Source organism: Humulus lupulus, chromosome 2, assembly GCF_963169125.1.
Source record: "Humulus lupulus chromosome 2, drHumLupu1.1, whole genome shotgun sequence".
Classification (NCBI taxonomy): domain Eukaryota; kingdom Viridiplantae; phylum Streptophyta; class Magnoliopsida; order Rosales; family Cannabaceae; genus Humulus; species Humulus lupulus.
This window is the reverse complement of record NC_084794.1, coordinates 56,451,131-56,523,219: the sequence shown is the minus strand read 5'-3', so window position 1 is coordinate 56,523,219 and position 72,089 is coordinate 56,451,131. Positions and strand designations below refer to the sequence as shown.

General features: G+C 36.8%; 3 protein-coding genes and 2 long non-coding RNA genes across 6 annotated transcripts; 1 reads left to right on the top strand and 4 right to left on the bottom strand.

The window, feature by feature from the left end:
* The first annotated feature begins 40,999 nt into the window (after positions 1-40,999).
* LOC133814281 (uncharacterized) lies at positions 41,000-42,479 on the top strand. The gene is made up of 2 exons (XM_062247266.1): positions 41,000-42,214; positions 42,303-42,479. Exons 1-2 carry the CDS (start codon positions 41,000-41,002, stop codon positions 42,477-42,479), a joined length of 1,392 nt encoding a protein of 463 aa, XP_062103250.1.
* A 364-nt stretch (positions 42,480-42,843) lies between these two features.
* Positions 42,844-43,765, bottom strand: LOC133814279 (uncharacterized). The gene is made up of 3 exons (XM_062247265.1): positions 43,569-43,765; positions 43,295-43,504; positions 42,844-42,888 (listed from the first exon to the last, which is right to left on the bottom strand). The coding sequence occupies exons 1-3, from the start codon at positions 43,698-43,700 to the stop codon at positions 42,844-42,846; spliced, it is 387 nt and encodes a 128-aa protein (XP_062103249.1). The 5' UTR covers positions 43,701-43,765.
* Positions 43,766-49,238: 5,473 nt separating this feature from the next.
* Positions 49,239-53,841, bottom strand: LOC133817862 (uncharacterized). Of its 2 annotated transcripts, XR_009885729.1 has the most exons (4): positions 53,670-53,841; positions 49,567-49,737; positions 49,385-49,489; positions 49,239-49,300 (listed from the first exon to the last, which is right to left on the bottom strand). It is a non-coding gene; the product is annotated as an uncharacterized LOC133817862 (long non-coding RNA). The 2 variants fall into 2 exon arrangements; XR_009885728.1 differs by lacking the exon at positions 53,670-53,841 and having other exon boundaries at positions 49,567-51,942.
* A 4,008-nt stretch (positions 53,842-57,849) lies between these two features.
* On the bottom strand, positions 57,850-60,954 carry LOC133817860 (receptor-like protein kinase FERONIA). Its single transcript, XM_062250479.1, has one exon. It carries the CDS (start codon positions 60,573-60,575, stop codon positions 57,972-57,974), a length of 2,604 nt encoding a protein of 867 aa, XP_062106463.1. The 5' UTR covers positions 60,576-60,954; the 3' UTR covers positions 57,850-57,971.
* Positions 60,955-63,117: 2,163 nt separating this feature from the next.
* On the bottom strand, positions 63,118-65,391 carry LOC133817859 (uncharacterized). The gene is made up of 3 exons (XR_009885727.1): positions 64,980-65,391; positions 64,166-64,278; positions 63,118-63,167 (listed from the first exon to the last, which is right to left on the bottom strand). It is a non-coding gene; the product is annotated as an uncharacterized LOC133817859 (long non-coding RNA).
* Positions 65,392-72,089: the final 6,698 nt, after the last annotated feature.

Sequence of the window (72,089 nt, the reverse complement as noted above, 5' to 3'; positions counted from 1 at the left end):
GGAGAAAGAACGAGAAAGAGGGGAAATCGCTGTCCCCATGGACGATGGGAGAACTCAACTCTCCACCAACAACACTACCCAGACAAAATACCATGAGGGACCTAGACCGGCGAAATATCCCCCGGAGCAAAGACGGAGGAACAACGATGGTCTTAGGAACGAGGCCAAAGTCACCTCTAAGGAAGCGATTCCTGAACTAAGAGAAAAGCACAATGGGAAGAGGTCAGAAGTGAGGATGACGCCCCATGTGGCCCCTTCAAAGGATGGAGAAAAGAGAAAGGTCAATCCCACTAAGATAAGGGACTCCTTACATAAGAGGCGACAAGAGCAAGACACCGAGATGAGGAGCCTTCGGAGCAAGATTGTCACGGTGTCAGTGGGAACGTTAACGATGAAGAGTTTGACTACGAGTCACCTTTCACACAAGAAATCTAGTTGGAGCGACTCCCGACCAACTTTAAAGAACCCCATACGAGGGTACCTCGGACCCCAAGTACCACTTTGACGCCTTCAATGATTTAATGAAGCTGAGAGGGATCAATAGCAGAGCGAGGTGTCATTTTTTTGCTATCATGCTGAAAGGGCCTGCTTACAAATGGTTTAAGAGGCTAAGGCTGGGGACCATTAGGTCATGGCAGTAGTTTTCCAACGAGTTTCTCCAACAACATCATGTCGTGTGAGATTATACCATGTCGGGTGTAACATGGCGGCCTTTAGGGAATGTTACAAGATAGGATGGTGCTCGGTCAGATGCGCACGCGAGGGTGCAGGCTGGTGAGCATGCTGATGCCTAGTTTGTACGGCAGTGGCATTTTCATAAATATCTTCAATATTCCCCAGCAATGGACGGGACTTGGTAGGTTCCATATTGAAGGGTCAATGAACGCAATGGTACGATCAGATTTGGGAGATTAGGAGAATTTGCGAGCTGGAAGCCGAATATGTCTCCCAAGAAAAAATCATATATGTTCCTCATAGAAGGCTAAAAGCTCAGAAGGCTCTTTGTAGGGGGAGCACCTGGTGCCAGCTCTCCACCACCCCGTGGCGCAGGTGCGTCAAGTGAGCTACTACTAGTTGGGAGGACTAGTAGGGCAGGCATATGAGGACCCCGAGGGGACTCATATGTCTCCATGAGTAGGAGTACTCGTGGACATTACCGGGCCGCCCCGGTAGTGCGTCGAAGTGTGCTACCAGAGGTTTAAGGGTACGGTTCCCTTGGCTTGCTGGGATGCCGCTTGCGTGGAACGTGGCCCAAACCTTTGAGAGATGTCGTGGTGCGCCATGGCCATGAATCTCGACATGAGATGGCACGGGAAGTCGTTCGTGGGACTTGTTAGCATGCAAGTATTGGAGGGTGCACTATGCTTGAGCAGGACAGAGGTCCAGTGTGTGCTACTAGTCTGGCAGCCAGTCTCGAGGGCCTGCCAACATGCATGATGGTATGGTGCCTTAAGGATTGGACTATGGACGTATCAAAGTCCTTGGTCTGTGACATGAGCTAATCAGATAGTATCGAATGGGGCATGATGAGAGGTGTTGGCACGTCAGCTTGGTGTCGGCTCTTGGCCACACATACTACCTTGACTTGCGAATGTCTGGGTGAGCATCGGTGTTGGGATTTGCCTTGCCATAGTGAGAACCTATGGACAGTGTGAGTGTCTTGGCTAGATAGCCTTGATGCATGATTGCACTCATAGATGCTTGAGAGCATGACTCAGCGAGAGTTGTTCGAGAGACGGAAGTGTGCAGAGGCACACGGTCGCGCAAAAAATGTGCCCATTGTTATTCGAATGGTTGGAAGGCTGACCTTGGCTTAGAGGAGTCAAGGTGCCGAACGGGCATTTCCGCTGTCAAAATGTCAGCCCATGACATCGAGCACCTATCTCGCTAACATAAAGCAAGGTGAAGGAGAAAGTTTGAAGAGCTATATTCATAGGTTCAACATGGAGGCGGCCAAGGTAGGAAGCCTGACCAGGGGAGAACTCAAGATGGAAATCATAGTTGGAGTGCGCCCACATAGCAAGCTTTGGGATAATATGCTCAAAAGGGAAGTCACCGACTTAGATGACTTCTACGAAAGAGCACAAAAGTACATTCGTGTTGAGGATGGCCATGAGAACTTAAAGGCAGAATAAAGTGAATCCCATGTTAAGTCCTCAACCCATGAAGGATCGAATTGGACAAAAAAGAAGATGGCATACAAGGGGCCAAGAGATGACCACCAGATAAGGCCCAAACGCAGAAGTGACCCTAGGCAAACGGCTTACACCTTTTATACAAACCAGATGAACACCATAGAACATATCTATCTCACGAATTAAGGTCGGGTTCCCTTCAAGAGGCCCCCGCCGATGAGAAAAGATCAGTCCAAGAGGGACCCTAGCAAATATTGTCAGTACCACAAGGACATTGGCCATACCACAGCAAAATGTACCCATTTGAAGGAAGAAATTGAAGAGCTCATACGCAGGGGGCACCTAGGCAGATATGTCAGAAGGGAAAATCAGAAATCAGAGGACCAGCTAGTGATACCTCAGGCCCAAGAAAGAGCCCCAGAGATACAAGAAGAAGTGAGAACAACCTTCGGAGGTCCGGGGTTTGGAGGAGAGTTTAGGAAGGATCGAGACAGGTACGCTAGAAAAGCTAGACGGAGTCCACCACCGTGTGGCATGAGTTTGGAGCAACTTCCCCCAAAAAGCTTTAAGGGAGAAAATGACTCAGGGTGCATTTGTTTTTTTTAAGATCCAGACATCTCAATCTGAATGCACATCTGAATAATAAGATATCATATCTGAATTTGAATACAGAAATATTAAGACTGTTTGTTTTTTTCACATCTGAATGCACATCTGAATAATAAGATATCATATCATAATTTTTAATTATATATTATTAATAAATTTATAATATTATATTTTATTTAAAAAAAAAGTATTCAAATATTCAAATACAAAACATATTCAATTTTAAGAATTTAAAGTATTAATTGTTTCCTCTTCTTTGCATTAGCTTTAGTGCAAGTTCATTCCTCAAATTGTTCATGAACTATGCATCTTCTGCTCTCCAACTGGGTTCATTTGTTTCCTCCAATATTTGTTCTTCTAGTCCTTCCTCAAAGATTACTTGAGGTTGATCAAACTAATTGAATAATTCTTCATTGATACGCTCTTTCCTGATAAAATTGTTAATTGAAAAACATGCAATAACAACATCTCTTTGGACATGAAACTCATATGGAGCCATCTTATCTAGTATTGGAAATATTTCTTTCAAAACTCCAAATGAACGTTCGATAACATTTCTAAGTTGAGCACGAGCATGGTTAAACCTCTCCTCTTTCGTTATAGCACGCCTACGACGATAATCTCCTAACCAATATCGAACATTATGGTAAGGAGGTAAAAATCCCCGAGTGCATGGATATGTTGCAGCACATAGGTAATACTTATCTGAAATTTATACACATAAAAATGTTAAATTAGTTAAAATGGAGAATTAAGTTATCGTACTAATAAATTACATTTCACTAATCACTTACTAGGAGAAGGAAATGGAAAACAATTATTTGGATTGGCTACTATCTCTTTTAGAACTCGTGAATCATGTGCTACTCCTTCCCATCTTGCATAAACATAAGTAAAGACCATGTTGAAGTCACATATTGTTAGAACATTTTGGTAGCAGTTACCCTTTCCTCTTCCTCTATAAGCAATTTATTTATCAAGTGGAATTATAGCATCCACTAATGTTCCATCAAGTGCACCAATTGTCCCCTGTAATAAATTTATAAGTTAAAATATTTATAACAAATATTTTTATTAATACAATTATGATTTAAAAATACAATACCTTAAAAAAAATTATGATATTTTTTTGAGCAGTTGGAATATTGGAATCAAGATCAATTGTGGGTACTATCATCTCTTTTGCAAAGTGCATCATTGCTTCAAGAACCTCATGAAAATACTTGTGAACAGTTTGTGAAGAATGTTGAAATCTTCACTTCATGACAATAAATCGCTCATTATGTGCTATGATAATTAAAAACATTGCTATCTTTTGTTCAATTAATACATGCTTACTATCTTTAATCCATTCCCTTTGTCTAAAGTGATTGCACAAAAGAAAAAATCCATCACGACACATCCGCATAAACTCTATGCATTGTCGATTTGAGCCATATAATAACTCCAAAGTGTATCTTGCACCGGATAGAGTTGATGTATTATCTTTAACTCTAGGTAAATAGTTGTGTTTACGACATACTTACCAGTAGAAAATCATTAAGAGTAAAAGTTGATCCTCAAAATCCATATTAAATATGTTAAGAAAATTATAGCCACTTTAGAGGAACAGAAATAATACTAGGATTGAAAATGAAACATTCATAGATCATTGTAATAAATCAATAAACTTCGATACACAAAAGGAAAAAAGTATGACCTAATGTAACAAATAAAAAGTTATCTAAGAATAATTATAACTTAATTAACTAAATAAAAAATATCCCAATTTTTTCCCCATAGCCTTAACCCAATTCTCCATTACGTTGACGTCTTTCATGTTTATCCATGCTTTTCTATAGCTATCGCCTTCGCAAAGTATACTAATAGTTGCACTATACAAAGGCTCCTCCCATCCAAGTCCATCTATTTTTTCCATGCAGTCCTCAACTTCAAGACCGCTATTCTTTTTAATTAACAACTCCAATGCAACAAACATCTTATCATCAATATCTTGTTGAGATGAGAGCTTTCTTTTCTTCTTTTGTCCTCCTAAAGGATTTGAATATTGAGATGGATAAGTGTTTACAGCATCATCATTTGGGTTACTAGGTGCACTTTCTTCAGCAAAAGCATATGTCTCCATATTTAGGAGATGTAGATGAGGTAACAGGTCGAGGAATTGTACATCTAGGACTCCAACCATAAACTCTAGTTGCAGTAGTACCATCAAAGAGTGCTCTACAAAGATCCGGAAAGGGTAAAGGAGAGGTTTTCAATGCTTTTGCCTTTGGGTGCGCCTATATCCAATACAAAAAGAGAATGCATTTTAATATGTGCAACTTAAATATCTAAAATTATAAAATAGTGATCATAGAAAAATAACCTTAATGTACTCATCCCATTCGGCATTTGACATAAGAATGGTATTAGTTGTAGGATCATAAGCATTCCCTATTTTCTTAGTTATTGGGAACCAAGCTTGATATTTATCCTTTAAATAATCAAAATGATTCTTCATTTGCTTTTGATTTGCAATGAAAGAATGAGTAGTCTCCAACACTTGTCTAACTTTATTCCACGAATCTGGCTTCAAACTACTTCCAAGTCTTCCATTTAGAGAAACTTCTTGAATACAAGTCTCCAAAAAAGTTTTTACTACATCCATATTCTTCCAACTCACTCTTTGATTTTCACTAGATTGTTCCATCTACTAATATACAAATGATATATATTGAAAAATATTTCTATGCAAAAAAAAGTTTACAACAAAATATATAGAATATGTGAGTGACATAAGGTTACATAAGAAACATAATAACAAATAAAAAAGCACAATCTTGATAGATATAATAACAACAAATGAAAGCATATCAAGAAAAAGAAAGTGAATAAGATTGGGATTGAAAATTAAAAATAACAAAGTAATCAATGATAGATATAATATTTATAATATTATAAAGTAAGTTGTACATCCTGAATATCCGCACACACTTTGGCGAGCTAGAAAAGGGCCTAACTCGATTTGCCACGTGTCAACCGTCCATCCGGAGCTGTTTGTTACAGTCCCCTAAATAACCAGCTCGAGCTGGTGGATCATTTAGCTGCTCCTTGAAGCCATTGTGTCAACATAACAAGAGCCACGAGCTAGCGCCACATTAAGCTCGTGGTGCCTCAGAGGTTTGACACCCCCGAATTCTTATAAAGTCAACCACGCAATATAAACGTGCATATACCAGACATCATGTGTCTGTTCTATTCCTGAATTCTCGGATACGTAGTATAAAAATGCGTGTTCAGACATCCCACGCCTGATTTGGGCCATGTGGCCCATTACCCATCTTGACCTATTAATTAGACCACACTTCACTGTAAGGTTTAGGAATTAATCATCGGTGTCACATAAATGACATGATGGATGAAGAGGTCACGGGATGACCCCAATACCTACTCAGAGATCAATCTCCTATAAATACTAAAACCATGGATAGTGCAAGGGGTTGGCTTTTTCTTGTAAAGCAAATACTTTGTAAGAAATAGTAAGGAGATATCGATAATATCGACTGGTGGACTAGGGGGATTTTAACCTCTGAACCACCTAAAAAAGGAGTGACCATCTTTTCCTTGCAACTAATTTCCACATTCTAGATTACTATCATTTTCATATTACGATTTATCAATCAGCACTAATCCATCCTATTTATTCGTTTAATTATCTGTTGGCGAAAAATTGCGTCAATAGTTTGGTGCTTTCATTGAGAGGAATTTAGATTAGTGCTATCGCAAAAGCTTGATCATGGTGGTTACTCGTTCGAGGCATGGTAACAAGGCGAATCAACATAGTGGGCAGGAGGCCCACCATGCTGCCATATCCAACGAACCAAACCTAGAGGTCGAGCAGCAATTGGGAAAGCAGCTGATGGGTCATGACGACACCGGAAGTTCGGCGCCCCTACCGCCAAATCCGATCTCGGGTTACCTGACGGCGATAGAAATAGAGAACATGTAGTTGAGTAGTCATTTATCCAAAGAAAATAAGCAAATCGAGGAGGTCTTGGCCCAACTACCCCCTCTTGCAACCGACGTTAACGTCGGAAAGAGGCAAAGCAGGACTCACAAGTCCCGCAGGGATAGTCGGCCCAAACTCAGTCGGTCGATTAGAACCTCAACCCCGAGTTCTGCGCCCATGTCGCACCATGACCAGAAAACTATGTTTGAGGAGTTTCCCAGGGCCAATCAGCAAATCATTCGATCTGTCAGAACTTCAACTCCAAGTTCGGCTCCACCATCGAACGCGCCTAGAAGGGCTCATGGCACCGGGGAAAGCTCGGGCAGATAGCCTGCTCTGACCAGCCCTCCCGTGCCGCGGTTAGATCGCCGGGCGCAGGAAGCTGGAGGTGGTAGAGTAGAACGACCGCGGACTAGTTTGATCCGGCCAGACGGGACTAGGATCGCTTCACCAGTTAGGCATCCCCCTTCGCCAATAAGATACCCATCTCCTCCTCGTCCTGCTCGAGATATTCCTATGCACGGGAGCAGCAGAAGGAATCTTCCTCCCGCCATTCCTACCCATCGCCGTGAACACGCGGAAATGTCCCAAATCCTCACCCCCAGCAGCGGGCTCTAAGCTTTTCCAATGGGAGCTATTAGACTGAGAGCCGCCGAAGTGGCAGATCCGGTGGAGACTTGCGAAGTCATCTAAGTTCAGCGCAAATCCCCCGGGCCGCCTCAAGAACCGACCTTCGAGATCGCCTCAACTCGTAGAGGGGGGAATACGACCAGAAATGAAAGTCATACTCGTCGAGAGGATGGTCCTTCCGAAATATGTGACAATGGGAATATCCCACCAAACCAAGCTCAAGCTTGGAGGGATAATAACCCGCCTAACGCGTACAATGGAACGGGAGCTGTTGAACAGCCCCCAAAAAACCAGGGAATCAAGGATCAGACCCTCGAAAGGTTACCTTAGATGGAGGAGCTAATAAAGAAACTCTTATCTGAAAAAGGCAAAGAAGAATATGACTCGGGAGACGAGCTCGAGCTTTTTTCCCCCAACATAGCAGCCACTGCATACCCACCTGGTTTCCGGATGCCCCATCTATCCAAATTCGATGGGGATGGGGACCTGTCGGATCACTTAGGAATGTTCAATACCCTGATGATGGCCCATAATATCGGCCCCGAGCTAAGATGCTTGATATTCCCTTTGACTTTGATCGGGCCAGCTAGGCAGTGGTTCAAGCAATGTAAGAAGTAGTCGATCAGCTCGTGGAAGAATTTCTCTACCGATTTCAAGAGGGTATTCTGAGCCTCTCAAGCGGCTCGCGTCAAAGCAGACACCCTGGAAAACGTGAAGCAACAGCCCGGGGAACCCTTAAAAACTTATCTAAGCAGGTTCACAAACGTTGCAGCCCAAGCTATGGACGCGGACGATAGTTCCAAACTCATGGCTATAAAGACTGGAATCCTTGTTGGGGGTGGACTGTGGAAAGAGATCCAGAGGAGAGGTGTCAGCACTGTGGATGAATTCTTGAACAAGGCCCAGGAGTGGATAAACTTGGAAAAAGCGCGAGCATCGGTCGCAGGAACTAGCCAAACCCTTGACCAGCCTGTTGGAGCGGAAATGGACGTCGTGAAGATGACACAAATCGTTGCCCAGAATAAACAAGGGGGTGGAGGCAAGAGAAAGGGGAACGGCAAGGGCGGCCAGCACGGTCCAAAGAAGAACAAGCCCGTGGAAAAGTTCAAGCCAGTCTACGCAGTTTATACCGAGCTCACTAACACTAGGGAGCACATCTTCCTAGAAAATTCTGCCCGCCTTCCCTGGAAAAAGCCAGAGCCCTTGAAAAATTAGAAGGCCAAGAGAGACCCTTCCAAATTCTGTTGATTCCACAACGACATCGGCCACAACACAAATGATTGTAGGCATTTGAAGGACGAGATCGAGACACTCATCAGAGCCGGACCTTTGGCTAAGTATGCGCGAAATCGAGTACCTACCAGTCAGCAAGCTCCAGAGGCTCCCATAAACCAGCCCGGGGCCCGAGTGAATCAGGACACCCCTCCTCCCATAATAGGAGGAGAGATAACAACTATCTCTGGAAGACCTCATCTGGCAGGCACGAGCAGAGGTGCCCAGAAGAGGTACATCAATGAGCTGAGGTCTCATAACGGAATTGAGTTCATCCCAGAGCAGCATCTACCTAAACATCGACGATTGGAGAGGAAACCAATCAGTTTTACCGAAGAGGACGCTAGTCATGTCCAGTTCCCACATAACGATCCTCTAGTCATAACTGCTCAGCTCGCCAATCGGAGAGTTAGGAGGATGCTAGTTGATAATGGGAGTTCGGTGAACCTGCTGTTCCGGTCCACGCTAGAAAAAATGGGGTTGTCTGTGGCCAAGTTGAAGGCCACCTCCATGATGTTGTATGGATTTTCTGGTGAAAGGTCGGCAGCAATGGGGACGATTGAGTTAGTGATAACCTTGGGAGAGGGACCTCGAACAGTCTCCAAACTCCTCCATGATGTTCATTATCAGTAAAAAAAAAAGCTCACAATCTGACCACTATTAGAAAAGAGGAAAACTTTCAAATTGATCGCCTACTAGTTGGAGGAATAACCTTCAACCTTGTTTGTTCATCCTTTAAAGGCATTTCTGTTGTTGTTTGCCCATAATAGCCAATGCTAGGCAACCAGGAAAAGAAGTGCATGCTCGGAGCATTACAAAGCAGCTACAAGAACCCTGCTCGTTCATGGGCCTTCATGGAAAACAACACTTTTAGAACCAGTTCACCAATTGGAATGTAGCTAAAACGAACAAGAAAAGATGATAGAGAACTTGGAAACTATAACAAGTAAACTTCTTGCTTCTATGCTAAAGAAGTACAAAAACAAGTGTCAAAATGGAACATGTTCGCCCATTACAATCTATCCTAGGCGAACAGGAAATGAAAAGTGCTCAAAAGTCCTTTTAAACTATAATAATTGATATGTTCGCCCACTAGCATGGAAAAGAATTTATGTTAGCTTATTGTGTCTGACGATAAATGAGCAAAACATGTACTCGTACCCAAGCACAACATAACAAGTGATCAAGGACCAAGACTCCCCAATCACTTAGGGGGCATATAGGGTATAAGAAAGAACCTAAAAGAGAAATTTTTTACAAATTTTTCCAAAATGGTATTCTACTTGTTCTACCTATGAAGACAAAAAAATGTGTTTGCTCGTGTTATGTTTGTTCTAACCATGACGACAAAATATGTGTGCAGAGAAGTTCACCCTTATGAACAGGGAGGGAGACGATGCATATAACTATACATGGAATGAATAGAGCCAGATATTGGTGAAAAAGTTAGCCAAAGGTCTGTTTGTGTAACCATGCCTACATAATGTATAACAAATGAGGAAAACATACACATGTTCGTTCTTATCCTCAAGAGGCAATGAAGTTGTTTGCATGTGTTCACAAAAATTGTTCGTTCGCCCTTGGTTTATTGGAAAAGTGAACATGAATTCGTTTGCCCTTATCTGTTTGCCAATAATACATTCATGGTGAGAAGCGATATATCTTGTTCGCTTGTACCAGCATATGAAATGAGCAAGGAAACAAGTCCCTATTCTACTCAGGTGGTGAACTTTTATTCGCCTAAGTCAAGTCAGATATATATATATAAAATAGAGAGGAAAGTTTACTTTATCAGTATACAAGAAATAATCAAAAAATGAACCCCTATTCTACTCGGATGGCGAACAGAAAACTTGTTCAGATAAAAGTACACAGAGCGAACAATACTAAATGGGACAACAATGACTAAGAAATAAGAGTTGGTCACCCAATCGAGAAGAGTTAAGTTTTCGTCACCATCTCTAGGATGACTTGATGGGTCTGAGCATAAGCTTTCTCGATCAGAAAGTTTCTGTTTGCAAGCCCTTGGTAATTCCTTTAATCACCTGTCAATAAAAGAAGTAGTGTTAGAGAAACAAATGAAGCAAAACTTAAGCTCTATTCGCCCATGCACATAGAGAGAGAACATAAGTGAGATGGAAGGCAACTATTCGTCTAACAAGCATGTGCAGTTAAAATGAACTTTCCTACTCACCCAAAGACAAACAAAGGCTCATTAAGTCGGAAATTGCAAGAAGATCATGTTCCCAAATAATAGAATACCTTATATAAACAGACCCAATTAAAGTTTTTTACTAGAGGTAAACAGAGCACAACTAAAGCATTCTGCTCACCCATGTAAGCTAGAGTGCAAAATCACTTAAAATAATAGGTCATTTTGACCAATTTTTTTAATAATAATATATAAAATTAAATAATATTTTGTTAACTAATCTTTTTTTTTTCGTGTTATTTTACAAAAATGTTTATGTTAATAAAATATTTGCCCCCGTAATTTCAATAAAACTCAATAATTTATCAACAAAATAACATATATAATTAATTTTGCCAAATAATATATCAAAAGTTTTATAATTACTAGTTACTTCTAAAATTAATGACATGTTACGTGATATTTTGGAAGCAAATTGCAAATGTAGCTAAAATTTTATCTTTTGAAAAGACATCAAATACTACTGGTCCCGCCTTTTAAATTATATACCTTGCAATTTACTATCGGTAGTCGTTTCTTTCAATTGTTAGTATAGTCTCCACTCCAAGTCAAGTGTTTTGCAAAAATATATAAAATAAAATAAAATCTCTATGTCAAGTTGTGTTGGTGACTGAAAACAGAAATGAGAGAAAAACAAATGAAGTCAAGGTCGTCTTAGAATATTTTTGGGTTGGGAATATGAACCCACGGGCACTACAAGAACATGCTAACAAAGTACAATGGTGCACAAATCGACCCAATGATTGATGTGAAGTACTTGTATTTAATTGTACACCACAATATATTAATTATTAACTTATCATTATGTTTGAATTTTCTTTAAAATCTTATTCACTTGTAGAAATTCTTCCTTAGCTTTCATTCTTCATTCTATCCTTCTCTTATCCTCGGCTCTCAATTTGGTTTTTTAGATTTTTTCTTACAAGTAATGATATCAACGAATAAAACAATTTTTTTTATAAAATATTATTATTTCTGATCTTTAAATCAAATATGGTGTTTCTCAAACGCGTCCTCGTCTGGATTTAAATAAACTGAATAATAATAATAATAATAATAATAATAATAATAATAAATAACCAACATTAATTGTAAAATCATTTATGTTTAGCTAAAATAAAAGAATTCATTTGAAGTTTTGCACACAAAAATAATTAGGGATTTTCGTTTTCTAACAACTTTAACTCAAATTTTGCTAATTTCTACTTGAAGATACTTTTAAATATATAGGTTTTATTTCAAAACTTATTTTAAAGTTTAAATATTTAATTTTAATTGCAATGTAAAATTAATATAGAGATTAAAGATAGGAAGAAGAGGTGTTTTGGAAAGAGAAATAAGAGAATGAAGATGTATTTTATTTTAAATTTATTTATTTTTTTGTTATAAAATTATTAAGAATACTCAGATATAATATAAATTATAAATAAAAGAAATAGATAGAGAGATGTAAAGAAAGAGTTAAATCTTATTTATACAAACAAATACAATCTAGAAAAATCAATTAAGTACGCAAATACAATTTAGAATTAGTGTTGATATTTAAAAGGAGTAACATGGTGATTCTCCATTATTATGTGTTATCCAAAGAATATGTGCGGATGACAAGGCAGACATTTTTGACACGTGGCTAACACCTGGCAAGGGTCTGATTGACTATCGACCAGTGAGGTTCCCCTAACGTAATAGTTGAATGTTATATACGACCAGTCAGGTCGTATACTCCGGATATTTGGAGAAGATCTTATGCAATTATGATCATATCCGAGATTATCTCCCGTGATTCTTGAATATCCGATTAATTAGAAAAGAATATCTGTAACTAATTCATGTAACCCTCCTTGAGCCTATAAATAAAGAGAACTAGCTCAAGGAAGGGACCTTTTTCGTTTGGCTGATTTAAGTTTACGCTTTAGAAGAGAATTAGAGCGATTATCTTACAATTGTATTATTCATCTCTCTCAGGTCTGTGAAACTCAAAGAACCCTAGTTCTTTGATCACTCATTTGAGAACTGATATCAATAATAGCTTAAGTGGACGTAGGTCATTACCACTTCTTGGGGCCGAACCACAATAATTTTGTGTGTCGTTTATTGTTTTTTCCATTAGATCCATTTCAACACCTTACATCACACCAAGCATTTGACTCCGTGTCAGTTGACCAAATCGAGGGTCAACATTCTGGTGCTTTCATTGAGAGCTTGATACGAGATCCTGAAGCGTTAATGGCGAAAACAACAAAGAAGACTGGGCAGGCGGCTGGCGCTGCACCATCTCAACCGCCTCCTCCCCCAAACATGGCTGAAAATGAGCCACGCTTGTAATTTGATGAGGATGAATTGGACTTCGAGACGCTGAGAAATACCCTGAGGGTATTGCAAGATGAACTGGCCAATCTGAGGGCCAGTCAAGAAAGTGCTGCAGAGATTATGGCGCGGCAGCAACAAGAGATAGAGCAACAACGCCATGAGCTAAGTGAAAGACAAGCGGAGATGGACCGTTGTCAGAGGGAGGCCATGGAAGCCCTCGAAGCAGCCCTGCAGTTGGCTAGGAATCAGGCTGCACCTGCCTCACAGCTTGATCAACCCTCAAATGGGCCACCCCAAAGGGGTCCCAATCATAGCCCTCCAATCCAGCCGACGAGCCCTCAAAGGCCCGAGCAGCCACCAATGCCTCAGGATGATGTCCCACCAAGGGATCTTGAGATGCAACCTCCATCCCAGGCTGGTCGTGGCAATCCCCCACAGCCAAGGCAGAATAGGGTCGGGCAGCAGCTCAGTAGTCCTAGACGCCATAGGGGTGAAGATCTGAACCCACCGAGCAGGGGGCAGCGTCCTTCTGGCAACAGAAGGAACTCAGAGATAAGCTCTGCGGTCCAGGGCCCCCCACGGCATGATAATGCACAGGGGCCTACCGACCAACGCAGGCCACCCTCTAACGCTCGAGAAGTTCCAGCCCGAGGGGACAGTCGATCCCAACATAGCCAATCTAGATTCAAAGATGGGCATGGTTACAATGAGGCCGACTCAGGCAGAGGTAATGCCGGTCGGAGAAATGAAGAGAGAGGTGGAGGTAGAAGCCCACCACCTAGAGAAGACCAACAAGAGAGACGTAACGTTGGGGGGCAGCCCAGACAAAACAACATCTTTAACTGGCTCGGAGCAAGCGAGCACCGGCGAAGAGACGAAGACTTAAGGGATGTACTCAACGATCGCCGGGAACGACACGATGAATACATCACCCCAGCAGCTGAGGCCCCGATGATTCCTGAAGCCGTGCAAGCCCATATAGATGCCCTGAACCAAGAAGTACAACAACTGGTCGGGGGAAGGACGTCTCACATCGAGTACGATAGGAGAAGGGGCACTCCTTTCGTTCAGAGGATAGTTATTGTAGAAACTCCCAGCAAGTTTAAAATGCCCACACTTCCAAACTTTTATGGGTATGGTGATCCGGTATCTCATGTCAACAAGTTTGAGATATAGATGGACATTCAGAAAGTGTCCGAAGACGCTCGGTGCAGGATCTTTCCTGCAACACTTTCTGATGCTGCACAGGAGTTGTTTTTCAAATTCCCTCTTGGAAGTATTGTATCTTGGGAGATGTTCGTAAAGGATTTTTATGGACAATTCTATGCGGGTCGTGTGCACCCAACTGAGGCGAGCCAGCTGGTTGAGATACGCCAGCAAGAAGGAGAACCACTAAAAGATTACGTCCAGCGTTTTATGCGAGCAGCTGCTGGAGCTAAAACAGTGAGAGATGAGGGCAAGATGATGGCCTTAACTGCAGGAGTTAGGCGTCGTACGCCTTTGTGGAGTAGCCTCAGAAAGCATGGGGTTAAGACTACCCAAGAATTCTTGGATCGAGCTGATCGATACATCAAGCTCGAAGATGCCATTGCCAGCGAAGGAAAGCCCCAAGGTAAAGATAAGGGGACGGAAGACCCTGCCAAAGCCGCCAATGGGTTAAAACCCAACGGCAACGGTAAAGGCAACGGGAACGGCAACGGCAATGTCAAGAATGGGGGGAAAAGGTCCCATAATGAACCTTCCACCTCCGAGAATAAGCGCACTAAGGGAAACCGTTATGAACCACGGTTCACTAACTACACTGCCCTTATCGAGTCTCGAGGAGAGGTGTATCAGGCCACGAGTTCCAGTATGCCTTACAAAAGACCTGCTCCCATTCGAAAGGATATTTCGAAAAGAGATACTACCAAGTTCTGTCGTTATCATAACGACTACGGACATGATACGAATGAGTGCAACCAGCTGAAAGACGAAATTGAGTACCTTATCAGGCAAGGACACTTGAGGAGATACGTACGGGCCTCGGGAACTTCCCAACGAGAGGCTCCAGGTGGAAACGAGCAGGCGCCTACATGCCAACGCTTGCCACCTTTGCAGCCTGATCCCGTAGCTGGCACTTTGCTCACCATCTGCGGCTGCCCACACCTTGCGGGAAACAGCGGAAAGGCAAGGGAACGATATGCTTGAACCCTACGCCACAACCAGGACATCGAGATGATGATTTTGGAAGACCGGGCATCAAAGAAGGCTCGGTCAGAGGACGGTGAAATAACCTTCTCTGATAGGGATGCCCAGCATGTCCGGTTCCCGCATTCCGATCCGCTGGGCGTGGATGTTCAAATCGCCAACATGATGGTAAAGGAGTGCTGGTCGATACAGGAAGTTCAGTAAACATCCTGTATAAATCTTCGCTAGAACGCATGAAGTTGTCTGTCAAGGACTTGGAGCCCTGCAACCAAACAATTTACGGCTTCTCTAGTGAGGGACTCGCCCCAACAGGGTCAATCAGACTTCCGGTAAAAGCAGGTACAGCGCCTGCTACCAGGACATTAGTCACTACTTTCATAGTAGTCAATTGTCCTTTGGCGTACAATGCTGTAATCGGAAGGCCCATACTGGTTGACCTCCGGGCTGTCACCTCAATTTGGCACCTTTCCATGAAATTCCCAACAGATGCAGGGGTAGAACGCGTGTTGGAAAATTAGAGGGAAGCAAGGGAGTGCTATAATGCCTCAATAACTAAGGCCAAGAGGGGAACGTTGAGGAGCACTCCCCCAGAGAGGTTGCAGATGGCCATTGATACACAAGCCCAATCAGGTGATGAAGTCACCAAATAGGGTGTTGCCCAAAGTGAGGATAGAGACTTAGATCCTCGCTTTGGGGATTTTGAGGAAGATGTTGGACCTGTCGAGGACCTAGAGGAGGTCCAGCTTGACAAAGAGTTTCCGGCCAAAGTAGTAAAGGTCGATAAAAATTTGGAAGCAACAACGAAGCACACACTGATGGAATTTTTAAGGAAGAACCAGGAAGTTTTCGCCTGGGCACATAAAGACATGGCTGGGATAGATCCTGTAGTCATCAGCCATGTCTTGAACGTCGACAAAAGCTTTCCACCCGTGCAACAGAAAAGAAGGCTGCTCGATAAAGACAGATCGAAAGCCTTAAAAGAAGAAGTTGAAAAACTGAAGGAGAATGGGTTCATCAGGGTGGCATTTTATCCATCGTGGGTCTCTAATCCAGTACTGGTTCCCAAGCCTAACGGCAAATGGAAAACCTGTGTAGATTTCACAGACCTTAATAAAGCCTGCCCAAAAGATTGCTTCCCACTCCCAAGGATCGACCAGCTGGTCGATGCAACTGCAGGACATGAGATCCTCTCTTTCATGGATGCATACTCAGGATACAATCAGATCAGTATGCATCCCCCTGACGAGGATCACACTAGCTTTCAGACCGATATAGGGTTATACTATTATAAAGTAATGCCCTTCGGACTGAAAAACACTGGCGTGACTTACCAGCGATTAGTTAACCACATGTTTAAGGAGTTGATCGGCGTAAACATGGAGGTGTACGTGGACGACATGCTGGTAAAGTCGAAAAAGGCAGAAGGACATGTGAAGGATTTGCAGGAGTGTTTCAATGTTTTGAATAAGTATCAGATGAAGCTAAATCCTCTCAAGTGTTCCTTTGGAGTAAGATCAGGGAAATATTTGGGGTTCATTGTCAATTCGAGGGGAATCGAAGCCAACCCTGAAAAGATCAAAGCCCTGATCGATATGAAATCGCCAGTGAAAATCAAAGATGTGCAAAGTATTACTGGAAGGATTGCCGCACTCAGTGGAATCATTTCAAAGTCAATGGATAAATGCGTCCCATTCTTTAATCTACTTAGAGGCAACAAGAAGTTCGAATGGATTGGAGACTGGGAACAGGCTTTCCAAGCCTTAAAAGCCCACATGGCACAGCCTCCTGTCTTATCAAAGCCTATAGATGGAGAAACTTTGTTCATTTACCTGGCGATCACCGAATATTCTGCTAGTGCAGTGCTGGTAAGAGAAGAAGAAGGCGTACAAAAGGCAGTTTATTATGTAAGCAAGAGGTTAATCAGGGCTGAAATGAGGTATCCTCCCATCGAACGATTAGCCTATTGCTTAATTTTGGCCTCAAGGAAGTTACGTCCTTACTTCCAAGCCCATCCCATCACAGTCTTAACTGACCAGCCCTTTCGGCAAGTTCTGCAAAAACCAGAGGCTGCTGGACGTTTGTTGAAATGGGCAGTCGAACTTGGGCAGTTCGATATAACATATTCACCGAGAGTAGCAGTAAAAGGACAAGTCTTGGCTGACTTCATCGTCGAATTTACTGAACTCCCAGATAGCGAACAGTGTGAAAAACCTAGTGCGCCTGAGCCCCAAGTTGAGGCTCCTTCGTGGAAGTTATTCACGGACGGATCGTCCAACGAATCTCACACACGAGCAGGAGTGATATTGATAACGCCAGAAGGGCATCGATTTCACTGCGCTATTAGGTTCGATTTCACCGCTTCAAACAATGAAGCCGAGTGTGAAGCCCTACTCGCTGGACTAAGGTTGGCCAAAGACATGAGTATAAGGGTGCTGGATATTTATAGTGATTCACAGCTGGTGGTGAATCATGTCTTGGGGGAGTATCAAGCACGAGGTCTAAAAATGGTGGCCTATCTGAACAAAACCAAAGATCTGTTGGCACAGTTTGAGAAATATACCCTCCAGCAAATACCTCGAGATCAGAATTCAAACGCAGATGCCTTAGCCAAACTCGCGAGTGCGAAAGATGCTGACACTTTAAATATAGTGCCAGTGGAGCGGCTACGCGAGCCGAGCATACGAGCTGATGAAGCCAATATGGAGGTACGATTAGAAGATACATGGATGGCACCGTACTTGGAGTATCTCACTAGTGGCGTTCTACCATCAGATAGAAACAAAGCCCGGACTCTTCAAAGACAGGCTGCTAGATACATACTGGTCGATGGTGTTCTATACCGAAGAAGATACTCCATGCCACTGCTCAGATGTATTACACCAGAAAAGGCTAAACAGCTAATGAAGGAGGTACATGAAGGCTTCTGTGGAGATCGCGTTGGGGGGTAGAGCTTATCGAGAAGATTATGAGGCAGGGTTATTTCTAGCCGACTATGAGCGAAGACTCGATGGAGTTTGTGCGAAAGTGTGATAAGTGTCAGAGGTTTTCCAAGATCCCACGCGCAGCTCCTAATGAGTTAAAGCAGATGCAAAGTCCATGGCCCTTCGCAGTATGGGGTATCGATTTAATTGGGTCCTTGCCAACAGGAAAAGGTGGAGTAAAATACGCAGTTGTAGCAGTCGACTACTTCACCAAATGGGCCGAAGCTGAGCCACTTGCTACCATACCGACAAAGAAAGTTCTTGACTTTGTCATCAAGAACATTGTTTTCCGATATGGATTTCCTCGGAAAATTGTCTCAGACCACGACACCCAGTTCGACAGCAACCTATTCGCAGACTTCTGCGAGAGGCATGGAATCATCAAGAGCTTTTCTTCAGTGGCGCATCCACAAGAAAATGGGCAAGTCGAAGCGGTAAATAAGACACTAAAGGATACCCTGAAGAAAAGGCTCGAAGAAGCTAAAGGAGCATGGCTAGAACAACTGCCTGAAGTACTCTGGTCGTATAGAACTTCTCATCGAACAGCAACAAGTCATACCCCATTTTCCTTAGCATACGGGTATGAAGCCATATTGCCAGTCGAGTTAGATCCGCCCTCACATCGAAGAATCACATACGACCAAGACCAAAATAGCCAACTGTTGATGGAGTCCCTAGACTTGGTTGAGGAAAAATGAGAAAAAGCCCAACTCCGAGTAGCTGCATACCAGCAAAAAGTCGCCCGATATTTTAACTCTAAAGTAAAAGAAAGAAAGTTCAGCATCAGAGACTTAGTGCTTCGAAGAGTTTTCTTAAACACCTGCGACCCAGCAGCTGGAGTACTCGGACCAAACTGGGAAGGACCTTACCAGATTGAAGAAGTCCTTCATCCAGGCACATACAAACATGCACGCTTAAATGGAGATCTCGTTCCGCGCTATTGGAACGGAGAACACCTGCGCAAGTATTATCAGTAAACAGTCCTTCTTAAAGGACTAGCTTGTATTAATTTTTACTTTTTACAAGTTTTGAAAAAGGGTTAGTCATGTTGTATGACTAATCGCTTATAAGTGTAAGATCTTTTAAAGATTACTCGTAAAGACATGTTTAGTCCATTTGAATACGAGAATTATAAGGGACTATGCGCAGCCAGTCATTCTTGCCAAATTTTGTAAAATTTTTTTACAAGTATCTGTTCATTACATGTGTTGTTTTGCTGTATTATAAGTTTTTTTATACCAAGCAGCAATGTTCGTACAGGTCATGGTCAAGGCAAGTGACCAAGGACCTAAAGTTCCTCAGTCACATGGGGGGCATATAAGGTACATTGATAGCAAAGCATACCAAGAGGTATGTAAACACATGAACAAAATAAGTGAAAGCATGCTATGGTACTTAGAGTATTTTTCAAAATTTATATTTTGTTAAATCAAGCCAAAGTACTATGCTAAGTTCGGTCATGCGAACAGATGTTATAATAAAGCAGAAATATTATAATATCAAAAGGAATCCTCTTACACCACGAGCAGTATTGCTCGGATGTAATTGTTTGAATAAAAGTAAAATGGCTGCCCTTGCAGCAATAAAAATAAATTGTCTTTACAACATGACCCGTGGGTCGTGTAATTGAGATAAAAGAATGAAAAAAAGAAGATTAAGGAGATTGAGGGTCTTGAGGAGCGCCTTGGTTGACGGCTGGGCCAGCTCCAGCATCTACACTATCTATCCCTGCTGCCAGGGAAATCTCTGGGGAAGCAGGCACTCCTGCCTTCTCTTCTTCTTCCAAACGAATGGCGCACTGCGTCATTAGAGTCCTCCTCAAGCGTTCGGACAGATAGTTGAAGTTAGCCTCCCGGTTATGCTTCCAGAATTCGTAGAAGCAGAGATGAGTGACTTCCTTGTACTTCTCCAAATCCTTGGCTCTAGCCTCCTCAAGCTCCTGCACTCGATTTTCGAGCTCCTCCGCCTCCTGCCTACTGGCGATCAGATCAAGCATGAGTTGTGCAGCTTCTTGATAGTTGAGCTTGGCGCTTTCCTTGAACTTTTCCTTGGATTCGTTAGCTTTCCTCAGGGCGTCCTGGGTATCCAGCAGCTCCTTGGTCAGAGTAGCTTTGTCCTCAAGCAGTTCATCTTTCTGCTTGGACAGCTCCGTCTTCTCCCCGAGCAGCTCGCCATTCTGTTTAGCAAGATTGTTGTTTTTAGCTTCGAGTGCTTGCTTAGCCTCGGCGAGCCTGGCATCGAAGTTCCTGCCCCGAGACACCAACGCCCCAGTACGGCGCCAGCCAGCGGTTATGGTCAGTAGCCCCTGAAGTCAGATAGAATAAGATAACGTAAGGGCAGGGAATCAAAAATAAATGTTACATCAATAGGAGTTGACTTACGCTAACTATGTCATTCAGCCCTCTATTGAGAACTTGATCAGCTTCCATAGAGGCAGTTTCAGTAATAGCTGCCTGGCTGCGTTTATGCTTGGAGAGCTTGTATATTCTCTCCTTGACAGAACTGACCACGAAGCTGGGCAGGGAGCCTTCGGGCGGAGTATGCAATGTCTGGCTGCTGGTCGGCAGAATTTGGGGCTGGCTGCTCGGAGGGTGTTGGAGGTGGTGAGTTCTCCTTCAAAGAAGTTGTAGTCGGAGGAGCGTCGGTTCGTGCCTTCTTTGAAGCAGCCTTGCTGCTCTCCCCTCAACCCCTCTTGTTGTCCTTCTTTTGGCCCGAAGAGGTGGCAACAGCCCTGTAATGCTCGAACACATCCTCGGAGTCCATATCTGCACAAAAGGAAACAAAACGAACAGTAAGACTAAATGGTCACGCAAGGCAAAAGAATAAGAGTAAAAGGTTCACAAGTAAAGTACTCGCGCTACAATTATTGGTCGCTACATTATTTACCGAACTACCTATTGCCTGGAAGAAATATGAATTTAAGACGGAAGCATTCTTAAAGTTGTCATCCCCGTCAAACAGATGACAGGGAATTGGCAAATGGTTTAAAAGCAAAATCAATGTATCGTTATCATCTGACGAGTCATCAGAGAGTTCGGTAGGCTCGGCAGCCTTTTGCTTCCCTTTTCCCTTGGGAGCCAAGGGCCTCTCCGTTCGATGAGTGTCGGCAGATTCCCTGATTGTAACCCCAGTTGGTCTCCTCTGCGGAGGAGACGCTTGGGGTTGCTGCTCGGGTTCCACTTCGGCGTGAGCATTTTCCGCCGAATGCCCACTCATCGGTGGTTGAGGGTCCCATAGGCCAGCCAACCTAAGGTTAGCCTCTGTAACTAAATTTTTGACACTCTTCTCAGCATCTGGCATGCTGGCTAAGAATGCCACCCTTTACTCCATCCCTGGAGTTGGGTTTGGTCGCAACCATGGGCCTAAAACACATTGAAAGTTCAAGACATTGTGGCAGAAAAACACCAAGTGAAGAAGCTAGTGACGTGAAAATTTTACCTCCTTGTGTGAAAGCCAAGTTGTCTGTGACCACGTCAGGCGTAAGGAAGTACTCCTGGTGGTACCTCCCCATGTTGGAGATATGGGTAGTATTAGTCAGGAAAGTTCGCCCAATTTCCTGATGGCAAAGATGGAAGAACCCCGTGCCTTCTTGGTTGAGGTTGGATTTGAGGTCAAACAGGAAGTTGACCTCATGTGGCGACGACGCGGGCCAATTTTTCTGGCTCTGAAGGATATAGAGTGCAACGAGCATTCTATATCCATTTGGGGTGATTTGGAAGGGGGCAACTCCGAAGTAGTTGGCCACCCCCTGAAAGAATGAGTGAAGAGGCAAAGTGGCACCTGCCTCGATGTGAAACCGCGACCAGGTACTATAAGCACCCCCAGGCAGATTAGCCCTTTGGTCGGGGTTAGGTTTGACTAGGGTCACCCCTGTCAGATTTTATTTGTTTAAGTAGTTGGCGATCATCCTGATCGTCACCCTACTCTCAGCAACAACATGCCACTCGACATCTGGCTGAATAGCGTGTCGAGGACGGGCATGCCTTTGCACATTTGGGTCAGGAATATTTTCGTCTTGACCACTGGTCGAGGGAGCATCAGCAGTAGGCTGATGAGAAGTGTTGGGAGTTTTTCTTTTCCGAGCTTTAGTTTTGGTGCGAGCCATATTTTGGGTCGAAACTAGGGAAGTGTTTAGGCTAAGGCGAGAAAAAGGAATGTCTGGTATAAGAGTCGAAGGTTGTTCTTCATCTTCACGCAGCTGAACTAAGAGAAAAAGGAATATTAACTTATCATTATGTTTGAATTTTCTTTAAAATCTTATTCACTTGTAGAAATTCTTCCTTAGCTTTCACTCTTCATTCTATCCTTCTCTTATCCTCGGTTCTCAATTTGGTTTTTTAGATTTTTTCTTACAAGTAATGATATCAACAAATAAAACAATTTTTTTATATAAAATATTATTATTTCTAATCTTTAAATCAAATATGGTGTTTCTCAAACGCGTCCTCGTCTGGATTTAAATAAACTGAACAATAATAATAATAATAAATAACCAACATTAATTGTAAAATCATTTATGTTTAGCTAAAATAAAAGAATTCATTTGAAGTTTTTCACACAAAAATAATTAGGGATTTTCGTTTTCTAACAACTTTAACTCAAATTTTGCTAATTTCTACTTGAAGATACTTTTAAATATATAGGTTTTATTTTAAAACTTATTTTAAAGTTTAAATATTTAATTTTAATTGCAATGTAAAATTAATATAGAGATTAAAGATAGGAAGAAGAGGTGTTTTGGAAAGAGAAATAAGAGAATGAAGATGTATTTTATTTTAAATTTATTTATTTTTTGTTATAAAATTATTAAAAATACTCAAATATAATATAAATTATAAATAAAAGAAATAGATAGAGAGATGTAAAGAAAGAGTTAAATCTTATTTATACAAACAAATACAATCAAGAAAAATCAATTAAGTACACAAATACAATTTAGAATTAGTGTTGATATTTAAAAGGAGTAACATGGTGATTCTCCATTATTATGTGTTATCCAAAGAATATGCGCGGATGACATGGCAGACATTTTTGACACGTGGCTAACACCTGACAAGGGTCTGATCGATTATCAACCAGTGAGGTTCCCCTAACGTAATAGTTGAATGTTATATACGACCAGCCAGGTCGTATACTCCGGATATTTGGAGAAGATCTTATGCAATTATGATCATATCCGAGATTATCTCTCGTGATTCCTGAATATCTGATTAATTAAGAAAGAATATCTGTAACTAATTCATGTAACCCTCCTTGAGCCTATAAATAAAGAGAAATAGCTCAAGGAATGGACCTTTTTTCGTTTGGCTGATTTAAGTTTACGCTTTAGAAGAGAATTAGAGTGATTATCTTACAATTGTATTATTCATCTCTCTCAGGTCTGTGAAACTCAGAGAACCCTAGTTCTTTGATCACTCCTTTGAGAACTGATATCAATAATAGCTTAAGTGGACGTAGGTCATTACCACTTCTTCGGGCCGAACCACTATAATTTTGTGTGTCGTTTATTGTTTTTTCCATTAGATCCATTTCAACACCTTACATCACATCAATCATTTGACTCCGTGTCAGTTGACCAAATCGAGGATCAACATTATGATATTTTGATTCTCTATTATTATGAACGTATATATATAATATTTAGTTTTTTATAATTTTTTTTTTTTAAATTTGTAAAATAATAAATGGTTTGAAAGATTTTATTAATTTTTACAATTTTGATCAATCAAATGTTGACATGTTGATCCCAATCGGCACTTAACTACTCGGGTCTAATAAATACAAATAAATATTAACATTAGGGACTTTAATTGTAAAGAAAAAAATTAGGAAAGTGTAATAATATTAAGGGATGAGGGATTTTTGCCACCCCATATAAAAAATTCATACAATTAATATCCAATATATATTACTTTATGGTACTGTAATTAATAACCTACTACAAAGTTAACAGCCAGTAGTCAATTTATTTACAAATTTGTTCTCTACATTTTGCCCCTATCTCACATCCATTGGATCTTTCACTAAACACGTCTGATGGACTACACACGATGAGAAACTTAATCCCTCGATATATAATAAGTAGCTCTGCATAGTAATAAACGGAGCTATGCAAGGAAATTGTTGAGACGTTTCTAATTAATTGAGATCTCAACTTTTGATGATTGTAATATTGATTATTGCCCCCAAACCGATAATGTCGAAGAGAAAGAGAAAGTGCACCAATAAAAAAAATTGATAGAGACGGGGATTGGGATCATTTGTATTATTTTGTATTAGTCAAGTCGTCTTCCTTTAGCAAAAACAGAAGTAGTAGTTGTTTCTTTCGCTGATCTTGTCACTATTGGCAAGTCAAGTCGTCTTCCTTTAGCAAAAACAGAAGTAGTAGTTGTTTCTTTCGCTGATCTTGTCACTATTGGCAAGTCAAGTCGTCTTTCTTTAGCAAAAATCAAAGCAAAACCAACAAACAGATAAAGTAAAAGTAATAGTACGCTTCGTCTTGGAATAATTTTGAGCTGGCAATGGGACACACCTTACAAGAACATCTTCACAAAGTAAAATAAAGGTTGGTAGACAAGGAAAAAGCATACAAACGTTAAACCATTTGAGTATGTGCTTTCGGATTTATAGGATCGACTATGACAGAAACTCATGGTTATAGGCAAAATACGATGTATCTATTGTAGAAAAGGTTTCAAAACGAGTACGTACACGGATTTTTTCTTAACATCGAAGATAGTCATTCCAGCCTCTGGTATTTGAAAGTTTAAAAAAAATAAAAAATTGAAACTTTTAAGAGGTCTAGAATTGGCTTATAAAATACGAAAACTAGTTGGATAATAAGATCGAAGTTAAAATAATTTAAGAATAACTCAATATCCTTTCAAATAATATAATAAAAAAGTATTTATTATGTAATGATAGTTTTAATAAATTAGCGAAAATTAATTAATTCAATCATTTTAACAAATAATTCATATTAAATTTGAGAAACTAGAAAGTATTAACTCATGTGACATATTAGTAGATGAACTAAATAAACAGGCAAATGATATAAAAAATTCTAGGTCATATTAATTTCACCAAAATTAAATTTATTGAGAATAATTCATTATGTTTAATTCTCATAATTATTTAGTAATGATGGAATTTACTTGTGCTCCATGTCTTTCTTGTAAGAAAACTACAGGCATATGAACAATCTTATATGTATGTATGCGAAATAATTACATAGATTGTACATATTAAAATATATAGGATGATATAGTGTAGACACTACAAAAAAATATTGTTTTTACCGAGAACCATATATCGAGAACATGTTCTCGATAGCAACATTTCATAACTGCGTCAAGGCTATGCGGTATTTTTTTCATTTTAGTTGATATACCGAGAACCCTCTACCGAAAACATGTTCTCGGTAAAAGTCGTCGACATGATTAAAAAGCCTAAAACATTTCTTCTTCATCCAGATGCGAAAAAAACTGCTTCTCTAGCAAAACCCCATTTCTTGCGACTTCTCTCTAAAAAAAATCCCACTCTCTCAATATAAAACTCATTTATCCCCAATTTTAGCTCTCACATGGTTAGATTTTGAGTTTCATTCCAAGATTTGGAGATATGTTTGTGTTTTTCTTTGAATTTTTTTTATTGGGTTATTTTGAATTGGAGATTTCTGTGTATTTTTGTTTTTGTTTTTATGAAGTATTTTTGGCTGATTTAGTGTCTACAAACACATTCCAAGATTGACCTGGCTCCTATTGGTAAGATTTCGATTTATTTTTCACCATTTTTTTTGTTATTGTGTTATAAGTATATGTATATATATATTTGTTATTTAAATAATTAAATTAAAAATTAGATTTGAGTTTAATTAATATGTATGAAAATGTGTTGTATAATTATGGGTAAATACCATTTTGGACTCTGTGTTTTGCAAAAGTTACCGATCGGCCCCTGTGTTTTGTTAAATGACAATTCGGACCCTGCGTTTTGCAAAATGGAACAAAAGAGTACCTTATACCTATTTTTGGTCAAATTTTTTTTAATTATAAGATCGATTCTCGAGTTCTTAGTGATGCAATGAGTTCAGAGAAGCAAGGAAAGTGGTCGATGAACTGAGAATGAAATATTACATTCGAATTTTTATTTTACCAAAATTGGGTATAAGATATTATTTTGTTCTATTTTGTAAAACACAGGGTCCAAATTGTCATTTAACAAAAAAAAGGGTCTGATCGGTAACTTTTGCAAAACGCAGGATCCAAAATGGTATTTACCCTATAATTATAAATGAAAATATAATATTTTGAGTGTTAATTTTTTAGTTTGGGATAATTAATTTGAGTGTAATTTTTTAATTTGGGATAATTAATTTGAGTGTTACATTATTATAGAGATTGGGTTAATAAAGTTAGATTAATAGATTGAGTTGATAAAGTTAAATTATTAGATTGGTTTTTTTTTGTTAAAATTGGCTGTTAATTGTTTTTAATCTTAGTGTTGATGAATATTGATACTTTGTTTTTGTTTATGGTGTTGTTGTTTTTTAGTGAAATTACGATATTTTGCATAATTAATAAAATTAAGACTAATAGTTGTATGTATACTATTGTTATGTGTATGTTCTGGGTCTGGATATTTTTTATGTGTTATTTGCAGGATTTTAAATTTTGGGATAGATGAAAATATAGTCGTTATGGTGCCGAATTTTTTATAGAATTGTAAAATTTAGATATATTCACTACACCAAATACCCCTTTCCACAACACATGAATATAATACTAATAGAAAAGTATGATGCTAGAGTATTATATTGGGCACCTTTATGTAAAAAGGCGGTAATATATTTCACCATCCCGCAACTTATAATTTTTTTTTCATTTTTGAGCCCTGAGAATCCCGAGACACCCATCTCTTCTCTTCCACATTTATGAGACCCGAGACACCCATTTTTTAGCTTTCCTTCAACAATTCTGAGCTTTCCTTCAACATTTCTCACCCATTTTCTTTCCTTCAACCTTTCTGAGACCCATTTCCTTCAACATATCAACACAAAGAAGAGACCCATTTCTTCGGCTTGGTCGTACGGTCTCCGAACTCCTCACTCTCTCTCTCGTCTTTCTCGTCTTTCTCTATCTCTCTGTCAACCTTCGATTTCCAGTCGTTGGGCTTCTCAAATTTGTTCTTCTCTTCGGTCTTGGCAAGCCAGGTAAGTATTTAGTTGCTGCCTCTGCTTCCTCTTCTGTTAATGCCATCAAGCAGTCTCAGCCCTTGGATTCTCGCGAAGGTTACTGTCTTTTCCTGTTTTCCTCAGTTGTAATTGAGTTAGGGTTTTGGTCTTTGAGTGATCGATCCTTTGTTATTAGGATTTTGGTGCAATGATGTTTTTGTAGTTGTTTAGTGTTTAACTTCATTTATATTTTTTCCAAATTAGCAGTGAGGTGCGAACTTAAAGGGGCCAATATATATATTACTTCAATGATTTGGTCCTTTTCTAGATATTTCAATTTCTCCTTTGCCTAATTTTGAGTCCTTGCAGTCAATGAAGACATGCTCATGTCTCTGGCTCACCAGAAGTACAAAGCTGGAAACTATAAGCAAGCATTAGAGCATAGTAATGTCATTTATGAAAGAAATCCTCGGAGCACAGATAATCTCCTTCTCTTGGGTGCAGTCCATTATCAGGTTCTCAATGAAGCTTATTAGCATTCATGTATTTTCTCAATATATGTACGCTCTTCAGTGTTTTCTGGCTTGTAAGTGAATTTGCTTGCACCTGATTCTTAAATTTTATTTTATTCTGTTTTAGCTACATGATTTTGATACGTGCATTGCAAAAAATGAAGAAGCTATTCAAATTGATCCTCGCTTTGCTGAGTGTTATGGAAACATGGCAAATGATTGGAAGGTAATCTTTAGTATCATTTATGGTTCCACTGTCAAGTATTTAGCCTGCAAGCATCTAATAGACAGTTATTATGTTTCTGCTGCAGGAGAAGGGAACATTGTCTGTGACAACAGGACTTTCTGCTCCTTTTAACAATTTAGCAATTATATATAAACAGCAGGTAATCATATATTTTTATCATGCCTGTAATGCTTGCTTATATTTGTTTTGGGAAAATACTTAATTATACAATTTTTTTTTTCTTTCCAAATGGAGAAAGGTTATCATCTATAGAATGGTCACCTTGATTTATTTTGTTTCTTGCTCTGCCTTTTCCAACTAAGAGAAGATGGCATTGATAATTTTAAGTTATATGGTTACAACGAACGTTTTGGTTATATGGTTGGTGTTTAGTCTGTTTTGCTTTCCGGTTTCATTCTGTATTATTCTATTTCCTTTTGTTTAAAAGAATATATTTCTTCTTCTCTTCACAATTCAGTTTTTTCTATTAACTAAAGTTTGTTTCTTATATAATAATATAAAAAAAATACTACAGGGCAATCACACAGATGTTGTATCTTGCTATAATGAAGTTCTCCGAATTGATCCTTTGGCGGCTGATGCACTTGTCAATAGAGGGAACACATATAAAGAGATTAGGAGAGTTAATGAAGCCATTCAAGATTATATTCGAGCCATCAATATCCGACCTTCAATGGCAGAAGCTCATGCTAATCTAGCTTCTGCTTACAAGGACAGGTGTTTAAAAATAATTATAAGGGGTTGCAAGCTTTTTATCTGATTGCATACTGTTTGTTCTTCCATGTTTTAACATAGTGTATTTTTGGATTTTGTATGTACAGTGGACATGTTGAAGCTGCTATAAAAAACTATAAGCAAGCACTTTTTCTACGTCGTGATTTTCCAAAAGCAACTTGTGACCTTTTACATACATTACAGGTATTGTGAGAAGTAACTTTACTTTGCATATTAAACTATGTTTTAATTCGGTTTGATTTTTTCTCACTACTGACTGTTATATAGGTCTTTTATGTTACCTAGCATAATAAGTTATTAGTGCTCTAAAAGTCAGGAATGCAACTGAAGTTTCATTGCATCTTCTGTTTCATATAGAATATGTATATGGCACATGGGTAGGGGCCTTGTAGATTATTGTTTTTCGAGGTCTTCTAGTTTAGCCTCATATACAGTATTAGTGTGTAGAGTATGATCTAATCATTATGTTTTTTGCGAAATTAAAGGCCTCATGTGTGGTGAAACGGCCTTTCCTTTTTGCTGTTTGGAAAATGCACTTTTAATTCAATAGTGTACATTTTTACACATTATTGACTTAGCTTATAGTTTCTATGTTGTACTCTTATGTTGCTATGTGAAACTTTGTCTGGATTTTATAACTATTCGCCATTGGTTTATCTAATCTGATATTTGAATTTGTGCCACTCTCCAGTGTGTTTGCGACTAGGATGATCGTGAAAATAAGTTTATTGAAGTTGAAGGAATTCTGAGAAGATAGATAAAGGTAAAGTGTTGTTTAATTTGATGCTAATTACCACTTTACCAGTCAGGTTCCACTCTAAATCACTCAATCTTTGCTATTAGATGTCTCTTATTCCTAGTGTGCAACCTTTCCATGCAATAGCCTATCCAATTGATCCAATGCTTGCACTGGAGATAAGGTAAGTATTATATTGCCTATATATTGCATTAGTCTGTTCTCTTTATTTACTGTCTTTATTTACTGGAGACAAGGTAAGTATTCAAGAGCAAAAATATATATTCTTTCTTTGAATTATTTTTTCCATATTATACTAATTGTTTTATTTTGCAGCTCCGACCAAATTTTGCTGATGCGTGGTCAAATTTAGCAAGTGCATATATGCGTAAAGGGCAATTTAACGAGGCAGCTAAATGTTATTGCCAGGCTCTTGCACTGAATCCAAATCTTTGAATAGAACATAACATTTCTTCTTAATGTTACAGGTTGATGCACACAGTAATCTTGGAAATTTGATGAAAGCTCAAGGATTAGTTCAAGAGGTGAGGAATCTATGGTCTTTTTTCTTTCTTTCTTGATAGGTCTGATATTAGGTGTATATGGTTACAACTACAAGATGACAAAAATTAGTATTACAAAGTGTTTTGATGCCAATATATATATAGATGGATAACTTTATGATTTTTATGGATGAATAAAAAACTCAAACCACTTTTGTGCATTGGTCAATGTTTGATCAGTTTTGGCCTTCAATAGTTTTTGTTTTAATAGGTCAAGGTACAGTTGAAAATCTTGCAAGAGTTGATGTGTGTTTTCATACTGGAAAATTATTTACTTTTATTCAACTTAGTTTCTATGTTACATTTATATATTTATGTTTATTTGTTGCTTTCAAATTAGAAGTAGTATATAGTTTGGATTATGTTTCCTTTATGTCACTTTTTTAATCCCTTTTAGTTTGGGCGAGTTTAATATTCTGTTGCTATGTGTAGAGTCCAAGAACTTTACTTAGCTAATTGTTTAGTAGTATTATAGTATGTTTAGTGTTATCTTTGTTACTTTGGATTTTTGGTTCAGACCGGGAATTATTTGGACACTCATAGTAGTACTTATAGATTTTCTAAGTTTAATCTATAGTTTAAGAATATTAAGTATAACCTAAGGTTTAATTAATGTGACTGATATTAAGGATTATATTTATTATATTATAAGGTTTATACATCAACCAATAGGATTTTAAGCACATGTTATGAATGGTGATTAAGGATTAAAGATTTTTGAGGATTAAATTAAATAAGGGTAAAGTTTGAATGATATAGGGTCAGTCAGCAGCTTTGAATACGTTGAAGGCTTAGTCAAGGCTGTTTACTCCATTCAAACTTAGCTAAAAATGTGTAATTTCGTGTTTAAATATTCAGCGTGTGCCGATAGATCGCAACTATAGGGGGCGATATATCGCAGCACGTAGATACGGAAAACACGAGACGATGCACGGTCGCCTCGGGCATACTGGCCCAGGCGATATATCGCCTACAGGGGGCGATATATCGCCTCCTTCAGCATGAATTCAAATACTTTTGAATTCTTTTCCTTTCAGCCATTCAAACTCCTCCATAAGTCCAGCATCTTTTGAACGAGTCTTCAGCCTCTGCTGAACGATTATTCAAATGATTTTCACCTAAAAAGCCATTATTTTTATTCAAGTAAAATCAAGATATTTTCATTCCCAAACTCTATAAATAGGACCTAGTACCCAGCCATTATTCACCATTTGCTCTAAGTTCAAAAGCTGCTAGTGTTAAGTGAGAGTGAGAGTGTAAACACCTGGTTTGGGGAAAAACTATAAGCTTAAAGATCATAAGCTTATCAAACACTTTGGGAAGGGAGTTCTATAGTATTTCGGTGGAGGTTAGATTGATCTTGCAAATCTTTGAGGTAAACCCGAAACTCTACTTCATTTATTTCATGTTATTTCCTTTCTCAAAACCTTCTACTCAGTCCCCTAACCTCATTCTTATTTTGGTTAGGGAATCCAAGTTCTTAAGCATATAAGTCGGTAAGTATGTTTTTTTTATGGGTTAGTCTTTCCATCCTTTCCATTTCTTTTTCTTCTTTCAACTCACTCTTGTTCATTATGGTTTTAGGAGTGTTCCAAAAAGTCCCAACTCAGTCCATTATATCCCGGTAACTTTGGTAAGGAAAATAGGCTAGAATCAATATGTTATGTGCTTATGTTATCTATATGTTTTATGTTATTAAATGTGTTATGATATGTATGTATGTTTCTAGGCTTGGGCATATGACCCATATGACTAACAAGACCCCAAATGGGTTATGGGCATATGACCTACTTAGCTAGTAGGACCCCACTAATCCCATGGGCATATGCTTGTTTAGTCTATGGGACCCCAAGTAATAATGGCCATTATAATAAGTGTATGTTATATGTATTATGTTAAGTCTTTATGTTTTCTTATGAAATTATGTATATGACTATGTGTTAGATTTTTCCTTGCTGGGCATTAGGCTCATTCCTTTTTGTTTTATGTGCAGGAAAATAAGCTTTAGAGGCGGTAAGATTCGTGACGCTTGGAGGATGTGTATCGATGGTGAATGGAGTCAAGGGGCCGAGCGTTATTCGATTCGAGGATGTAGTCTCATTTTATATTCTTTTTATGGTTTTACATGTATTTTCCGCATTATTATGTAATGCCTTTTATTTTTAATCATGTTTTGTTTTTAAAGACAATGGGATCCCATAATCCTTCTTAGTATTCTGTTTATTTGTAAATAACTCTTATTTTGCAAGTTACTCAATAAATTATGGTATTTTCGTAGAAATGTAAGTTTTATGTATAGTTTCGTTAATGGTCCGAATAGTCTAGAGTAGTGGGTCGTTACACTATGCTCATGAATAGTCATTATAATTTATAAATTATAATGGCAATACTCAGATGATGCAAAAAAAAATTCTTATGTTTGTAAGACTACATCGAGCATAATATTTGGTTGACATGTCTTTGCTTACAACCTGGTTAGATGTTTGCTTCATAATGTATAATGATATGACTTAAGTCAAGTTTTTGTGCCATGCTTGCTTGATTTCTTGTTGTGTTAATAGTATGTTGTTGAATGTGGTGATTTTTTTTTGTCTAAAGTGGCTAAAATGATTCTGCTCTACTTTAATATGGTCAAGGCAAACTATGTTATAAAGTATGTGGAAGAACGTTTAAATTGCATTTTATTTCAGTAGCTATTAATTTTGATAAACACCTCATAGGAATGGAGGTGCTCATTGTGTGTTCTCTTAAGAAATCATCTAGTCTCCTGGACTTGTAATTTACTTTTACGCTATCTTCTCTTCATAGTTTTGACTAAATAATTTATATTCTCACTGCTATTAAATGTGAGAGATGTCTTAAATCTGGATCATTTATTGCTTTGAAATTTTTTTTATCACCTTAAACCCTCTATAAATGTAACCAAGTATTTAGTTGCATATAATTATCTCAATTATCTATTGATCAAAAAATGATTCTATTCTTTCAGATCTAACTTGAATCATGCTTATGCTTGTTGTGTGCAATGCTTGCAGTTTGGATTTTATTGTGATTTTTTGTGAGATTATTTTTATGTCAAGTTGAGAGCATGGCAGCTTGTTAACTTGGCACTTTAAAATTTCTCACATTTTTTGGATTATGGTCTGAGGTGAGTAGTGGCTGTAGTGATGAACCATGGTCATTAATAGGCTTATGATGCTACCTTGAATGACCTTTATATTACATGAAATTATATGTATCTGAATGCAAGCCAGGTAAGTAATTAGTTTAAGATGTTAGATTTATCAGCTTGAATATCATAGAATCTATAAAATTTGTGGTTTTCAAAATTAATTTTCGATTTTGCATATGTGTTTTCGATTTTGCATATTGATGTACATATTCCAAGATCTGCTTGGTGTTATGCTTTGCCACTGAAAACTTGATTTTATGTTGTTTGTCGTAGACACAAGCCTCACAAAATGGTAATGCACATGTTTTTATCTTGTCTATAATTCTCTGGTTGTGTAGTTCCCTCAAGCCTTGTTCACTTATATGACCCATCCTTTGGTGCCATAGTTGCATCTCATTTTCTTGAACTTTAATAGTATCAGCTTCAGCAATAGATACAGTTTACCCATCTAACACATACAATCCATTTACTTTATTCCATTTCATAACTAGCAGTGAGCCTTTAGTAATCTTTATGATGCCATTTGAAGACTTTGTTTAGTATGTTCTTGATATATTGTCAATCTATTTTCGTCAATTTAAACCATTTTATTATTCTTTATCTGATATAAGAACAGAGAAGCTGTCCATGAAAAACTTATAAACTCATATAAATTAGAGTGACAGAGAGATAGGGAGAAAGAAAAAAAGAGAAATCAATATTCTTTCTTTTGTTGTTTTATTTTAGAGAGCTTGAAAGTAAGTTCAATTCAATTTCGTTTTCTGGTTTTAGATATGCAACACACATTTTAGATATGTAACAACACACCGATTGTATTTCTATGTTTAGGCTATTAGTTTTTCTGGGAGCCTTCAGAATTCAAATCCCTTGACTTCTATCACTTATTTTCAGGTTAAAACCACATATCCTTTATCTGTATTGTGTTTAGTTATTAGTAATGACTGTTGAGATTAGATTCTTTGGTTAGATTAAACAGCTTTAGAAAATTCTAAGGATTTCCTTTCAAAGAAACACTTATATTACTATGTTCTGTACCTTTAGAGGATTTCGAGGATGAAGTCTCTCTTTTAATTGTTGGAGACTCATGGTTCTTGGTTTTGACAATGGATAATGATGTAGGATTTTTGAAATCTGATCACAACATAAAACTAAGAACTCACTTCTGAATTATCTTAAGTTGTTTGATCTCACCAAGGAATTATCTTTTGCTGCTGGTTTTAATGATGTTTGAAGTGGTTTGGTGCTATTATCAGTAATCCTTCCATAACTTTAAATTTCAGCCAAATGTACTGAACTATTGTTGTGGCTGGAAAGCAGTAATTATATGTTTGTTTTGTGTTTAGACAGAGCAAAGGGAATTACTGGCTTTGATTTTCTTGTTCTTTTTTCACTTATTGTTTATGTTCTTGATTTTATAATTATCATTTTTCTTGCTCTCATTGGTTGTCCTGAGAATGAGTATAATGAAAAGTTGGGTTTCATTTCTTTGTTGTTTGTATTTTTGTAAGAAATCAACATTCAGAAGCTGGGGTGATATCTTTTATTTTATTTTTTGAGATGCAAAGGAGATACTTTAAAAGTATTAATTATTATCAAATGAGTTGAGGTATTTTTTGAGCCAAATATTGGTTTGGTTTTGTGATTGGAGAATAGTGGAGTGTATGTATGTTGATGATCATATATTGCTATATCGTATAGAGAGAAAATGAACTCTAGTCTTGGTGTCTGGAGTGTAGAGAGATTTATTCTTCCTCTTTGTTTATGATAGACATATAAAAATTCAAATAAAGAAGACTATAACTTAACTATCCCAAAATTGAGAATAGTTTCTGGTAACATACTGTCCTTACTCAGATAAGGTAACAAATAATAGGTTAGTATGGTATCCTCAATTTTTTATTGAAAACGGATGAGAGAAAAAAAATAGTAAGCAAAGTATTATGGAAACTGGAAAGGCTTCTCAGATTAGCTGGGGGCTGATGCCATTGTCTTACATATGAATGGTCTAGAATCTGTGAAATTGAGACACTAAAACACAGCTAACAAAGAATAGCACCACATTAACTGAACCATTTATTACTCATGTAGAATAAAATCACTCTGTAGACACTAAAACACAGCTAACACTAGAATATTTGATTTTTGCATACCTGATCTTGCAACAAGTTTATATGTTTTTATCCTCGTGCTTAGTTAAAATCACTCTGATTATTGCAGCAATCACAAGTGCATGTGCAAAGTGCATAGTTTGAGGTTTTAAAACAGGTTGCTGCATTTTGTTTATGCAATATTTTTTCATGGCAACTTTTCATTTGGCTAGAAAATAATTGCTGGAAAACTTGTTATATGTAGAAGTTGAACCTTGCATATAATTTTGATATTCCACTGCTCTGAAAATATTTGAAAAGTGTTATACTCCAAATCCAAAACTAATACTAATCCAAAAGAAAAAAAAAAGAACAGAATAAGTAAATAATAAATGAAGTACCTAGCGTATAATAACAAGAGTGGGCAGTAACCAAACAAATTCAGAACTGAAACAATTGCAGAAATGGAGCACCTGATTTTTTTTTTAGGTACTATTTGATCTATATAATATACATGGATATATACATGTAACATCAGCCATACACTATATATCAATGAAAAATTGAAAATAAATCTCTTGTTTCATATCAGGCAATGAGTCTATATTCCTCAGTATTACTATCTGCTATTGATATCTAATTTCCATGTCCAGGAGAGGATATTTTTGTATGCATCTGTTTGGCAATCTTGATATTATTATTTGATGATGAGGGTGAAAATAACTTAATAGCTTGATGCTAAATTCTTATTTTCTTTCCCAATTTCCATGAGCCTAGTTCATAGCTCATACCAGTTTTTCTTCTGGGTTTATTCTTGCTATATAGTGGTTGTAGTTAAGGTGTTTGGTCAAAAGCAGATCTCTTTAATGCTTCAAATTTTGTTCTCTATGTTTCTGTAAATCCGCTTGTATTTGGACCAATTGCAGCGGCTCAGGAAGGGACTCCTCCAACAGGTTCTGTTAGCTCTCTTCTTTCTTTGTATTCAACTTTTTCTTTGTTATTATCGAATTGATTGAAAGCTGAAATAGTTATTATTGAGAAGATTGAATGCTGAGATAGATAATATAGAATTGAGCAGTGGGTTTATACTTTATATTTTTGTGAGTAATTGATGTGGTTGCTGGTTTATATATTGCTTAATATCTTGTTTCCACTTGAGAAGATTCATTTGGACATTTGGTTTCAAATCTTTTATTTTGCTCAGCTTTTCATTTTTAAAGCACACAAGTGTTTGGCAAAATGCGTCAGAGAATATTAAGAATATTTGATGTTTTGAACTTATTGTTTGTTTCACAAAATGTCTCTGAGAATTATAAGCATATTTTAAATGATTGTTTGTTTGAATAGTAAGAATGTCTCAGAGAATATATATATATATGTCATGATCTTTGTAATCAATCTCATTTTTACACACTAGAAAAAACTAAGATCAGTTGGGCAGTTTACAATTGGATTTTTGCCACCCGAAATATACATTGGTTTGGTTGAACACTATAATATACATGTGTACTTATAAGATACAAAATAAACATATAAGAATCTGATCTCACTTGGCTAGTGGTTGCTCATTTTTTTGTTCTGTTACCAGAAAAAATATTTGGACATGGAAGTAGTGTGTTCGAAAGTTTCAAACTTTGGATTATTTTGGCTTTTATTGATTGTTGCTTTTACTAGTAGGCAGAAGTTAGGCCTTGTTTTAAGTTGCATGTTTTGTTGCTTTAGTCGTTGTTTTGCATGGTAGTACATCTTGCTATACCCTGTTGTTTCGTCAAGTTTTGGAGTTATTACAAATTTAAATTAAACTTTATATGCTTACAGGTGGAAACTAGCTTAAGTCTTATGTTCTTAATAATAAAAGGACTTTTTTTTTACAATGTGCAGGTATATTGAGATGATTTCTTTGGAGCAATTCTTGACAACATTTGTAGTTGAGGCCTTTAGAATGGAAGAATGTATTTCACTAATTTTTGTATACATTTCTTTTTTTGTATTTAGTGATAAATGAATCTGAATTGGGCATAAATTATGTTGTAATATGATTTCTTAAGCCTAGACTAGTTGACTAAATATTGTAATTATATTTGAGTAATTAATAAAAATCTATTTATGTTACCTTATTTGGCTTCAACTTTCATATTTGTTTTCCTAGTTTTGTGTAAGTAAAAAAAGATTATGTTTCTCTAAGCTAATATAACACATGTGTTATACTAAAGTGTAGTATAACACAAAAAATGTGTTATACTAAAGTGTAGTATAACACAAATTTATAAGTATTGAAATGTGTTATATAATCGACTATAAATAACATAATTAAACACTTATCTATTTATTAAAATAACATAGAAATTGTGTTATCGTTGACAGTATAATAACACATCTGTATAACAATGATAAAGTGTTATGTAAAGTACCCTGACATACGATAACATAGTCGGTCTTAACACATCAAAAAGTGTTATGGTATGTTTTGATAACACATTTTTGGTGTTATTAAAAGCATTTTTTCTTGTAGTGATTGTGAATATTAGTAGAAGCACTCAATAAAATTTCTAATTTAATAAATAGTGAATTGATAAGTAAAATAATATATTTTTTAATTATGATTAAATAAAATTAACAATAACATTATGCAAACAAATTTTAATAAAAATAAATATTAATCTTGAATATTAATTAAATAATTTAAGTAATAAATCCTAAATTAATTAAATAAATTTTAATCCTAATCTTAGAAATTTTGTGTAAATTAGTAAAACTATTCAATGAAGCATAAGTAAAATATGTAATTTAATAAAGGCTATTTAGGTTTTTTACCCCCCGAACTATTACATATGCATTATCGTGCCCCCCAAATTTTCTAGGCTGTTAAAAAATCCTCCGATCTATTCACAGTCATGTAAATTAGGACTTCCGTTCATTTTTTGTAACGGGAGGATGATGTGGCATTTTTTTTACATAATTTGAAATGACACATGGGACTTATAACCCACTGACATGGAAATTTAATTTTAACCCAAATGTATTATGAAAATAGAAAAGAAAGTAAATAATAAAAGAATGATTTTCAACTAGGGGTCGGGTCAATTGGGATTTTAGGGCTTACTTTCAGATTTGAACCATTAGTTTAGGGAGGTGATATTGGTGATTTCCGCCTGAGTTTGCTACAAGCCAAACGAGCCAAACGTCGAGCATCTATGGTGGAGTTCCGCCTGAGTTTGCTACAACCAGGCCTGACTGATCGTGTGGTGGAGAAACATGGGGAGGAATCGTAAATGTTTAGCAAAGAGGAAAGGATACCCAAAACCCCATGAAAGTGTGAATGGGGTTCCATTTTATGGTAAGGTTTTTTTTCTTCTTGTTTCTGTGGGTTCTTGGTTTGTGTTTGAATGTTTTATGGTGGGTGGGCATTTTAACTTTTGAACCTAACTGGTGGGTATAGGTATTTCGAAATATAAATGCTACAGATTGTAATTTATACACACACAAGTGTTTTTTGGTCATTTTGGTGTTGGTGGGTCTGACTACAATGTGTTAATTAGTCATTTTGTGGTCAGTGTGCACATGGAAACATAGTTAAAGTGGGGTCTTTGTTTATTTGGTCTTTGTGGGGTCTGTGGCATTTGTTATGTATTGGTTTGTGTATGTTGTGTTTTACTTTGACTAGATTCCATTCAATAAATTAATGGATCCTAAACTTGTGTGTGTGTGTGTGTGTTGGGGCCACCCATTGTTTTGGCTTTGAATAAGTAATATATGCTATTTTTTTTCTTTTTTTGCAAAACCAACATCTAGTATCTTCACTCTGAAAGTGCATCATAAGGGACAATTAAAAATGATAGGTAACAGTCCTAGTTACTTTGGTGGGGTTGTTACCAATGTTCATTATCAAGATGTGGATAATATGAGCATATTTGAATTGCATGGAATAGCAAAAGACTTGGGGTACTAGGATCCTTCTTCTATTAGTTATTATTTTAAGTGGGAAGATTGTGTGACTTTGCAATGTGTAACCAATGACAATACTTTGCTTGAGAAAGTTGGGGCATCTGTGAGGAATAATCGAGTCCTTGATTGTTTTTTCTGTGAACATGTCTTCAATGAAAGTCAAGCTTCAAGTGTAGTTAGGCCGAACCAAGTAGGTGGGGTGAGTTTAAATACAAATGAATCTGGGTCTGCTTTGGGTAGTGAAGATCAAGTATTTGGGCCTGCTATATGTGAGGAAAATGTCATAGAAACTGAGGTTACAAGGGCTGGTTTGGATGGTTCTACTGTGGTTCATGATACAAGTGAGGGAGGTGGGTGAGTTTAAATACTGATGAATCTGGGCCTGCTATATGTGAGGAAAATGTCATAGAAACTGAGGTTACAAGGGCTGGTTTGGATGGTTCTACCGTGGTGCATGAAACAAGTGAGGGAGGGGTTGGTTTAGTTCATGAAACTTCTGAGGGATGGGCTGGTTTGGTTGATGGAACAAGTGAGTCAGGGGCAGGTTTGGATCATGGAACAAGTGAGGGAGGGGCTGGTTTTGTTGATGGAACAAGTGAGGCAGGGGCTGGTTTGGATCATGGAACAAGTGAGGCAGGGGTTGATACTAGTGAAGACAGTGGTGATGATGAGGGTGAATATGAGGCAGACCCGGAATATGAACAAGAGGATGACAGAGTGGAAGTAAATGATATTGCTGAGAAACATTTGATTAGGAAAGGTAAAAGGCCTATAGAGATTGATGTAGGTAATGAGACTTTTCAAGAAGATTCTGACATTGAATATGGTGCACATGATAGCTCCACAGATGATGAGGACACTACTGAAACTGTTGGTGAGGACAGTGAGCCACACAAACCAAACAAGAGGTCCAAAAAAGTCAAGATGCCAGAGTTGCCTAAGTTTAACACTACAATTGACATGGCCAAACCCAAATTCAAGTTAGGATTATCCTTTCCATATGGTGCAGTGTTTAAGAAAGCAGTAAGGGATTATTCAATACAAAATGGGAAGGATATATTCTTTAAGAAGAATGACCCGCACAGGGTTAGAGCACAATGTAAGAGTGTAAACTGTCCTTGGGTATGTTTTGCTTCGAAAATTGATGACACTCCTACCTTTGTCATCAAAACATTGAATGATGAACACAGGTGTTCTAGGACAAATACTAACCGATTCGCAACTTCCAAATGGTTGAGTGAGAAGTATTCAGAGGAGTTCAAGATCAATGAGAAGTTGGGTGTTTCCTCTTTCGTGCACAAAGTTAACAAAGACCATGTGCTAGACATAACAAGGGACAAGGCATACAGAGCTCGACTTTTAGCAACAAAAGCCATTGAAGGAAGCTATGAAGAGTAGTATGATGCTCTTTGGGACTATGCCGAGGAGATTAAAAACACCAATAGGGGTTCAACTGTGGAATTTTTGACAGAACCAGGTGAGAATGGAAAACCAAGGTTCAAGAGGATGTATTTATGCTTTGTTGGGTTAAGGGAAGGTTTCAATGGAGGATGTAGACCAGTGATTGGTTTAGATGGAGCTCATATTAAAGTGGTTCATCCTGGGAAACTTTTGACAGCAATTGGAATAGATGGAAACAACCAGATGTATCCTATTGCCATTGCCGTGGTTGAAATAAAGAATAAGGATTCATGGAGTTGGTTTCTCAATCTACTTAGAGTTGACTTGATAATTGAGAACTCTAATCACTGGACCTTCATAACAGACAAGCAAAAAGGCTTGAAGCAAGTTTTGAAGGGAATATGGGATGAAGGGATACCTGAGGCTGAGCATCGACATTGTGCTCGACACTTGGAGAGGAACTTCATTAAGGTTTTTAGGGATAAAATCCTTAAAGACTTATTATGGAAGGCTGCTAGAGAAGTGACTGTTAGAAGGTTTGAAGTTGTGATGAATGAGATTAGAATGGTCAATGAAGCAGCTTATGAGTGGTTGATGGCTGCAGGACCAAAACACTGGGCTAGGTCATACTTTAGGACTAATCCTAAGTGTGACATTTTATTGAATAACATGTGTGAGGGTTTCAATGGGACACCGACAATATTGGCGGCAAGAGGTAGACCCATTTTGTCTATGCTAGAGTGTATCTGGATGTATTTGATGCAAAGGATCAGCAAAAATAGACTGTCAGTTGTCAGAAGGGAGTCCAACATTGCTCCAAAAACTGCCACAATTCTTGAGAAGAACAAGGTTGAGGCTTCATCCCACATACCCACAAAGTCTTCAGATGACATTAACCAAGTCCATAACATGTATGGGCGAATGTACTCAGTTGATTTGAAAGCATCGGTATGTTCGTGCAGAAGATGGGAATTGATCGGCATTCCTTGTAGTCATGCGGTGGCTGCGATTTGGCAAAGAAGGCAAGATACAGATCTTTATGTCAGCAAATGGTATACCAAAGAGTACTACATGAAGGCTTACTCAGTGCAGATTTTTCCAATTAGGAATCAAGATGAGTGGCCTATAAGTGGAAAGCTTGGAATGGTTGGCCCAATTAACAAAAAACAGCCTGGTAGGCCAAAGAAGAGCAGGACTTTGCAACTTGATGAAGTAGCTACCGGAAAGAAGTTGAAAAGAAGATACATTAGCATTAGATGTTCTAGTTGTGGTGCAAAGGGACACAACTTCAGAACATGTTCAAGAAACAAAAAAAAATCGGTATGTAGACATTACCATTTTAATTTTGATGTTGGGTATGTTTTGCTATTTTTAATGGTTAATAACTTGGTTGAATATGCTTCCCTAGGAAAACAAAGCTCCTCCACAAGATCCTTCTACTGATGGGAGGAATAGTGATCCTTTACCTCACGGTTCTGTGAGCTCTTCTTCACAACAGGCTACTTCAGAAGTCACGAATCCACCACAGTTATTCCAATCTAAAATCAATGTTGTTATATTTTGTTGGTCTATGATACTAAAATAAAGACCCATATTGCTATATTTTATTCAGTTTACTACTGAAATAAAGTGGGGCAGGTGGTTATAAGGCTGGATAGTTAGTGTTGTTCATATACTTTGCTTAAACCTATGGATAATCATGTTGTTTAAACCACTGCAGCAGAAAAGGCCAAGGTATAAGGAACTGGCACAAAGAAGGAGTACCAGACTTGTAGGAGGAGGAACCTAAACATGAGAGAAGACCCTTTTTTAGGACATGGGATGCTTGGACTCATTTTGGATGTGGTTGTACAACAAATGACATTTTGATAAGTCAGACAAGGAATATCATTTTGATAAGTCAGTGTACTGTATAGCATCTCAACATAATCAAATGTAATTTTTGTCAGTTATTTTGATACATTTGCAGCAAGAACAATTGCTTTTTTATTTATCTACACTCAGAATGTAAGCATGATAAGTATTCAATGAAAATATTAGATCTGAGATAGCTTTATTGTGTTGAATTCTTCTTATGTTACTCCAGATATATTGTAAAAACTATATAATTCAAATTCCATTTTTCCTTAAACAACACATCACAATTTAATTCATTAATTCTATATGACCAATACATCTTGATTCAACAGGATTCAACAAGATGTTCCATTTGTTTTACTTTACAATAAAACAATAAGAAATAAACAACTATTGCTTACTTAATAAACAACTATTGATTCAATAAGTCTAAAAGTTACATTATATTTTTCAACAATGACTGCTTAATACTCCCAATTAAGAAATAAGCAACATAACTAAGATATACAAAACACGCGAAAATATTCCAACACAAAAACAAACACCAGATTTCAAATCTCTTAACATCTTCAATATTGAACCAAGTTCTTCTTCTCTTTTTTCATCCATAATCTGTAGTTGCTTAACATTATCTTCCATCTCCTCTAACCTTTTAAAAAACCCTCCTATTTCCTCCTTAAACCTTTCACCATGTACAGGGAATGATGGAGGGTCCACCCATCTGATAAATCCACACCCATCAACCTCATTCCTCTGAAATAAAAACAAAAATCAGAACCAATAATCCAAATCAAAGGAAACCAATAAATTTACAAACCTTGTATCTTGGGCAGCCATAGAACCTTCTAGTAGAATTGTTGAATGTCCAAGTAGTGCGTAGTACACACTGAAACCCACAATCACAATTGGGTTTACTCCATTCTTCTTCAAACCTTCGACCACCATCCATGGAGAAATAAGCAGCAATAATTTATCTTCAAAGTCGACAGAAAGGGGGAAAATTGAAACTAGGGTTCTAAGTTTGTTGTAAAAAATTCGATTTATAACAAATTATTCTTATTTATTTTTGTTATTTTCTCTATAATATCCAACTCACACTTTAGAGTCGCACGTGTCATCCAAAATTATGTAAAAAAAAGGCCACATCATCCTCCCGTTACAAAAAATGAACAGAATTGGACAGAAGTCCTAATTTACATGACTGTGAATAGATCGGGGGGATTTTTTAATGGCCTGAAAAATTCGGGGGGCACGATAATGCATATGTAATAGTTCGGGGGGTAAAAAACCTAAATAGCCTTTAATAAATAGTGAATTAATATGTGAAATAATAATATTTGTTAGTTCTGATAAAATAAAATTAACAAATATATTATTAGAAAACCAATTTTAAATATAATCTTAATAATTATTAAAATTAATTTAATTGTAAGAGATTAACCATTAATCGTAATTAAAATTAAAATTAATATTTGAAGTTAGAAAAAAAATATGTCAAATTTAAATAATTTTAATAATATTTACACTCAACTATTATTTATTGTAAGTTTGATGATAAGTGTTCCGTGCAATGCTACACTCATACAATGTCGATCGACAAGAGCTGGATTAATTTGACAAATCGATTATCTGATGAGTATGAAACTAATGTGATAGATTTTCTTCAGATAGCTAGGCAGTACGTTGACTCAAGGAGATTGGTGAAATGTCCATGTAGGAGGTGTGTCAACGTTGAATTTCAGACGATTGATGTATTAGAAAACCATCTCTTTGTAAATGGTTTTCTTCGAAAATATACCAATTGGCATTGGCATGGAGAGGATGAAATAATACCAATGAAGAAAGTGATATAGATCAAAATGATGAAGACGAAATGATTGATGTTCTCAATGATGTTATGCAAAGTGACAATGACGAATATGAAGAGAATGAACGCGATCAAGAGATACCTACAAAAAACTATAGGGGTGGGCAACATTATAACAATTTATTTGCTGAGATTGAGGCTCCATTATTCCCTGGGTATCAAAATTACACATCATTGGATTTCCTAGTGAAGTTGATGCATTTCAAAGTGTTGGGAAAAATTCCCAACAAAATATTTGATGGAATGTTGGAGTTGTTACATGATGCATTTCCAGCCTCAAATAAGCTTCCAAAATTGCATTATACATCGAAAAGGTTGTTGCGTAAACTTGAATTCACCTACGAGTCAATCCATGTTAGCAAGAATGATTGCGCGCTCTTTTGGAAAGAACATGCTGGAAAAAGCAAATGTCTTGTTTGTGGGGAGGATCAGTGGGTGAACAAGAACACCAAGGGCAAGAAACTGCCTCATAAAGTGATGCGTTATTTTCTTTTAACCCCAAGGTTAATGTGAAAATATGCATCGAGACACATTGCTCAACATATGAGATGGCATCACAAGCAATGTATAAAAGAATATGGTGTATTGCGTCATCCTACTGATGGGAAAGCTTTGAAGGACTTTGACCGAAATAATCCAACGTTTGCAATGGAACCCATGAATGTGCACCTTCGATTGGCTGCAGATGGATTCAATCCCTTTGGTAATATAAGTCTTTCTTATAGTATGTGGTCGGTTGTGTTGACGACATATAACTTTCCACCATGGTTGTGCATGAGAGAAACTAATTTCATGTTGAGCTTATTAATTCCGGGCATCATTCGCCAGTAAAAGATTTTTATGTTTTCTTAAGACCATTGATTGATGAGTTAAAAGAATTATGGGTGACCGGTGTACAGACTCGAGATGCAGTCAATTGTAGTTTCTTCACTCTTCGAGCAGCTTTGATGTGGACTATAAATGATTACCCAACAAGGAGTAGCCTTTCTGGATTGATTGGCCAAGGTTATCATGCTTGCTCTACATGCAATGTGGCAACACCATCTATTCGTTTACAAAATAATGCTGCTTTTTATGGCCATAGACATTTTTACCAATCGAACATGCTATTAGAAGGGACAAGAAGACATATGGTGTTGTTGAAAAAAGACTACCACCAAAGCCATTAACCATGCAAGATATGTTCACACAAATGAGTTTTATACTCGATTCTCTTCCTGGTAGACATGTAAGATATGGTGGCCAAAAAAGAAAGCGTACAAAAGAGCAAGTAGGATTGCAGAAAAAAAGTATATTTTTGAGCTCTCATATTGGGCCAACATAATGTTGCGACACAATCTAGATGTTATGCATGTTGAGAAAAATGTGTGCGACGGTTTAGGAGGCACAATAGTTGGGCTAGAGAATAAGACCAATGATACAGTTAGTGCCAGAGTATACTTGGAGAAGATGAAGATGAGACCAGAGTTACAGCTGAAGAAATTGAATGGTCAGATACAAAAGTCTGCGACCAAGTTTACTTTCTCTGTTGAAGATCGCCAAAAGTTTTGTCGATTTCTTAAATTGGCGAAGTTTCCAGATGGTTTTGGATCTAACCTAAGGAAGAATGTGATTGATAATGACAATAAGATCACTGGTTTGAAATCACATGATTGTCACATCATTATGCAACGTCTTTTGCCAGTTGGTGTGCATGCATTCCTAGAGAAATCGATTAGTACAACTATTATTGAGTTATGCACTTTCGTCAAGCTCATTTGTGCGAGAATTTTAAAAGTCTCGGATTTAGAAAAAGTCAAAACTTCAATTGTTGAAATTGTTTGCAAGTTAGAAAACATTTCCCCCCTTACTTTTTTCGATATCATGGTCCATCTACTAATACATTTACCAGAAGAAGCAATACTTGGAGGACCGGTTCACATGAGGTGGATGTATCCTATTAAAAGGTATATGAAAAAGTTGAAGAATTATGTTCGTAATAAAGCACGTCCAGAGGGGTCAATAGCAAAATGATATGTGGTTGATGAGGCATTAACATTTTGCTCCATGTACTTGAAAGGAGTTGAAACAAAGTTCAATCGTACAAACCGAAATGTAGATGTTGGTCCATAACTTAAAAATATATCGGTATTTCTATCTCATGGTCATCCAATTGGTAAGAAATCCTTGACAACATTGGATGATGAAGTGAAGAAAACAGTGAATTAGTATATTCTAAATAACTGCAATGAGATCTTTCCATATCTTCAGTAAGTAATTAAAGTAGTTCATCCTTTCATTGCATGTTTATTATAATACTTATTAGTAACTCTTAAATTGATTGTTTTTGTTCATTGTAGAGAGCATATGGAAATTATTCGGACTCGAGGTGTTGAAAACCTAGACCAATTACATAGGAAGGAATTTCCTAATTGGTTTTCTAATAAGATTTATCATCTTCGGAAAACGGGTTCCTCGGAAGTATAAGAAGAATTAATCTCTTTAGCAAACGGTTCTTCAACTCGCGTTGCTTCGTACCCTAGGTGTGTTGTAAATGGAGTTATATTTTTGTGTTATGACAGGGACAAGAATTGCAAAACTCAAAATATTGGAGTCCCTGTCGCAGGAGTTGAAAATAATACTTATTACAATCAGTTGGAAGAAGTTTTAGTTATGTCATATCTTTCTGGTTGTTTTGTTGTATTATTTAAGTGCAAATGGTTTGACAATAATCGGTCTTCAGGATTAAAGTCTGAGAAAAACAAAATGAGTATTAAAACTAGTTCAGAGGCGTTCAAAGATGATAAATTTATCTTGGCAACTCAGGCTAACCAAGTTTTCTACATTGATGACCTTAAAAGTAAATCTCACTGGAAAGTCGTCCAAGTAATGCATCACAGAAATGTGTGGGACATCCCACTAGTTGAAGAACAATTGTGACGTCCCTACGGTAGGGTACGTTTGCCTTGTTAGGCACTTGACCAAATGAATTAAATAAAATGATACTAAGAAATACATAATAATTTAAAACTTTTATATAAACTTATTAATATAAATTATTACACGTATGAATACTTTAATTTTAAATGTAGCAATATGAAAAACCCTAAACCACTATTGCTTTGCTATTGAGTTTGTGCTCCACAAGTTGCTCAACATCTAAAGCCACACCTGGAAATTTTTTGGAAAATAACATAATGAGCTAACGCTTAGTAAGTAAATTTCATGCATAGACATACACATGAATGTCGTGAGTTTGAAGTGCACATATACTCATATACTGACTTATAATACTTATACATTTCATTTATTGATTAAGAACTTTCAAACTTTACTTTTGTACTTTTTCTCTTTTTACTTTCACGTTGTTATGGGCCCATTATCTTATGTGCACACTGTTCGATTTAGCCAATACCTGCAAGGCTTGTTACACATATAATATAAAATCACATGGGTTCTCCTCCAGCTAGCCATTATCGCAGCTGGGCTCATCATATTACTCATTTCATCGTTGCCACAGCTGCCATACTTATTACACATATAATGGAGGAGAAAGACGGGAGCATGGAAAATATATCTGAATGGTCAACTCTGACCTAGCCCACACTAGTGGGCAGCCACTATAAGTCTTATAGACCTCTGTCTTCTTTACTGGACTTACTTAATTGCTTCATCGAAACAGTGGCACCCTTTTTAAACACCTTATTGTCACTTTGCTTAAGACTTGTTGTCATTAAAATGTTCAACTTCACATAAGACTTTTCAAGGCATTTCACAACTTTTCTCATATTCATATGCATGGTCTTATATCACATAATAATGTATCACATAACTATGCATGCCATGCATACATGCTGATGCTGAAATGCCAATGTTCATATTCATGATTCATGTTTGATGATATTCAATCAAGGCATTGTATCACGTCTCATATAACTCAAAACATATTTAGTCATAATTCATGAAGATTTGGGTTGGTGGTGTTGTTATACCTTAACATAGAGCTATGGCTCAGGTCTAAGGTTTCCAGCCTAAAAACTTAAAGGCTTCATATATCATAACATGTAACAAAATCATGAACATATAAGGTAATCCACATACTCATCAACATGAGAACACATAGTTGCACATAACTCAGATCAAACTTAACCAATTAAGACAACTTTCACATATCATGAAATTCATCTATTATATATCTTATAATCCATTATGATATACATACCACACATAACTCATATAACCATTCATCACATACTCATCATATGGATCTTCATCCCATACTTAACACAACTGACATATACAATCAATGTAGTCATGCATATCACATTTAAGCACAAAATGTGAAATTTACTTACCTTAACTCCTTAGCTTATTTTAAAATTGCTCACCAAGAGTTAACCAATCCAATCCATGCAGATCCTATTCAAGGTACATCATTTATTAAATTCTATAAAAATCGTAAATATACACTATTGATGGTGTATATTAACAATACCAGAAACCACATAAATGATAATAATAATAATTATTATCAGCATAATGCTAATACTCTTCATGCATCATAATCCTCTTTACAAAACACTACTTTAGGCCTTACTCATAATATAATGTATTTTTATGATACATTAATAATAATAATAATAACAGTTCTCTACGCGACTTCCTTAGTTTTCACATTATTTGTGCGCAAATGTTGAAAGACACTAAGCAATAAAAACATAAGAATTTAGATGTTGTTAATTTTTAAATGAATTTAAGAATATATGGTTAATTTGTTAGATTTTTACCAAGAAATGAGAGATTTGATTTCATCTGGTGGAAAATTGTGAAGAAAATCCAGGAAGTAGTACAATTGGTGATCAAAATCAATTATTATAAGCATCCACTACTTTCTAACAGAAACACAAAAACATTTCATTATTAATATTATATATATTCACTAACAAAATACTAAAAGTAAAAAACTTACCCCTTATGATATGACAACAACCACATCTGACCCGGATTTGAATCAATCATATGCTTTGATACCCATTTAACTCGTTCTTCTTCAGTGGATCCAACATTTGATAACCAAATTGGCTCAACAAAACGAAAAAAGTGACTGATCTCTCTTTTCACTAATTGGAAGTATAAAATCCTACATAAAAAAATATATCTTTTTAACTTAAATTTTGACAGAGCTTCCCTATACCAATCAAAGAAGAACAATGCAAGCACAACATAATTTAAATATTAGAAAATAAAACATAATTCTAGATGAATTCAGGCAACATTTCCCTTATAATAGTGACCTAACCATCTGTCAACTAAGAATCAAATAATTAAAACAACACACAATAAGTTTCTTCCTTATATCTCCGCAGCACACAAATAAATTTCCCAGAACCTACTTCACTAAAACACACAAGTTCTCAACCTTCCATTATCATGGCAATACACAATTTTAATCTCACAACCTACTTCACTATGGATGAGTATTTAAGATATTCAAACTCCTCTAATAAGATAACATACATACCTCTTGCAATTAACAATAATCAAGAAAAACAATTAACTAGAGCCTGCAGGAACATTACGATTAATGATACATTAGTTAAGCATCGTCAGGCTGTATAAATATATATAATCTATTATATATAAAAAGAAAGCTAAGATTGTCATCCCACATCTTAGGAACTCTACTTTGGGTGATGTACAATTCCTTTAAAATCCAATTGACTTCAGCTAGTTGTTAGTCTTAGCTTTCAATTAGTTAGTTTTATTACTTTTGGTTACTATTTGTTACATGTTGTAGCAATGTATACATCTCTTTGTAATATTCTTCATCAATCAATAAGAAAGCTTCTCATTTCATTCATGAGGAAAGAATATGGTATTATTGTCTACATTGATACCATCTTTAAAGTAGTTAGAGTAAATCAGAGCAAAATGAAAACAAAAAGACAAAGACGGATTGATTGCTTTATCTATATGAGCTCATAAGCATCTAACTACATATCATCAAAGAGAAACCAACAACTAATTACTAATCACTACAATGAAACCATCTTAAAAGTGGTCAAAGATTAAAAATAGAGAAAAAAAATGAAAACGAAGAAAAGGAGTGACTTTTTCACTCTTATTAAAATATAAAAAGAGTTAGACTACTATATATGATCATAATGATAAATAGTGCTATTATATATCAAGACGTCTTATTAGTTGGAATGTCTTCTTGATAAACTTTATGTCATATATATAATACTTATTATTATATACCGCATATGTACAAGTTGATGAATTTGTTACAAAACAAAAAATCTACAAAAATATTTGATGCTTGCATTTTCAGTAGTCATTATGTATAATATATATATATAGGGAGAGAGAGAAGTGCGGTCCTTTAATATTACTTAAAATGTGTTATGTAAAAGAAAAATATGCTTGCATTATTTATTTTTGCATGAAAAAACAGCAAAGAAAGGTAGCACTAAAACTTCAGAAAAAAGAAACTCTCCCAATAAGAACAACAGGTCACTGTTTTCATCAGATTTTCTTTAAAATCACACCTTATTATAACTCTTTTCTTTTAGCTGTAGGTTCGTATAAACATTTAACATCTCAAATTCAGACTTTATTATGAATTATTTTCTCCTTAGATTTATATATTGTAGTACAACGTAACTCTCACTTCAGCAAAATGACTCTGAAATAATTACAAGGAAACTTTTTAATGTCTCTTAATCTTTTGCACTCCCTATTTGTAATAAAATAGTAAAAATAAGTTGACCAATTCAAAGTTGCCCTCTAAGACCGTTAAATCATTGATGATGATAATGATAATGATTCTATCTTTTCCCATAGTGTCTTCCATCTCTTGAATTAATAGACATGTGAATATAAATCTCTGCCGGATAGAAGCTAATATAATTGTGAATTGCAATGCAAAAGTAAAGATTTACACGTATAGAAATTATCATTGAGTAATTAGGGAGAAACATGGACTCTAACACACTTATTTTGGGCTGCTTAAGGATCAATAATATAATATATGCTTAGGCTGCATGATATTCATTCCCAGACTTCCTTAGGATAACTTCCTCGTGAGGATATTATTTTGCCAAGAGTATCATCACCAACATGCTCAAACACGAACCAGCAAGAACAACAATAACAGAGCACCAAAGAAAGTATCTAAGTAAAACAGGAAACCAAAATCATTAAAGAAAAACTGAAGAGCAGCACTTATTGAAGTCGATCAAAATTATTAAAGTTTTCCTCTCTAAATCTTTAGGCTGGAATTACCAATTAATTATGAAAAATCAAAATGCAGTGATTAGTCAATGGAATGTAGTTATGATTTATTTATGTTATACCCAGATTTCGAGCCATGGTAAATGTGACCTCGAAAGTTGGATTCGCAACAAATGGTCTCGTAAGGATTGGGGTATGCTCCAGGATTGTATATCGAGCCTGCAAAGTACGATATATGGTCTCGAGTGTGGTGACCTCGAAACGATCGCGATCTCGAAAGGTAGCTCCGAGAACACACTCATCTTTGGGGACGACTTCGGACCGGGGGTCTCGAGCTCGATGTACGTACGATCTCGAAATACACGTGATCTCGGGAGATGTCATTGGCTCGCACAATGACGTGAAACCTGAGATGCTAAAGCCTTGGAGATACGCTATAACCACCTTGAATATCTACAAGTATTATAAACATGAGATGTAATCCTCATTTATTAAAGTAAATCCCCAAGAATGTGGGATATTATTTAGTCAGTTATGCGTTTCCTGGTCTTCAGGGACGTTTCCTTTTTTATCTGATTATAGGCATTTAAAGCCATTTATTTTATTTACAAAAGAGTAACTACCCAAAATATGTGGGATAGTATTCTGCATCCTTCTCTATAAATAGAGAAACCATGCACCATTGTAATGGACCGAATTTCTGATCCTTGAGAGAAAACTCTGAAGAATTCATGATTAAGAATTTTCAGAGATAATCTTGAGATTAATAACAGAGACTCGTGGACTAGGCAGATTTAACTGCTGAACCACGTAAAAATAGCGTTTTTGATTTGTTTTATTTTATTTAGCCATTGTCATTCACTGTTTACGTGCTCTTCTTTCACTGTTTGACGAAAAACGGCGTCAACAATTTATATATGCGGTTTTGATATAAATAAAATGCTATTGAACTTCACCAAAATGCACTCAATGATCTCAGCTGATAAATGAACACAGAGTACATGAGAATTCATTAACATATAGAGAGCTATTATAAAGCATAAAACTAACTCCATTTAACCAGCAGATTACTAATTTTACATAATAGAATGTTTAAAACATTTTTTTTGTTAAGTTTTGGGACACAATCACATAATAGAATCTCACTTTATGTGATTATGAAGTTTGATTCTTTACCCATTATAGCTAGGTTAGAGGGCTTTTGTTTGCAATAGGTCAATATTGATTTTTTTTTGTCAAGTTTTGGGACACAATCATATAATTATTTTGGTTAGGGATATAAATAAAGATTTGTGTACTTTTAAGCATGTGTTGAGAAGTGGTGAAGACCAGTCTCTGCGTTTTCATACAAAAATCCAAACTCTGTTCTAATGTGCAGTTATAATGTTAAATGTCACAAGTGGTGATTTGAAAAGAAAATATAAATGAAGTTTACCTTTTCTAAGTGATTATTATTGTTTTTGCATATTATCAGATGAGATATGTGATCACGAGAAAGGTATATACGGTCACTTAATTCGTTCATTATTTGTATTTTGTATTTTATTTTTATGGCTCTGCATCAGAGTTACAGATACCAGAACCCATCAAATCGCGGCTAGAAAGGAGAGTCCGGCTTACAGACATAGCAGAAACGGTTTCACACCAAAGAGCAATTGGGACTAACTAAAACATAATGGTAGTGAAATGTAATATAGCACTTGAGTTTCAGTGCTTGAATTACAATACCCATTCTCTTGGCATTATGAGTATCACCAGAGACCGACCCCGATATATATATATATATATGAATAAATATATATATATGAATAAATAGACTTGTGTTGAACGACTTACCTGACCGGAGAACGCTATCGATGTTGTGACCGGAGTTGAGGAGGGAGAGCTGCCGCCATTTGGGTCGCTGGCAGAATGAAGAAGAAGATTATGCGCGTGAGGTGTACAGTGAAGAAGATAACTGTGCACGGTTACTTCAAATTTATTTTGGCTTTTATTTTCTATGCCTTAATTTTATTATGGAAAGTGGGTCCATAACTATGATACAACAAGATAAGTCTCTTCTAGAACCGACTTATAATGTTAAAATTAAAATATATATGTATAATTTTAATATATTGATATTTTATTTTAAAATTATAAATCTCCAACTTATTTAATTTAATTTTTTCTAATATTTATAAATATGTATTTATTCAATTTACTTTTAAAATTTTAAAATATATAATTTAATTAAAATTTTAATTTATTCTATAATGCTTACCTGATAAGTCTGTTCTCACACAACTGACTTACCATGTCACATGAGAAGTCATTTCCCACACAACCGACCTGCCATGTTATTTAAAAAATTATTAAAGAGATACTCTAAAAGTGTTTAATAAGTTTTTTTATTTTAAATCACAAATACCATTATATCAAATTATTTTCTTATTTATAAAAATTAAATTAATTTTTTTAATTATTAATAATATATTTATTTATATTTCAAAAATTATAATATATATAATATTAATAAGTATATATTTTTTAATCCTTATTCCACACCTAAATAAATTATATATATATGTATTGTTTAAATGAATTAATATATTTTAAAATTCCAATAATCTACAAACAAATTATTGTATCTTTAATAATATATTTTTATAATGACATGGTAGGTCTTTTCCCACATAACCGGCTTACCATGTCACATGAGAAATCATTTCCCACACAATCGACCTACTATGACACATGAGAAGTCATTTCCTACACAACCGACCTGCCATGTTATTTAAAAAATTATTAAAGTGTTGACGCCGTTTTTCGTCAACAGATAAAAGAAGAGCACAAAAACAATGAATAACGATGGCCAAACGGAACAAACAAATCAAACACACGGTATTTTACGTGGTTCAGCAGTTAAATCTGCCTAGTCCACGAGTCTCTGTTATTAATCTTAAGATTATCTCTGAAAAATTCTTTAGCATGAATTCTCCAGAGTTTTCTCTCAAGGATCAGAATTTCGGTCCATTACAATGGTGCATGGCTTCTCTATTTATAGAGAATGATGCAGAATACTATCCCACATATTTTGGGTAGTTACTCTTTTGTGAATAAAATAAATGGCTTTAAATGGCTATAATCAGATAAAAAAGGAAACGTCCCTGAAGACCAAAAAACGCATAACTGACTAAATAATATCCCACGATTCTTGGGGATTTACATCAATAAATGAGGATTACATCTCATGTTTACAATACTTGTAGATATTCAAGGTGGTTATAGCGTATCTCCAAGGCTTTAGCATCTCAGGTTTCACGTCATTGTGCGAGCCACTGACATCTCCCGAGCTAACATTGCTTTCGAGATAGTACATCAAGCTCAAGACCCCTGCTCCGAAGTTGTTCCTGAAGATGAGGGTGTTCTCAGAGCTACCTTTCGAGATCGAGATCATTTCGAGGTCACCACATTCGAGATCATATATCGTACTTTGCAGACTCAATATACCATCCTGGAGCATACCCCAATCCTTGCGAGACCATTTGTTGCGAACTCAGCTTTCGAGGTCACATTCACTATGGCTCGAAATCTGGGTATAACATAAAGAGATACTCTAAAAATTTTTAATAATTTTTTTATTTTAAATCACAAATACCATTAAATCAAATTATTTTCTTATTTATAAAAATTAAATTAAAATTTTTTAATTATTAATAATTTATTTATTTATATTTCAAAAATTATAATATATATAATATTAATAAGTATATATTTTTTAATACTTATTCCACACCCAAAAATAAATTATATATATGTATTTTTTTAAATAAATTAATATATTTTTAAATTTCAATAATATAAAATAAATTAGAGTATCTTTAATAATGTATTTTTATAATGACATGGTAGGACAGTTCTATACAACCGACCAACCATGTCACATGAGAAGTCATTTCCCACATAACCGACCTACCATGTCATTTAAAAAATTATTAAAGAGATATACTCTAAAGTATTTTATAATTTTTTTATTTTAAATTATAAATACTATTAAATTAAAATATTTTTTTGTTTATAAAAAATTAAATTAATTTTTTTAATTACAAATAATTTATTAATTTATTTATATTTAAAAAATTATAATATATGTAATATTAATAAGTATATTGTTTTATACTTATTTCATACTGAAATAATTATATATATATCTATTGTTTAAATAAATTAATATATTAAAATTCAAATAATGTAAAATTTATATTTGTTAATATTACATTATAATTATATTTTATAAATAAAAAATATTTTAATTTAATAACATTTACAATTTAAAATAAATAAATAAAAATTTGATAAAAGAGTAGTGTCTTAAATAATTTTTTAAAGGACATGTTAGTTCGATTCTGTGTCATTATACAAATATATTGTTAAAGATGGTCTAATTTTTTTTTACATTATTAAATTTTAAAATATATTAATTTAATTTAATTCATTTATTTATTTATACTTCAAAACATTATAATGTAATATTAATAAATATAAATTTCTTACATTTATTTCATACACTAATAGCTTACACATATATATTTATAGGTTAAATAAATTAATATATTTTAAAATTCTTATAATGTGACATGATAAGTCGGTTGACATGGTAGCGACCTACCATATCACCAAGGTAGGACATGGTAAGTCGGTCCACATAGAATTGACATCCCATGCTTACCTTTGACATACATGATAAGTCGGTTCTGTATAAACCGACTTATGAATGTGTGTTAAGTCGGCTTAAGCAGAACCGATCTCTCATGGCCGATGGCTGATGTCCAAATTGTGGTACCTCTCTCATTATGTCTTTATCAATTAGTTTCAATTATCCTATAATGAACATTATTCTATAAATTTAATTACATAATGAAATTTCTGTTCTCTAACAGAAATTGAACGCTCAATGTTCAAGCTCTGAATCAACACTAAAAAGAACAACTAATCTACTTCCATTTAAGTAAGGAGTGGATTCCATATCTCTGAAGTATATTTCCAGCCACTTGCAGTTCTATGACTCCAAGATACCAAGAATTCGACTGTAGGATTATTGAGCCTTACCTGATAAGTCCAAAAGTCATAAAAGCACAAATAGGAGTCCATTACTCAATTCATGATTGACGTCAAGTCTCAAATGACCATTGATTGATGAATGTTGAACTTCTATATTTTAACGAAGATTATCAGAAGTTACTATTTTCATCGCATCTTAGTCATACACAATCTATATTGTATACAATACATCTATCTCTTTATGTCGTTGCACATAACAGCCTAGATAAACTGTTATATTTTAAACAAATGATAGAAAAGTAGGAACAAATGGGGAGTACGTGCAATTGCAACGTGAGTCCTAAAAACATCATTTTAGGACTCGCAACGTGAGTCCTAAAAACATCATTTTAGGACTTGCATTGCGAGTCCTAAAAACATCATTTTAGGACTCGCAATGCGAGTCCTAAAAACCTTAGTTTTTAAGGCTCTCAAATAAAGGACTCGTGCCTCGCGAGTCCTAAAAACTTTTTTAGGACTCGCAATGCTAGTCCTAAAAACTTTTTTAGGACTCGCAATGCTAGTCCTAAAAAACCTTTTTTGTAGTAGTGCAAAATGATACTCTGATGGTTAAGTCAGCCCAATGCTCCAACTCTCAATCAATAATCTTCTTAGTTTTAGTCAATCTAAAAGTCCAAGGTCCCAAAATGAGTCCCTTGTCTACTATGTATTGAAGAATAACCGATAATAAGGTTAAGAAGGCTTATCATGATTGGTCCCATGTCATGATTGTGTTCTTTTTCTTCTTGTTTTGAGCTCAAACACTCATCTTCTGTTCCGTTCATTTTGAGTCTAGAGCTCATCATTCAATTCATTCGTTTTGAGCTTATGGCTCATTATTAAATTAATTCGTCTTGAGTTCAGAGCTCATCAATCCATTCATTCGTGTTGAGCTCAGAGTTCATGAATCATACTTTGACTTTCTTAGCGAAATCCCTCCTCAAAATCATCACTTTCTCTTTTAAATGCAATGCCACATCACTTCGGGGAAATTCTTCCAGTACAAATATAAAATAATTTTAACAAATAAGTAGCTACATAATACTGTGATCGTTTACATCATGGTCTTCCTTCAAGATTCTTGATATCAGAGAAAACAGCTCCAGATGGATCTTCCCAGCTAAAGTAATATCTAACTGTACCATCAGGATTCATTTGAGAAGGTTCTCCACCAAACCTAATGTTTTCTTCTGCATTGTTCTGCAGTTGCATTGCCAACTCTAACTCTCGCACCACTTCCTTCATCGATGGCCTATCGGCTCCGTTATCTAGCATGCAACTCATCGCAATCTCCCCATACTTGTTCAAACACTCAGGTGCAATCTTACCATTTAGATATGGGTCAATAATCTGAATCAGAATTTTGTCTAAATAGCATGTCTGAAACCATTGGGATAGGCTCATTTTCCTTCTCTCTACATTTCGTAATATCGGTGGCCTACCACACAGTACTTCACACAACACTACACCAAATGAGTACACATCAGACTTTTCCGTTAATTGTTGGCATTTAAAATATTCCGGATCTAAATACCCAAAACTACCTTTGACCATTGTGCTGACATGGGTCTTCGATAAGGTGGTGGGGACCATTTTTGATAACCCAAAATCTGAAATCTTGGCTACTAGTCTTTCACTTAATAAAATATTAGTGGTTTTTACATCACGATGGATGATCATATGATTTACACCTTCATGCAGGTAATATAGCCCATTAGCCACTCCAAGACAGATTTGGAGTCGTTGTTTCCAAGAAAGAGGTGAATTATCAGTGTTATAGAGATGACTAGAAAGAGTCCCGCGTACCATGTACTCGTATACAAGAATCATTTCTGACTCTTCGTTACAATAACCAATAAGAGAGACAAGATTGAGGTGGCGGAGATAGGAGAGCATCTCAATTTCAGTTTTAAACTCATGCCCCCCTTGTAATGATTGGTGTTTTAACCGTTTAATTGCAACTGGGATGGTCCCACCATCGATATATCCTTTGTAGACGTTGCCAAATCCACCCCTACCGATAATGAACATAGAGTCGAAGTTGGTGGTTGCGACTTTGATCTCTGCCAATGAAAAGTATCGACACAGATCTAACGGCAATGAAGAACCTTGTTTCTTCCTTGACTTGGACTTGGTACAAAAAATGGGGTCCCACCAATTACTACCTTCAGTAGAAGCTGAGTCTTTAACTTTTCTTCTACTCTGAGAAATGAAGAAACTTAGAACAGAGATCAGAACCATACAAGCGATTATGCCAAAAACGACCCCAATAATAGTTATTAGACTGCTTTTCCCCTTCTCCGCATCCGTGGATGGTCGGGCAATTGCGGTACGGTTAGGAGAGTCGGGATTTAGACCGGCAAGATTACCGCTGTCATCGTTCAATTTGAAGATCTCCAGTCCATTCAAAATTGCATCCACAAAAGTCGTCCGATAATCATCCGGGTTCGCTTGCAGAGCTACAGAGAGCTTAACTTTCTTTTGATCGCTATTATTACCAAACCATAGGTAGTCTTTGTAGTAAGGTACAAATTGACCATGAGCAAAATTGATAATATCGAATTTTTTCTCAACTCTATCATCTGCTATATAAATATAAAAGACCCGATCGCCGACTTCAGTAAACTCTTTGTTAATCTCGCAAAAGTGCAATCTCAACATGTATCTAAATTTGGAATCCACAGAAAATTCCCAAGTGAGATTGTAACTTCTCAGTAACGCTTTATTGGGCTTATTTCCTGTAGACCGGCCGGTTTTATAGACGCTGTCAGGTGCTGCATAAGATGAAATATTATCTCTGAATTTCAGTGGAGTTCTGGTAATGGTAATTGGTTGAACGCTCAGCCCTTCACTCACCAGGTACTCTTCTTCCGTGTTCCATTGACGAAACATGCCGGTGTCGTCAATGGGGGAGAGAGTGTTGCCACCAATATTTATTCGATACATAGTTTCCATAGCCGTGTTGTTTGTGAGGGTGAAGAAGCGACCTTCCTGTCCCACAATAGCAAGGCCACGGCCATTTGAATAATATAGAGCAGAGGGCATGGATACTATTTCGATGCCGTTGATGAAAGCAAAAGCTCCACCTGCCTGAGAAGATGTAGGAGTGAAAGTTATCTTCATGGGTGACTTCTCCACTGTCAAAATGTATTCTTTCTTTATACCATATATGTTAAGAGCATCAGCAGTAAGAGAAGCGCTGAAGTTTTTTAGCAGAGTATATTTGTCGATCCTGACTTCGAAGAAGGCCTTTGAGCGATTAAAATCTCTGTATGTTGCTGAGAAGAAGTACAACCGGACGAACTTTGGGCCTGGGGTTACTGGTACCGTGTAGGTGAATTCAGAAAGCGAGAGCCGTGCTGTTTCATACGGGACTGGGTCCAACGCAATTGTTCTTTCCACCGCTTTGAGGGGGGCTGATGCTTTATTTTTGCCTTCTAAAGGAAAAAATTTGGAGTCTATGTCTCCATTCCAGCTCCGTTTATCTTGTGCAATGTGTTCTCCTGAAGATCCACAGTCGATGATTATGTTCTCCACAGGGATGTAAGGAGGTGGCCTTTGTTCGTAGGTGATTTCAATGAAGTAGAAGAAGAAGAAGAAGATCATGACCATACCCATACCCATCGGTAGTCTCTGAAGATATTTGTTGCTGGTTCTGCTCATGGTTATCAGAATAAAAGAAAAGGCAATCACCCGTAGATTTTGATATAAGATTTCTTGAGATAATATATTATTTGTGTTTGATCTGATCGACGTCTTTTATAAGCGGCCATGAGCGCAGTTAATTTATTTAGTATTATTTAGTCAAACATGTTAAACTTTAAAAGAAGGATGATTAGAAAACAATAACAATTATATTCTACATATCAATTAAAATATATACTTATATAGAGGCATGTCTTTAATGAAATTTGAGTTAGAAAATTTACCTCCAACATCATTGTTTATGGGGCGATTAATGGTTGCGTACTACCTATCAAAAGAAGCCGAAAATAACAAGAAGAGCAACGGGTGTTTATGAACACTACTCTCTTGAATTTCTCTCTAAACCATACATACCACATCAACAATGTTAGGGTATATCTATCTTTTGTATGAACATATATGGGCCTAGTGGGCCTTGATATATAAAGAGAGGGAGAGTTAGATGTCTTAGCCCAATGGGTTGGTCGAAAGACGTTGAGAGTGTGCATGGACCCTGAGTATATTAGTATGTTATGTCTATCCCATTATGACCCGATCATAATACCATACATATAAATATACAATTATCGTAATATAATAATAACACTGAGAAAGCACACTTAATTATGTCAGTTAAAATAAAGTCTTTTAACAAAACCAATAGAACTCTTCAATGTGATAATAAACAGTTGTTGTGTTTTGGATAGATGTACAAGACTAAGCCAAAGGGGCTGAAGGGTAAACTTGTAAATGAACTTAAATAATCGATGGTGGAATGACACGCACTCAAAAACAATAACTTTGACCGAGAAGGAAGACTGAATTAATGATAACTTTGAATTCAAAGTCTTCTTCCACTCACATTTTGGTGGAAGAAGGATAAAAAGATGTGCAAATATGTTCGAATTCAAAGTCTTCTTCCACTCACATTAATGCTATATTAGAAGATGACAATATATGTATAGTTGAAACTAACAATAGATTTGTACAAAGAAGGTGTGAAGACTTTGAATCTAAGACCTCACTTATAGTGATAAGATATGGATATTTTATATAACACATAAAATTCCACTTCATTTGGTATTTATTTAGTATTGGACATCTTTAAGTATCTTATAGGAACAACATTCTCTGTTGAATTTATTTGCTTCAAGACTAACCTGCAAACACTAATAAATCATAACAGAAACCAACAAAAATACAAAGATAACAATTCGGAAAAATAATTAAAAGGAAATATACAAGGTGAACACAGAGGAGTTATCCTGGTTCGGATTACAGAATTGATCCTACGTCCAGCAGAGCAACATGTCAAGAGTCTACTATAAAATCATGAAGAATATAAACACCATCCACAGTAGAAAGTATTAGCACTCTCACTCAGTACAAGAACAACTATTCGCTCTTCCCTTGTATCGGAGTACACCCAAGGTTCTCAATTTCTCTTAACACAGTAATGAAAAAACCTCTCACTCTCTCTAACACTTCCTTTCTCCGTGTAAAATGTTACATCTGAAATGAATGTCAATAAGACACTACAACAAAAAACATTATGCATAACTCTGAAAAAGTGCTATCAAAAACATTTTATAACATTTTACCAAATGCTAACATAGTCCATGTTATTAAAAGTCTGGACATTTTTATGATAATTTTCAAGTGTTATCAATAGTGTTATAATTAACTATTCCATAACAATTTTTCTTTGTTATAAAATACATACAATATCTATTTATCAAGCTTATAAATATTTTTTCAAGAGTCAAACATTATGCTTATTTCATGATACTATTTAAGTGTTATAAAAAATGTTATTATAGATTCTTTTATAACATTTTGGGCATGTTATATTATATTAATGATAAATTTTTACTATAGTTCTTATTTTTGTTTAAATATTTTATTATTTATATTATATTTTAATAAAATTTATTTTTGGTACCTTGACAACAATATAATAAAAAAAACATTAGATTTACAAAAATGTCAATACCATCATATTAGTTAACTCTGTCCAAATACATGTTTCACTTAAGAAGTGAATAACTTTCAAAAAGTAGAGTTTAGAGAATCAAAGTCATCATGATAAAATTCTAGCTAAGACTTTTTGCTAAAATTTTAAAAAAACTTCCATGTTTCACGACCAACGAACCAATAGCACCAATAGTCATGGATGACATTCTTCTTTGCGCTTCATCTCCTATGACTTCAGTGACATCGATATCGTCCGTTATAGTATTGGAGTCGCTCTAGTGGTCATCCTCAGGAGTCGATCAGATACACTTGGTCATCCACGAAATCCTTAGCACGATTGGAGTGAATAAAGTAGCATAGACCTTAAAATTCTAATACGACATCAACGGAGTATAGCATAAGAATAGCTTTGCAGGTACCCGTGATGGTCATGAAGTGAGAGCCATTGAATCAAATCCCTCTACCACTGAAATCAACAATACAAATCAAATTACCCAAACAAAATCGAAAGAAAGGGAGAGAGAGAAATAGTTCACATAGGCAATGCCATAAAGGTTTGGAAGAGTGGTGGAATACTTGAGAAAGCTTTGGACATTCCTGTCAATAAAACTGCCATTAGAACTACAAAGGGCCCTAGCAAAGAGAGACATCAAGGAGAAAGAGAGCGATTCTAGGGCCAAGATAGAATGTGTGAAAATGAAAGGCATCTCATGGGCCCAAAATCCAACATTCACCTTCAAAATCCAACATAAATAAAACCAATATCGGACTAACTCTAATTTTATTCACCAGATATAATGTGCAATAAAATCTGAAGATTAGAAGCAAGCAACTCAAGTTTCAGAGCAACAGGAAAACTAGTTCTGAAGGGACCAAGCAGTCAGATGGTCTCAAATATTATCTAAACAAGTTATAGCAAAAATAATAAAAAATCAAAATCCAATAATAACTACTAGAGTCTAATAAGAGTAAATAAAATATATCATGAATTCCACAATGCAACTTGATCTAATATGATATATTATATACATAAATATAAAATGTACTTTTAACGAATGGAGTATTAAAATTTATTACACTTAGTCATCCTCTTCATACTGCAAAACAAAAGGTCAGTCAAAGTCCATTATGCTCATATCCAAAGTCCATTACACCACTCGATTATAATTATCCAATAACTTAACAATGCCAATCTATAGTAGAGTTTTTGTAGTAGACAGATTATTACAATTTTATTCCAATATAATAATTAGTCAACAAAATAGAATGCTTCTTTATTCTCACAGTGCTGAAACAATTAATGTTACAAACTAAAATGTATCAGAATCCTACCAAGAAGATACAGGTAACCATCATCATCATCATCATCATAATTATTACTGCTAATACAACAATAATAGTTCTTACCCTATCTACAAGGCTTGTGACATACAGAGTAAGCACATTTTTTATGCTTTTGTCCTCTTGCATGGTGATCGTATAACAGAACAATACGTAGCCCATATTATATTATAACATGAATTAAATGATATACAACTAATAAATTGTGGAGAACCCAAATCTAGAAAGAAAATAATATATCATAAAAATTATACCTTGGATTAGGGAACTCGTTTGGGATTTTCCTCTTCTTTTCCATTGAAGTCATTTTCTAAGTGACTTGCTCACCACTTTCCATCTTATGCACAACAGTGGATGACTCTGTGCTCTGTTTTTTGGTCAACCGAAACAAAGAAAAATATGTTATCCTTGTGTCATTCAATAAGTAATTTTTTCAAACACCTTCAGTGCAATAGAAATGTAAAATATTGAGCAGAATAGGTGAGGTGAAACCAAATGAATCTTCTCACAATTGTTTAGAAGAAAGAAACTAGAAACTAAGCAAGATATAAACTACTAAATTTATTAAACTCTAGGAAATTTTCTAAATCAGAGATTGATAAAATTTATTTGTGTGTGGATTTTTATGTAAGAAATTTAATCTCAAGTAAAATAAATCCAATGGAGACTAAGAATAAGATTAATATCCAACGAACACTCACCTTCACCAAGAGAGACACGGTTGGTTACGATGAACTACAGAGCAAATGATCTCACAATAAGATCAAGCGAAAGAGATGTAGAGACCATTATGCATTTGGAAACATAAACAACAAACCGACATAGAGATGTATAAGTTATAGAGCAACATAATTCTCAAAATCTACCGTCTGTATGATTCTCAAACTATATATTTGTTCTGCATGTGTATAATCAAAGATTGTTGCCAATACTGGAAAGTTCAAAAAACTAACATTCAATCCTGAATTAAATATACATATTGAACTAATCTCCAATCTTAACACAAGAATTTACCCCCAAAATGGAAAATATGTTCTAACTGACATGAGAAAAATCCCAAACACATACAAATTTCTTAACAACGAGCGATGGTGAGTGAAGAAGAGAGACGACCACAGCAACACTAGTCGCGACAGCAGCTGTGCAAGGGAGTCAAAAATGCCGAGATGCGACCGCAACAATGGTCCGATGACAAGAACAGCCGATCCGGCTAGCGGACTGAGGAGGCTGGAGGTCTACAGGAGACACCAAAGGGAGATGAAATCGGATAAATCGGCATTGGAGGAAGAGGTATATTATGATCGGAAGAGCAGAAGAGTGACTGCTGGTAAGGACGGAGAAGATGAAATCGGAGATCACGTTACTTTTCTAGTTTCTACAGTAAAAGAGGCCAATAGTAAATATTATATATTACAACCCAATGTTGAATATGTAATTGGATCCCAAGAATACACGACCCAATATGCCACCTTAGTTGTTTAAAACAATAACTCTTTTTTAAAAAGTCATTTCAAATGTGATATATAATGCAAAATGTTGTAGTGAGAGGTGTTTAGAGAGACTTTCCTATGGCTAGCTAACTGACTTAATTAACTAATATTTTGAGGTTTGGGAGAATTAACTCAACATTCTCAATTCATGAAAATTTCAATCTGTTTATAGAGAGAATAAAAAAAATCAAAATACGTAATTTATTTTCATTTGCTTTGAGAATACATTGATTTGTATATCTTATATTATAATAAGAGCATGTTTTATTTTCTTTTGTAAAAAAAAACAAAAATAGACTTCCATGAGAAAAAATTGAGAAAAGGTTGTATGTGGCAGCAGAGTTAAAGATTCTAAGAAAAGCACTAAATTAACATACACAATTAAATAATATCACTAATACAAAACTAGGCTTTCCCGACACCCAACCACGACAGTTAACTCTATTGACTATCGTAATTGCTTAGCGTGACTCTACGTCGATAGTGAAAAACTGTTAGCATAGAAACCAATTCCGACAGTTAATAACTTTCACTATTGCTTTTGACTATCGCTATTGACCCCAAGCCTCCCCGGGCCCAACCAACATCACCACTGTAACGTCCTCCTAATCCAGGACTCTTACACAGTGTACTTCAAATTGTGTCAAACTTTCTAACCAAGTCATTTGATTTAAAATGTGTAACTATGGGTAATGTCAAGGGTTAGAATTAAAAAATTTGGTCAAAAGAACTGTTTTATTTGAAAAGATTCATACAGTCATGGGATCCCAAAATATTACAATTAAATTTTTTAAAAAGGTGTATATACATCAAAAGGTACATTCAGCTGACGTTAGCGGCAAAATAGGGCTACAACCCTAGTTCCATTGAGATATCCCCGGTCGTGGTGGTCGAGCAGCCGCATATGTACACGCGACCACCGAAGCTCCAACTCATGGCTGGACAAGCTTTCCCTTCCCCATACCTGCACCACATAGAACTCGTGAGCCAAGGCTCAACAAGAAAGCTCAACATGTGCATAAACAAAAAAATATAAACTTCCAGATACCCATCTGGCATGTTCAGCAATAATAATCTACAGATACAATCGTTCAGTTACAAACAAGTGGTCATTAGACCAACTTGGGGTTGTTTCCCTAAACAATTGGCTTTAGAGCCAACTCTGGGACCTATGCCCTAGCTACGTGACCATAGAGTCACCTAGGGCCCTTGCCTTTAGCTCTAAACAACTAGTCGTAGAGCTAGCCCAACCCCTTTGTTTATCAACGACCATAGAGTCAGCCAACATAATAGTACATTGTTGGTTTAGGCTTAAGCCTTTCATCCAGAGCACAGCGCGATTTTGCCAACCTTGACAAATAAGTCAAGCCTTGATCTAGGAATACAAACCTCAATAAAAAAACAAATATGGATAGGCATATCCCAACAAAATACGCACGCATGCATGTTAATCACATAACACCATCGAATAGCCATTCTCACAATACTAATGATACTTATTTAACGTGGCCTCATGCCCTAACCACAGAATTCATACAACAAACGTGAAACACTTAAGCAGGTATCAACCAACATGTGAAACAATAGCTCAAACATAAATGTGGTCAGGGCCCAATCCCTAGTCATGATAATTGTTAATAGTCGGGCCAAGCCCTAATGACGTATAACACGTATTGGGTGCAGTTTTCTTACCTCAGGTTCGAGTATAGCGTACAAAAGAACGACCCTCGAGCACGATCCAGGTTCCGAGCCCCTAGCAATAACCTAGTCACAACCATAATATAGAATTCCATCAATAATGAGAAAATAAAGGCTTCTGGACCAAGTCATATCCTTCGAGGAGTTCCACTAAACCGGGTAGTGGAATCAACCCCGAGCCCTAAGGAAAAGGTTCCCATTTTTAAAAGCTCCACAAGGCCAAAAATGCCCAGGCAGGCCGCGACCTGACCCTGAGGGTCGCGGTGTGCCCTCCTATTCAAGAGCCTCCCCCTCTGTCAAAGGGACGCGGGCCACAACTTGCCCTTGAGGGTCACGACACGCCCCCAAGACAGAGACCTCCCAAGGCCCTGGGTTCAAGCTGAGTCGCAACCCCTCAAGAACAAAGCCAAATTCAATCAAAACTAACCCAAATTCACCCCAAAACCATAATTCAATTACCACAATAGTTCTAACACCTTCCCACCAGCAAAACCCAACAAAAATCTAGTCTTAAAACTCATCAAAACACTAATTCCAGTTCTTGAGCAAAAAGGTACAAAACACTTCAAACACAACTGCAAACTCTTACCTAAATCAGTTAAACACAAGGATTAGATTGTTACCTTAGCTGTGGATGATGATCCCTTAACCACAAGCTTTCCAAATCCCAATCCCAAGCCTTCAATTCTTGTGTTTCTAGCCCAAAATCCTCTTAATTTTCCCAAGAACTAGTTTGAAGCAACTTAGAGAGAAAGAGAGTGAAGGAGAGAGAAAGAGTCAGTCAAAAGCTTCTAAGTGTTTTTTTGTGTGTTTTGTTTTCTATGGCTTAAGTGACTTAAGCTAATCCCTAGGCTCGGGGTACCAAAAACGTCCCCGAAGGAAAAATGGTCGAATGCCCCAATATTTCCTCCTCTGTCAAAGGGACGCAGGCTGCGACTTGCCTAGAGGGTTGCAGCGCCCTCCCTCCCCCCCCCCCCCCCCCCCCCCCCCCCCGCGCGCCCAAGACCGAGACCTCCCAAGGCCCTGGGTTCAAGCTGAGTCGTGGCCCCTTAAGAACAAAGCCGCGACTTGGCCCCACGAACCCAGATTTTCTTCAATTTTCAACAGCCAAATTCAATCCAAACTAACCCAAATTCACCCAAAAACCATAATTCAATTACCACAATAGTTTTGACACCTTCCCAGCAGCAAAACCCAACAAAAATCCAGTCTTAAAACTCATGAAATTCTTGACCTAAAAGGTTCAAAACACTTTAAAACAGCTACAAAATCTTATTAAATCAGTTAAACACAAGGATTAGATTGTTACCTTAGGTGTTGATGATGACCCCCTAACCACAAGCTTTCCAAATCCCAATCCCAAGCCATCAATTCTTGTGTTTCTAGCCCAAAATCCTCATAATTTTCTCAAGAACTAGTTTGAAGCAACTTAGAGAGAAAGAGAGTGAAGGAGAGAGAAAGAGTCGGTCAAAAGCTTCTGAGTGTTTTTTGTGTTTTGTTTGCTAAGGCTTAAGTGACTTAAGCTAATTCCGAGGTTCGGGGTACCAAAAGCGTCCCCGGGGGCAAAATGGTCGAATTCCCCAATATTTCCTCCTAAACTCCCTAACTCCAAAGATATCTCCAATTATTTATTCCCATTACCCGATAACCAAATTAAATGCCTAATACCCAAAATATCCCTCGACTCGCCCCGAGTCGGGTATTGGGTCCCGTTGTGACTTTCCCGCTAACTTGCTCCCTAGGATTGTCTTGTGTTGAGTAAATTAAATAAACCCACATAATAATGTGGTCGTACGCATATATCACATAATTATAAAATTATGCCCGTAATGACCAAATTATCATAATTTCCCTTTTAATAAGAAACAAGCCCATTTGCATATTTAATATCCCTAAACATGCACAACCAGTCATATTATCACATAATTACAATTAAATATAACAAATCATCATATAATTCCATATATTGCCATCATGGCCCCCTATTTAAGACCCTAAGCCTTATTAGGTAATTTTGGGACATTACAACTATCCCCTCCTTACAGAAATTTCGTCATCGAAATTTTACCTGAATAGCTCAGGATACTGAACCCGCATATCTACCTCTAGCTCCCAGGTCACCTCCTCGACCTTGTGGTTCCTCCATAATACCTTATCTAAAGGTGTAGTCTTGTTCCTCAATACCTTGTCCTTCCTGCCTAGAATCTGAACTGGTTGTTCTTCATAGGACAAGTCTGTCTCAAATTCTAGATCTTCATAACTCAGTACATGAGTTCCATCAGAAACATACTTCCTCAGCATGGAAATATTGAATACATTATGCACACTAGACAACATAGGGGGTAAGGCCAACCTGTAGGCCACCTGCTCTATCCTCTCCAGGATCTCAAATGGTCCCACAAACCTAGGGCTCAACTTGCCCTTCTTCCCGAACCTCTTCACCTTTCTTAGAGGTGAAACCGTAAGGAAGACATAGTCTTCCACCTGGAACACTACGTTCCTCCGCCTTGGGTCTGAATAGCTCTTCTATCTACTCTGAGATGAGAGCATTCAAGCTCTAATCTTCTCGATAGCCTCAGTGGTCCTCTGATTTGCATTAGGACCTAGATATTTCCTCTCACCCATCTCATCCCAGTGAATGGGCGATCTGCACTTCCTACCATACAACATCTCATAAGGTGCCACCCCAATGGTAGACTGGTAGTTGTTGTTATAGGAAAATTCTATTAGAGGAAAATATCTACTCCATGATCCTTCAAAGTCCAACACACACACTCTCAGCATGTCCTCCAATATCTAGATAGTCCACTCAGACTGACCATCGTTCTGAGGATGATAAGTTGTGCTGAACTTCAGCTGTGTACCCATCGCCCTCTGTAAACTTCCCCAAAACTTGGAGGTGATGATAGGGTTCCTATTAGACACGATAGACGTCGGAGTCCCATAAAGGCGAACTATCTCTCTCACATAGAGATCTGAATACTGGTCAACCGTGTAATTTGTCCTCACTGGTAGAAAATGAGCTGATTTTGTATATCGATCCACGATGAACCAAATAGAATCATGCTGGCCCACTATCCTGGGCAACCCTACCATGAAACCCATCGTGATATCCTCCCACTTCCACTCTGGCATATCCAGAGGCTGTAATAGCCCTCCCAGCCTCTGATGCTCAACCTTGACCTGCTGACAGGTCAGGCACCTTACCACATACTCAGTCACATCCCTCTTCATCCCACACCACCAATATAAAAGCTTTCAGATCCTGGTACATCTTCGTGGTGCCTGGATGTAGAAAATAAGGGGTAGTATGAGATTCATCCAGAATCTCTCGTCTGATCCCAATGTCCACCGGAACGCAAATTTGATCCTTATATCTCAACAAGCCCATACTTGACACCATATAGTCCTTAGCTATTCCAACTAGGACATCCTCTCTAATCTACCCCAACTGTGGATCATCTAACTACTTTTCCTTGATTCTCTCCAAGAGAGTAGATTGTAAAGTGATGTTGGCTAACTGACCCACCACTAACTCAATCCCTGATCTAGTCATGTCATCAACCAATTTCCTTGATATCCACCTGGCACTACATAGTTGTCCCGGACCCTTTCAGCTTAAGGCATCTGTTACCGCGTTGGCTTTCCCAAGGTGATAGAGGATCTCACAATCATAATCCTTTACCAGCACTAACCAACGTTGCTGCCTCATGTTCAGATCCTTCTGGGTGAAGAAGTATTTTAAACTTTTGTGGTCAGTGTATATCTCACACTTCTCACCATACAAGTAGTGCTGCCACACCATCAGTGCAAAAGCTACTGCTGCAAGCTCTAAGTCATGTGTGGGGTAGCTCTGCTCATATTCCTTCAACTGACGTGATGCATAGGAAATCACCTTCCCTGCTTGCATAAGTACACAACCCAGACCCTGCCTCAAAGCGTCACAGTAATATCATGATCTGTAGGAAGGCTCAAAACTGGAGCGGTGATCAAACTCTTCTTGAGCTTCTGGAAGCTGCCTTCACATTTATCTGACCAAACAAACTTCTAATTCTTGCGGGTTAACTTTTTCAGTAATAACGCAACCTTGGAGAACCTTTCCACAAAGCGTCTATAATACCCTGCCAATCCCAAGAAACTTATGATCTCTGAGATGTTCCTCGATCTTGGCCAATCTCTGACTACTTCAATCTTTGTCAGATCCATATTAATTCTATCCTTAGTGACTATGTGACCCAAGAAAGTCACCTGTGGTAACCAAAACTTGCATTTCTTGAATTTCGCATACGTCTGTGTTCTCTCAACCTCTGTAGTACCAATCTAAGGTGCCGCTCGTGTTCTGTCTCTGTCCAAGAGTATATCAATATATCGTCAATAAAGACGATCACAAATTGGTCCAGGTAGTCTTTGAACACCTTGTTCATCAAATCCATAAATGTTTCCGGGGCATTAGTTAACCCAAATGACATCACCAAAAACTCATAATGCTCGTACCTGGTGCGAAAAGTTGTCTTTAGTATATCCTCCTCTCTAATCCTCAGCTGGTGATAATCAAATTGAAGATCTATCTTAGAGAATATTGTTCTTCCCTGCAATCGGTCAAACAAATCATCAATCCATGGAAGAGGATATCTATTCTTAATAGTCAACTTATTCAGTTCTCTGTAATCGATACACATCCTTAGAGAACCATACTTTTTCTTCACAAAGAGGATCGGTGCGCCCCATGGTGAGAAACTGGGCCTGATAAAACCCAAGTCCAGTAAATCCTGTAGTTGAACCTTTGGTTCCATCAGCTCAGCTGGAGCCATTCTATAAGGTGCCCTAGACATTGGCTCTGTCCCTAGCGCCAATTTAATTACAAACTCAATCTCCCTGTGTGGAGGAAACCATAGTAGATCCTCTAGAAACATGTCCAGAAACTCACAGATTAATTGGGTCTGTTCTGGTCCCACTGGCACGACCTGAGTGGTGTCCACCACGCTAGCTA

Bases quoted from the DNA above. Each gene is read 5' to 3' on its own strand.
- LOC133814281 (XM_062247266.1), top strand. From the start codon at position 41,000: ATGTATTTATGCTTTGTTGGGTTAAGGGAAGGTTTCAATGGAGGATGT. The intron at 42,215-42,302 runs GTATGTAGACAT...ATGCTTCCCTAG, and splicing joins CAAGAAACAAAAAAAAATCG to GAAAACAAAGCTCCTCCACA.
- LOC133814279 (XM_062247265.1), bottom strand. From the start codon at position 43,700: ATGGATGGTGGTCGAAGGTTTGAAGAAGAATGGAGTAAACCCAATTGT. The intron at 43,505-43,568 runs GTTTGTAAATTT...TTTTTATTTCAG, and splicing joins ATGGCTGCCCAAGATACAAG to AGGAATGAGGTTGATGGGTG. The intron at 42,889-43,294 runs GTTTGTTTTTGT...TTCTGAGTGTAG, and splicing joins TAAGAGATTTGAAATCTGGT to ATAAATAAAAAAGCAATTGT.
- LOC133817860 (XM_062250479.1), bottom strand. From the start codon at position 60,575: ATGAGCAGAACCAGCAACAAATATCTTCAGAGACTACCGATGGGTATG.